At 38.9% G+C, this 72089-nt stretch overlaps 1 protein-coding gene across 2 annotated transcripts; it reads left to right on the top strand.

Annotated features, from left to right (window-relative positions):
• Positions 1 to 24083: 24083 nt before the first annotated feature.
• adrb3a (adrenoceptor beta 3a) lies at positions 24084 to 60732 on the top strand. 2 transcript variants are annotated; one of them, XM_057832316.1, is made up of 3 exons: positions 24084 to 24398; positions 24482 to 25775; positions 59848 to 60732. In XM_057832316.1, the coding sequence occupies exons 2-3, from the start codon at positions 24505 to 24507 to the stop codon at positions 59873 to 59875; spliced, it is 1299 nt and encodes a 432-aa protein (XP_057688299.1). In that variant the 5' UTR covers positions 24084 to 24398; positions 24482 to 24504; the 3' UTR covers positions 59876 to 60732. The 2 variants fall into 2 exon arrangements, with proteins under 2 accessions (XP_057688299.1, XP_057688300.1); XM_057832317.1 differs by having other exon boundaries at positions 24453 to 25775.
• Positions 60733 to 72089: the final 11357 nt, after the last annotated feature.

The raw sequence follows: 72089 nt of genomic DNA, 5'->3' as shown, positions 1-72089 counted from the left end.
AAAGAGCGCGCTGGCAAACAAGCTGGCAGCACAAGCCTTTAGCTCAGTTTCTCCGCGCTCAGCTCCCATGTTAGTGGCATGGGTTTGATTCCTATTTGGAGCAATAGCAAGGTCAGAATGAGAGTCAACTGAGGTCACTGCCAACACTCATGAAGTCATATTTATATGGGGCTTCGCAGGGCAAAAATTTACGGTTCACTCAAAATTCACCAAAAACTTGCCCAGTCATTTCTAATGGGAATGCCATTGACGGCTATGTACGGCATTCCACTAATTTCTAATGGCAAACATTTCCCCCTCTTTTTCAATGGCAGGAAAACATAAGTGGTCGTGATTTTTTTAAACAAAAACTTAGCATTACAGCTAAGGTTGTTCCGATCATGTTGTTTTGCTCCCGATCCGATCCCGATCGTTTGAGTATCTGCCGATCCCGATATTTCCCGATCCGATTGCTTTTTTTTTTTTTTTGCTCCCGATTCAATTCCAATCATTCCCGATGATTTTTCCCGATCATATACATTTTGGCAATGCATTAAGAAAAAAATGAATAAAACTCGGACGAATATATACATTCAACATATAGTACATAAGTACTGTATTTGTTTATTATGATAATAAATCCTCAAGATGGCATTTACATTATTAACATTCTTTCTGTGAGAGGGATCCATGGATAGAAAGACTTGTAATTCTTAAAGGATGAATGTGACTTTGTATATTGTGACTAAATATTGCCATCTAGTGTATTTGTTGAGCTTTCAGTAAATGATACTGTAGCCATTTAACCTCTGCCCAAATGCATGATGGGAAGTGCAACCATGACTGTGCGTAGTGGTACCAATTGATATATCTTCTCTGCGTTGAGAAATAACATAGTGGGTGTTAAGAAAAAGATCAACTACTACCTTACTTCCCCACATTGCTTCCCACGATATTTCTAATTGTTGAGAGAGGGATTGTAAGGCTTTAGCCAATTAAAAAAAGGCTTCAAAGGTTGCCAAAATTCTCTCTACTCATTTTTCGTTGCCTTTTAACTCTATGTATACGAAAAACGGTGCCATTATAGATTGAACGCGGCAATGCGTGAGTGGGTAGTGCAGCGCATCAGTTAGTTGCGTTAAATATTTAAATGTTATTACCGCCGTGAACGCAATAAATTTGATAGCCCTACTTTAAGCCAAAACTAAAGACTCTGGATGAGTGTAAGACATTTTGTCTGTAACGTTAAATACAATTAGAAGACGATTTAATTGAAAAAAAATATATATATATATATATATATTAAAAAAAGGCATGTCCGATATTTTTTTGCCGATTCCGATACTTTGAAAATGATGTGATCTGACCCGATCGATCACAGCCCATCGACATTCAACTCGGGCCCATGTAAGTCAGTGCCATTGACAGCCATGCATATCCATGACATTGATGGCCATATACGTCCAAATTTCCCATTCATTTTCAATGGTAGAAAGACATGTATGGTTTTGATTTTTGACCATACACTTACCATTACAGCCCATTGACATTCAACTAGCACACAAGTAGTTTGATGCAACTGACAGCCATGCACATCCATGCCATTGACAGTGAAGGAATCTGACCTTTTAGCCAGATTGCCTGAATCATGCCAGCCGAACCGCCGGACCTGCGCTGGCGCAAATCCAACGACATGGACCGAGGAAACTCTGGCAACCTGGCCAAAAGGCCAAACTCCGTGCGTTCACGTTAGTCTTAACCCATTGTAAGGCTTCAAAACACATTTTAAAAAAATGTATTCTAAGTCGACAGCAATCATACAGCACAGAGGGACGCAGGCGAGGATTCCGGGTCACCATATCACAAGTCAATAAAAGGTTCCCGAGAAATATGACCACAATTAGTTAAACATTCAGTCTTTTTGAAGGCTCTCGCGGGGCAGGCTGTGGGCAGAAGAAGGGTGTGCTTGGGTGTTGTTTAGGATTATAGTCTGTTTGTGGATTGGACAGGTGGATTCGGGAGTTACTGTTGTCAGGGCAACGAGGGTTGTGGATTTTGAAACCTCAGCGTCAAAGGGGCTCTTGGAGTCTTATCAGTCGTGTTATCAGTTGGATATTGGGTGTTCTCCTGTGTTCCTTGTGTTGGGACAGGACGTCCCGCCATTTGTTCTGGATTATCCGGGAGAACTGATTGTGAGAGTTGGTGGTGCAGACGTAGGCTTGTAGATGTCTTGCTTTGTCAGCGTCAATCTTGCTCAGTCAGTTGCATGATGCACACGTTGGGCTTCCGTGATAAGAAGGCCTCATGCATCTCTTATGCCCTATATTCTCATCGTTTTCCTTAAACTGTGGTATAAGTGCTATTTATTTTATATTGAGTGTGTCAGAGTAATACAAACAGTCAAACAGTAAATACGAGAAATGATACTATTCCCTGATTGATTATATTAAGTGTGTTAAGAGTCGATTGGTAAATACCAGAAAATATACCATTCCCTTCAACAGCAATGTACATCCAAATTTCCCATTCATTTTCAATGGCAGAAAAATGTGTGGTTTTCATTTTTGGCCATATATTTACCATTACAGCTCACTGACGTTCAACTGTCAGTCAATGCCAAAAGTCAATGCCATTGGCGGCCATTCACGTCAAAATATCAACAAAAAGTGACCTTATCTCAAAAATGTCCCAGAAATGTCCCCAGATCAACAGGAAGTGACCTAATAGATCTGTTTGTACCACAGCAAAGCCCCATTATAATTTTTCCAGAAATTGCAGTTTCTAGTTACTTAAACTGCTGCGTTAGTTTTTCTCAATTGCTTTGGTACATTTCTCAGATCAAACCTGCAATTCTCAAAACTACTTGTTTAAACCTCACAACATCGCATCATGAGTGCACATCAAGAAAGCAGTTTCTCAATCCTTTCAGCAGGTTGCAGATTTTTTTGTGCATCCATGCAAATGATTTTGTACAATTCTCTGCAGTTTCCTACAGTATCAGTTGCATCTGCCATGATGGTCACAATGGATTATCATGGGTCTCTATTGAATAGTGTCACTATCCACAACATTTCGTCATTACTTCACAGCATAATGGATGAACGTGTTCTCAGAATATGTCAGCATGTGTGTGATTATTTCTGAGCATTTTCATTACTTATTTTACGTAATCTATCTTAACCTGCCAAAATTTGTAATAGTTTGGGACAATGTGAGTTTCCACCACGCCAACATAATCAGGAGATGGTTTGCAACCCACAACAGAATGGTAATGAAGTTCCTACTACTATACTCACCTCAATCCCATAGAAGATTTTTTCTCCACATGGAGATGGCAAGTGTATGATCGTCAGCCTCACAATCAATGACTCTCCTGGATGCCATGAATGCAGCACGCAGTGACATCACAGCGGATGCCTGCAGAGTCTGGGTAAGGCATTCAAGAAGATTCTCTCCACGCTGTATAGCAAGAAAAGACATCCGTTGTGACGTGGCTGAAAATTTGTGGCCAAACAGAGAGGAATGTCAAGTTGTACAGAAAGAATGGGTGAATAATCCTGAAGGAATTTAAAGAGCATATGACACGAGAAAAAAAGTCTTAAATGGCATTATTATGTGAATTCGAATCATATTTTGAGATGATTCGACTATATACGACAATTTAGCAAAGCACAGATGACGAGAAATTAGTCTTTTAATCTGCCGGTTAGCCACGCCCACCATTATAGGGCTTTAGCGTCCCTAACAGGTTGATGACGTTAGCGGTAGACTGGGCTCATCGGTTTTACTATTCAGCCCATTGAGGGGGAATTATTCAGAACGAGGAAAACGCGACGAAGAGAGCCGCAAAATGTCATTGTTTCAGTCTCTCTATTCCATTATTTTTACAGGACATTCTTTTTATCCAAGTATTTCCCCCAATAGCTATATAAATGGCTTGAGAAGGACCAGTCAGCCCGTCGAGGGGGAACTATTCACAACGAGGAAAACGCGACGAAGAGAGCGGCAAAATGTCATTGTTTCTGTCTCTTTACTTCAATATTTTTACAGGATATTCTTTTTATCCAAGTATTTTCCCCAATTGCTAAATAAATGGCATGGTCATGACAAATAACAGTCTTGTGCTGAATGGAATATGAAATAATAAAAATGCATTTATTCAGGACGACATGGCAAAATTACTCCATAATGGTCAAAACTGTCGACTTCACCTTTACTGTCGCACCTCCCGAACGATATTTTATGACACCTAAATCGGACATATGTCATTTCCCTTCCCCGGCTTCGGAGAATGTAAACAAACCAGAAGGCGTGACAGCTAGCCGACATGCTAAGTGATGTTTCAAAGTCTTCGAAGCGGAAAATCACACATAATTAGCCTGGATTATTTGACATGACGACCCGGTTGTCGATTGTCTTCGGGGATCGGCAAACCGCCCGGCGGAGAGCAATTTACAGTTCGTTCCCCGGAGGAGGGTGGCTGGACTTGTTGTGCAGCTAACGTGCTGCTGCTAATGAGCATTAGGAGAGCTTTTTACATGCCTATCAATGATCAAACGTAAGTAGTCCTTTATTTAAAGGAAGTTTGTAGTGTTTACTTTGTAATCGCTGTATTCGTATTTGACATAATGCAAAACAAGATGTTTAATCACTTCCTCGTAAGTCCAATGGTCCCACAGTAAATATCCACGGTGAATGGGAACCTTTTGAAACTCCAAAAAGGCGCATACGCCTCTCCCTCATACAGAATGATTTTTCTGCAGCCGTTTGGCTGGCGTGATGCGAAAAATAAACGTATTAATCCGCAAAATCAGCTGAATCCTTCGTCCTCATACACAACAGTACACTGTAGCGTGAAGAGGACGTCTTCTACCGTACACGTCACAGCGCCCTCCTCCTCAATGCAAGACCGAAGCCGGAAGTCACTCATTTTCATGGCGCGGGATTCAAAAAACTAAATAAAAATAGCGATCGCTTCCACACACATCCAAGCGGCCCATATCATTCAGGGGCATAAAATATCGCGTGTATTATGAAATAAACATGCTTTTTCGTGTCACAGGCACTTTAAAGTTTAGTTGTGCGGATTGTGAAATGTTGACATTTCTAATTTAGTTTTTATATTTCTTTTTGATACTCAGTGCTGTCTTTTGCTTTCTGTATTGCAATGACATGGTCTGTAAAGGTTGTAAAAACAGTAAAAGTGTAAACTGAATCCCTTCCAGTCTCTTGCAATCAATCTCCCATACACAAAGGTGTAACTTGCAATTTTCATCAAAACTTACATGTACCATCTTCAGCATCAGAGCCTTCCACCAGAGTAAGTGTTCAATTGAGAGCAACTAAGCAACTTGACTGTCTTGTTTGTACACAATGAAACAATGACTTATCATTCATATGGCACTGACACTGAATTTTTTTTTTTTTTCATGTATTTTTTTTTTCAACCCAATGTAAAAGGTGGTTGCTTTTGACAAGAGCTGCAGATGCTTTTAATTATTAGTCATTTTACAAAATGTATCACAGATAAAACTAATTAAACATTTAAGTTTTTAATGTGTCTTCAGTGTCATGAGAATATCCATAAACCATTCCCAAATTTTGCAGCCCAAAGAAGGAACTGCAGGGTGACAAAAGAAGCTTTGCACAGACACAAGATGAAAATCTCAAGTCTCATGGATGGCATTTCCCAGAATGTTCTTCTCCACTTCACTAAACTGATAGCCATCTTCTAATTTTTATTTTACAGCTTAGAGTCAAGAGGAGTGCAATGATTTTTCATTATCTGCACTCGAGGATTTGGTCTCCTGATAGACCATATGGATGTGGGAACCAATTTTACTCCCTTTACAGGTTCAGAGAGAGTTTTGACAGACTAATTTACATAGTACTGCCTAAAGTATGTACAATGTATCAAAAAAGTGAGTACACCCCTCACATTTCTGCAGATATACTTAAATATCTTTTCATTGGACAACACTGACAAAATGACACTTTGACACAATGAAAAGTAGTCTGTGTGCAGCTTCAATAGAGTTAATTTATTTTCCACTCAAAATAACTCGAAATATAGCCATTAATATATAAAACCCTGGCAGCAAAAGTGAGTACACCTCTTAGAAACTACGTACATCCCTAAATGTACACAGTTTACTGAAGACATGTCAACAAAGCACATGGATTACTGGAACCATGTCCTATGGTCTGATGAGTCGGGCGAGCTTTCTTGTGTACCGTTTTCAGAAGAGGCTTCCTCCTGGCAAGGGCGTACGTTTGCATCGGGACGGAAGGGACATAACACTACCAACTTTTCGGGAGGCTAAAATCGTCCCCACCACACATTGAGCAACCATATATGCATTGTATAATGAGTTCAATTATACATGTGATTTAAATTGTCTTCCCATATGTTTTAAGTAGGGCTGTCAAAATTATCGCGTTAACGCGCGGTAATTCATTTTTTAAAAATTAATCACGTTAAAATATTTGACGCAATTAACGCACATGTCCCGCTCAGACAGTATTCTGCCTTTTGGTAAGTTTTACAGCAAGGCTTTTTGTGCTGTCTAACAGCGAACTCTTGTGGTCGCTTTGCGACATGGTTTATTGCTTTCTTGCCAGTTCAATATGGCTGCACGACATCTCGGGCTGACGCCTACGTTGTAATGTAGTGCTTATATGATCCTTGGACAAGATTTGTCCGTAAGTATGGTTGTTGTAAAGAATGTACATATTATGTTCGTAAGCGAAATGTTATATTTTTTGTATGAGACGCTTTTTGTTTATGTTTAGTGAACCTGTATAGCGTGCTAAGCTAACATTGTTGCTAAAGCAATGCTTGTGTACTTTTTTTTGTAGTTTCACTACGGTCTAAAGAGGACAATGGTTTGAGGCCATTTTATTAATAAATCAGATGAAAAAGGAAGAAGTCTGATTATTAAGGCGTCGTTCACTAGCTGTTTAGCTTTGGAAAAAGTAGATTTTTTAAATGACAGTAGAGTGAAATGCCCACTACAGTCCTTATGTACCGTATGTTAAATGTATATATCCATCTTGTGTCTTATCTTTCCATTCCAACAAGTTATTTTACAGAATATATATATAATTTACAGAAAAATATGGCATATGTTATAGATGGTTTGAATTGCGATTAATTGCGATTAATTACGATTAATTAATTTTTAAGCTGAAATTAACTCGATTAAAAATTTTAATCGTTTGACAGCCTTAGTTTTAAGTAAAGAATTGACCCAACCATTATTAAGTGAATTATTTTCATTATGTTCAAATTTACATTTACCCCTTTCCACTTGCTGAATGCGCCGGTCCCCCCCCCACCCCCAAACACACGTTTGATTGGCTGATGACTTGACCCACACCTGACACACACACGCATTATCACACTCGCACAGCCCTGATAGGAATACATGTCGACAACATGCCTGCCGCCTCCTCCACCCGCTTCAAAGACGAGGTGTATTAGAAAGTTTTTTTTTCAGCCAGCAGCAGCCACTGTTAATAATTTAAAAAGATGCCAGCATTGTGGAGGTTGGAAACACACCACTAATTTTGCTACTGGAAGTCTGACCTGCATCAGAGTTAGCATAACATTAAACTGTGAACTTGCTAACCTGCAAAACTTGAGTAGGAAGCTGTTAAGAGAAAAGTGTCCTTCTGTTTGTGTTTTTATACTATTAACGTTAATTAAATTGTGAGAAATGTAGTGAACTCCGCTGGAAACTATACAACCAGAAAAACGTGAGCAAGAAGTTGCATGGAGCGAGATGGGTGCTGCATTACCTCAAATGTTGCTCACCCAACACAACATAATTATAAGTAACTACTGTATGTACATAAAAAGAAAGACTTTTTTGGGGGGGGTGCCGCGAGCTACCCACACTAGCGTCGCGATCAACGTAATGAGCACCCCTGATTTAGCATTTCAATTAATTAGGTTCATATTCGTTAGAAATGTAGCCCTGACCCCCGTTCAGCTAATTTGTTTGGTCTTATTAATGTCCCATTCCGAGCAAAAAGTGTACATGCAGGATATGCTGTTGTGTCATCCCTAACATGTTGAGACCAAACCTCCTGGGGTGACAGCCATGCACACCGATTTTTTAATATAAACTGCGGCGTATGATTTGAACACTAACAGGCTGACCCGCCACCTCTTCAATCTCTGCAGCAATGCTGACTGCACTCCTGTAACGAGTCACGTGACATTTTGGAGGGAAAATGACAAGCAGTACTCAATTTGGACATTTACGGATGTACGTAGTTTCTAAGGGGTGTACTCACTTTTGTTGCCAGGGGTTTAAATATTAATGGCGGTATTTGGAGTTATTCTGAGGGGAAAATAAACTCTATTATATAAGCTGCACACAGACTACTTTTCATTGTGTCAAAGTGTCATTTTTTTTCCAGTGTTGTCCCATGAAAAGATATACTTAAATACCTGCAGAAATGCGAGGGGTGTACTCACTTTTGTGATACACTGTATAAATCCATCTATTTGCAAACACTAGTCTTGTCGTGTCAAACAATGTATTACCGTATTGGCCCGAATATAAGACGGCCCCGATTATAAGACGACCCCCTCTTTTTCAAGACTCAAATTTGAAAAAAGACAAACACCAAATTAATTTTTATACAGAAAATAATTAAAGTACATCCGAAACAAATGATTAAAACAATATATTCGAGAGAAAACGGATGTTATTTTGCCTCATTCAAATCTTAATATCTGAACATTTAAATATATAAACTAGGGCTATCAAAATTATCGCTTTAACGCACGGTAATTAATTTTTTAAATTAATCACGTTAAAATATTTGATGCCATTAACGCACATGTCCCGCTCAGACAATATTCTGCCTTTTGGTAAGTTTTACAGCAAGGTTTTTTGTGCTGTCTAACAGCGAACTCTTGTGGTCGCTTTGCGACATGGTTTATTGCTTTCTTGCCAGTTCAATATGGCTGCACGACGTCTCAGGCTGACGCCTACGTTGTAATGTTTTGCTTATATGATCCTTGGACAAGATTTGTCCGTAAGTATGGTTGTTGTAAAGAATGTACATATTATGTTAGTAAGCGAAATGTTATATTTTTTGTATGAGACGCTTTTTGTTTATGTTTAGTGAACCTGTATAGCGTGCTAAGCTAACGTTGTTGCTAATGCAATGCTTGTGTACTTTTTTTTTGTAGTTTCACTACGGTCTAAAGAGGATAATGGTTTGAGACCATTTTATTAATAAATCAGATGAAAAAGGAAGAAGTCTGATTATTAAGGCAGCGTTCACTAGCTGTCTAGCTTTGGAAAAAGTAGACGCTTCGGAGTGAGGACAGCATAGACAGATTTAAATGACAGTAGAATGAAATGCCCACTACAGTCCTTATGTACCGTATGTTGAATGTATATATCCATCTTGTCTTTCCATTCCAACAATTTATTTTACAGAATAAATATATAATTTACAGAAAAATATGGCATATTTTATAGATGGTTTGAATTGCGACTAACTGCGATTAATTACGATTAATTAATTTTTAAGCTGTAATTAACTCGATTAAAAATTTTAATCGTTTGACAGCCCTAATGTAAACTAAAGTGCAATCACATTCGTAAATGAATGGCTTCTAGTTTTTGAAATGTAAATAAACCAATTAGGACTGTTAAATGATGAAATTTTTTAATCGAGTTAATCACAGCTTAAAAATATAATTAATCGTGATTAATCGCATTTCAAACTATTTATAAAATATGCCATATTTTTCTGTAAATTATTGTTGGAATGTAAAGATAAGACACAAGACGAATGTTTACATTCAACATACTGTACATAAGTACTGTATTTGTTTGTTATAACAATAAATCAACAAGATGGCATTAACATTAACATTCTGTTAAAGTGATCCAAAGATTTGTAGTTTTTAAAAGATAAATGTTAGTACAAGTTATAGAAATTTTATTTTATTTTAATTTTATATTAAAACCCCTCTTAATGTTTTCGTTTTAACAAAATTTGTAAAATTTTCAATCAAAAAATAAACTACTAGCTCGCCATTGTTGATGTCAATAATTACACAATGCTCATGGTGCTGAAACCTGTAAAATCAGTCGCACCCAAGCGCCAGCAGAGAGTGACAAAACACCAAAAAACACAAGTAACAAGTGGACATGACACTGTGCTGTCATTTTAATCTGTTTGAGCCGGGCATGTGCGTTAATTGCGTCAAATATTTTAACGTGATTAATTTAAAAAACTTCATTACCGCCCGTTAACGCGATCATTTTGACAGCCCTAAAACCAATCTATTGTGATAAAATAACAAAATTGCAATAACTGCATTAACCATCAAAGTGAAGTCTGACTGTAACTGTAGTCTTGAAACAAATCTGAATAAGGAAAAACATTGCAATAAAAAAAAATGCACACGGTTAAACTTGAGAGTAGCTGAGATCTGTCGTGACAGAACATCGCTTCAATGATATCCGGCGTCATCTAGCGTCGTGAATGGGTAAAATGTCTGGACCGCGAATATAAGACGACCCCCTCTTTTTCAGTTTAATTTCAATGCAAAAACACTGTCTTATATTCGGGCCAATACAGTATATAATTTTTGGAAAGTATGTGTGTCTTTCTGCACGTGCAAATAATATGTACAAAAAGAAAGGGATATAATATGAAACATCTATGTGCAACATGGATGGATATTATATGTTCAATATAAGGACGTGGTTCTGGATTTTATCCAGCCTAGCTATTGATGTTCTGTGATGGTGTCAGATATTATGTAACGTACTCACAGATACATTTAAATTGACTGGTTAATGTGCTTATTTTACACTTAATGCTTGGACAGGCTGTCTACAGAACCAAACAGTTATATACAATAAATTTAGAAATGAACAATAATCCATTTTATTTACTATTTAAAGCAGCATAACTGTTGAGACAGCTTGCAAAGCTTGGCGCAGAATCGATTTTGTGTTGAATCGCCACGCCAGTTAATCTAAAAAAATAGTTGACAAAGACGTTCTACAACATTTCTAGGAAATCACAGCGTTGGATCACTGGTGAGCTATTTTTAGAACATGGGCATGAGTTACACGCGGCCATTGAGAGAAACCACTGTTAGTGACACCTGAGCTACAATGGTTTCTTCTCTCTAATATGGTGAAATTTAGACAATACATTCGTTGAACAGAATCCGCTTAAATGAACGCCAGGACCAAGTGACTGAATTTTTTTTTCTCAGAATAAAAAAAGGATGATTTGTATCACGTCATTTCTTTAAGTAGAATGTGCCTGTTGTTTCAGCTGTCAATGGTGTTTAATGCTTTAGCTTTCAAAACTCTAAACAGTGCCTGATTTTACCAAGTTGTTGATTAAGGTGTGCCTGACTCATCTCGTTTGATCTTTTGACAGTCAAGAGAATGAACGGAGGCCTGTCATGGAAAAGCCTGTCACACTGTTTACACTGTCAGGTGACGGATACACTTAATAGGTTAACAAGTGTAGAGCTCTGACTACATTAACTCACGACATTAGCAACTTTGTAAACACGCATCATCAGCGAGTTGTGCGTTTCATGCCATTCACTTCAGTTGTTAAAGAGGTCACCGATTTTTAAGAAATGTGATGATTAAAAATAATAATATCTAGGCCTGCAAGCAGGACTGAACGGGCCATCGCAGTTTGGCGCAACTCGGTCATGATGCAGGTCGGGGTGGTGGCAGATCGTCCCCCTCTAATCCTCTCATGAGAACCTAACATGCTCGAAACTCGCATCTTTTTTTTTTAAGATTAGAAATACATTAACACACCTAGGAGAAAAAACCCTATTGGAGAGAGTTCTACAAAAAAGGAGGTGCTCCTGAGCTATGCAGCCACGCCCTTACTCAAAACTTAGATGAATCTTCTAATTGGACCAATTCAACCAAGTGTGCCAAATTCCGTAGCTTTATAAGCTGCCTAAGTCCCTGAAAAAATATACTTCTTTTAATGACGAATTAAGCGTCGTCATGGCAACAGACGTGTGGACCTGAGCCTTAAAATATAGTATTACAAAAGGTTATGAAACTACAATGACCAACCTGAAAATAATTGGACATGTATAAGTAAAATGAGTGATTTCTGTTGCCACTAGTTGGCACTGTAGCGTTGATGTGAATAAGCCGTACAGGACCGTTCAGGGTACGACTCTTACCAAGCACGGGATGTTTGGCGCAGATATGTTGTATGTCTGCCAAGTTATGACTGTTCAAAAATTGTGGAGAGACAAAACGGGGACGGTCAGTTTCACTTTCCTGTTTGGACCCCTCTGCTTCAAACAATCCTCAGTATTTTTCATCAGGCACCTTACCACATGTCTTAATGCTCCCCTGAAACAGGTTTGAGGTCAATAGAATTTTTTCCCTTCCAGGAGGAGTCGGTCTCGTAAAAAAGGCCATTTACTGTTCCCAGCAGGGGGCGCCAGGCCTAATGGGTAATATTTCAATGAAGTCAAGTTCAGGCTGGGATACATCACGTACATGCTAAATATGAAAAAGATTTGAACATTGTATGCTGGAGTTACAGTATTAGTCATTTTCTGAATTTGGTGTTTTGCTAATAAAATGGCCGACTTTGGCACCCCGCCCAGGTCAGGCCCGTCAATGAAAACTCACCATTTTGATAAATTAAGATCTCATATGTCTTATGAACAGTCCCAACAATTTTGAGGAGGTTCCAACAAACTCCCGAGGCGCCAAGGTCTCAAATGTGCACCCTATAAATCGATCAAAATTTCACATTCGGCCCAAAATGCCCGATTTCGTGTTGGGTTTGGAATATGGGTGCAAGAGACTTTTTGGAGCAGTTTTGTACAAGGTATCGACTCCCCAAATTTCATTCCTCTATGTTGTAAAAAACCTAGTAGGAAAGGCCTTTTTGAAAAATCCTTTCTATTGCCACAAGTTGGCGCTGTAGGGTTGATGCAAATGACCCCTACAGGACCTTTCATGGTATGGCTCTCAACAAGTATGAATGAAATCGCACCATTTTGAAAACTTAAGATCTCCTATCTCTCCTGAACAGTCTCACCAATTTTAAAGACGATCTAACTAACTCCCTCGGAGAAAAGGTCTTAAATGTGCACCCTGTAAATCGATAAAAATTTCACATTTGATCAAAAATATCCGATTTCCTGTTGGGTTGGGAATATGGGTGCAAGAGACTTTTTGGAGCAGTTTTGCACAAGGTATCGACTCACCGAATTTCATTGCTTTACCTTGATAAAACCTAAATTGAGAGGCCTTTTTAAAAATTTCAGGGGGCGCCACTGAGCGATTTTGTGACATGTTTTCGTAACGTCGCAAGATTATCGAAATTTAAGCAAAGTATGTGCAAATTTTGGCGACGTTTCGTGCATGTTCAGGCCTCCAAATTGGCCATTTTCATTTGCCCTGAAAAAAAAATCCTTTGCATTGCAATAGGGCCTTCACAAGCTTAGTGCTCGGGCCCTAATAAATAAACATGACAACGTAATGTTATCAGAGTTGTTACTTTCGCCAGTAGCTGAAACCTGCGGAAGTTGAGGTTATGTTTTCAGTTACATATGTCAGTGTATCAGTTTGTGTTCAACTGAAGAATGAATAAAGGGAATTTTATCAAACTTGTAGGATATGTTTGTAATTTGTAAAATTTTGCGATGATGAGGTCAAAGGTCACAGAGGTCATAAAAGGAATTTTGTAATAACTTGTTAACAGATTAGCCTATTTAACTCAAATTTGCAGGGTAGCTGAGACGATGAAAAGAGAGAGAGTGATGACATTTTGGTGCATGAGTGCCTACTCTACTAAAATATGGTGAGGCTTTGATTTTGTCTCCTTAGGCAGATGTCTGCTCTTTCATCCTCAGTATCTTAAAGACCATACGACATGAGAAAAAAATTCTTAAATGGCATTATTATGTGAATTAGAATCATATACAACAATTTAGCAAAGCGCAGATGACGAGAAATTAGTCTTTTAATCTGCCGGTTAGCCACGCCTACCATTATAGGGCTTTAGCGTCCCCAACAGGTGGAGGACGTCAGCGGTAGACTGGGCTCATTGGTTTTACTATTCAGCCCATTGAGGGGGAATTATTCAGAACGAGGAAAACGCGACGAAGAGAGCCGCAAAATGTCATTGTTTCAGTCTCTCTACTCCAATATTTTTACAAGATATTCTTTTGATCCAAGTATTTGTCCCCAATAGCTATATAAATGGCTTGAGAAGGACCAGTCAGCCCGTCGAGGGGGAACTATTCACAACGAGGAAAACGCGACAAAGAGAGCTGCAAAATGTCATTGTTTCTGTCTCTTTACTTCAATATTTTTTACAGGATATTCTTTTTATCCAAGCATTTTCCCCAACTGCTAAATAAATGGCATGGTCATGACAAATAACAGTCTTGTGCTAAATGGAATATGAAATCATAAAAATGCATTTATTCAGTACAACATGGCAAAATTACACCATAATGGTCAAAACTGTCGACTTCACCTTTACTGTTGCACATCCCGAACGAGATTTTATGACACCTAAATCGGACATAAGTCATTTCCCTTCCCCGGCTTCGGAGAATGTAAACAAACCAAAAGGCGTGACAGCTAGTCGACATGCTAACCCGAACTGAGTGATGTTTCAAAGTCTTCCAAGCGGAAAATCACACATAACTAGCCTGTATTATTTGACATGATTACTGGGTTGTCGATTGTCTTCGCGGATCGGCAAACCGCTCGGCGGAGAGCAATTTACAGTTCGTTCCCCGGAGGAGGTGGCTGCAGTTGTTGTGCAGCTAACGTGCTGCTATAACGTGCATGAGGAGAGCTTTTTACATGCCTATCAATGATCAAACGTAAGTAGTCCTTTATTTAAAGAAAGTTTTTAGTGTTTACTTTGTAATCGCTGTATTCGTATTTGACATAATATAAAACAAGATGTTTACTCACTTCCTTGTAAGTCCAATGGTCCCACAGTAAATATCTACGGTGAATGGGAACCTTTTGAAACTCCAAAAAGGCGCATACGCCTCTCCCTCATACAGAATGATTTTTCTGCAGCCGTTTGGCTGGCGTGATGCGAAAAATAAACGTATTAATCCGCAAAATCAGCGGAATCCTCCGTCCTCATACACAACAGTACGCTGTATAGTGAAGAGGACGTCTTCTACCGTACACGTCACAGCGCCCTCCTCCTCAATGCAAGACCGAAGCCGGAAGTCACTCATTTTCATGGCGCGGGATTCAAAAAACTAAATAAATATAGCGATCGCTTCCACACACATCCAATCGGTCCATATCATTCAGGAGCATAAAATACCTCGTGTATTATGAAATAAATATGCTTTTTCGTGTCACATGCACTTAAATATACAGTGGTACCTCGACATACGATCGCTTCGACATATGATCTCTTTGACATCCGACGTAAAATTTGACCCGCCATTTGACATTCTCGAAATACCATGATTTATGACAGTGCCAGTTTTTTTTGTTTTTTTTTTAGTAATTATATAGCACATTTATCTACATGGTTACCATCCCCAAAGCGCTTTACATTAGCACACATATACCTGTTCACGCACACATTCACACACCATTGGTGCTGCTGCCATGCAAGGCGCTGCCAACCCATTGTGGGCAATTTAGGGTTCAGTGCCTTGGGCAGTCGTAGACGGGAATTGAACCGCTGACCCTTCGGTCCCAGGACAGCTTGAGCTACCAACTGCGCCACGACCTTTGTGGTTTTGCCGAAAATCGGACTCACAACGGATTTTTATGTGAGAGAAATCAACACGGTTCCAGAAAGGTTAGTGCAGGTGGTGAAAAAAAAGGAAAAAGGTGACACTTACCATTGAAATGAAGATAGAAATGATCAAAGAATATAAGTGTGGTGTGTGCATCCGTGACCTGGCTCAACAATACGGCCGTAGAATGTCTACAATCTCGACGGTCTTCCTCCGACCTTCTTTTGCCAGTCTTTACAAGTTAATAATTATTATTGTGGTAAAATCACCAAAGAAATTGCCAGCTTCGTCAGTTTTTAATTATTTTTATTTCAGAACCAACAACAAAACATTAAAAGAGTGTAAAAGAGAGTAAAATCTCTACTGCAGCTTTGTCACCCTGTCAGGTCAGCCATGCGGTACGTAGCACGCAAAACACGTCTGCTACTTTAGAACCCAATTCGTTACATTATTACTGTCATGGGCTGTCAAACGATTAAAATTTTTAATCGAGTTAATTACAGCTTAAAAATTAATGAATCGTAATTAATCGCAATTAATTGCAATTCAAACCATCTATAAAATATGCCAGATTTTTCTGTAAATTATATATATATTCTATAAAATAAATAGTTGGAATGGAAAGATAAGACACAAGATGGATATATACATTCAACATACGGTACATAAGGACTGTATTTGTTTATTATAACAATAAATCAACAAGATGGCATTAACATTATTAACATTCTGTTAAAGCAATCCATGGATAGAAAGACTTGTAGTTCTTAAAAGATAAATGTTAGTACAAATTATAGAAATTTTATATTAAAACCCCTCTTAATGTTTTCGTTTTAATAAAATTTGTAAAATTTTCAATTAAAAAATAAACTAGTAGCCCGCCATTGTTGATGTCAATAATTACTTACACAATGCTCATGGGTGCTGAAGCCTATAAAATCAGTTGCACCCAAGCGCCAGCAGAGGACGGCAAAACTCCATAAAACACAATTAACAAGTGGGCATTTCACTCTACTGTCATTTAAATCTGTCTGAGCGGGACATGTGCATTAATTGCGTCAAATATTTTAACGTGATTACTTAAAAGAATTACCACCCGTTAACGCGATAATTTTGACAGCCCTAATTATTACAGGAATTATTATTATTATTACATTATTATTCCGACCTGTATTTATAATTTATTTGTTTTGCTTTGTGTAATTGCCATTTGTAATAGTACCAGCAGTAATTATTAAGGATTTAGTGTGTGGTTTTCGGGCTGTGGAACAAATTAATGGAATTATAATGTATTCTTATGAAAAAATCCCGCTCGACATACGACCATATCAACTTACAAGATCCTGGAACAAATGAACTTCTTATGTAGAGGTACCACTGTATATTGTTTTAAGTACTTATCCTGTGAATCTGCATCCTTATACAGCTGCATTCCTAATGTTTGATTTTCCTCATTAAAAAATTATGTAAGTGCTAGTTAAAACATTACTAACATCTTATTTGTGTATTCAGTTACATTAAATAAATGCTTTACTACCCCAGTAGAAAGATTTTCCTGCATTGACACAGTGACTTCCCACAGTAACTTTATTAAAGTCAAAAGAACATATTTTATGAACCTCATAAAAAGATGCAGCAGAAGAAGCCGCAGGGAAAGCATGTGACATACATGTTAAGCACTTCAAAATGCTGCAGAAATGCACATTTGTATGCACGTGTGTGCTCTGCAGTGGTGCATCTATTTAAGTAAATTATACAAGTAGATTAGATGTCAATATACTGTACTGTAACAGATAAACATCAGCATTCTTTATGTAATAGAATTTACATTCTGTAATAGAATTTACATCCTGGAATAGAATTTCCACTCTGTTGGTCAACCTAACAGAGTGGAACCATCAGGGTGGATTTTATTCCCTCCATTTAATTTCACCAATCCTCTGTGAAATCGAACATTAAGCTTGCCATCTGTTCACAAAACTTTACATCTACCAAGCAGATTTGTGAGTGTTTTCAAATGTTGTTTACTGTTATAACAATATCGAGTAGCAAAGGGCTCTGGCTTTTTTACTCGGAGTACAATGACCCAAACAAAAAAATTAGCGGCACACAATTTAAATTGTAGCGGCTAAGTATTTATGCACAGCAACTCTTATTTTCACTATATTATCAATAAATAACATCTTATTTATGCATTATTGTCAACAACTGGATTTAAGTTTGGAGCAGTGTTGTTTTCGTCAACTTTGACGATAACAAAAATATTTTGTCAACGAACACTATTTTCATGATGTTGACGAGACAATAACGAGCTAAAATCTTGTTTTGGGAGACTAAAACATTAAGAGCCTAATGTCAGTTTTTATCTGATGAGACGAAAACAAGACGAAAATGCGCCATAGTTTCCGCCACAAGTTAACAATGTGTGACATTTGATTTGTGGTTGGCCTGCATCGTAACAGTGTCTGGTTGTGTCATTCATGTGATGTGCTGTGGCACCCCACCCACTCACAAGTGTAGTGTCCTCTTTACTCTCCAGGCACACATAGTAAGATTTGTTTCATATATTGGCCAGAGAGAAAATGCAATGTTGCTTTAGCCTTTAAAGGTCTGTGCTGAGTGATCACCACACACCAAATATAAGTAACTCGAAGCGTTAGCATAGAATTTGCGTTCATGTTAGCATTAGGCTAATGCTAACGGAAAGCGTCCTCTTAAACTCTCGGACAACCTTTTTTACATTAAGTGCGTAGCGTCCAGGTGGGTATAATTAATTGAAAATAATGTACTGTTTTCCTGATTAGTGTTTATTATCACCAAGTTGGCGTTGTCCTTGTAGATGCTACAGTATGTGCTCGTCCGTCAATGTTCATTCGAAATAGTTGGTAACCTTTATTTATTTATTTCTGGAGCAAACATTTTTAATTTGACAAACGAAAATTTTTTTAGTATACATCGACTAAAACTACACGAAATTAGTCTTGAGTCTTCATCAATAGAAACTAGACTAAGACAAACACATTTTGAGATGACTAAAATATGACAAAGACTAATAAGTACTGTATTATCGTCCAAAAGACGAAGATGAAGACGAAAATTAAAAGGGCTGTCAAAACCAACACTGGTTTGGAGCAAACATTCATTGGCAATGTGTCAAATTTTAGCAACTGGATTGCCCCATTTTCCATAGCAATTCTGTTATAGAAGAGTGAGACATACAAATTATCAAAAAGCTTGTCCTTTTTGGGAAAAAAATAGAATTTACAGTTTTGTCTGATTTTTCTTCCTAAATTCTCCCCCAAAATGTGTCATCACATTTTCTTTAGCTGGCAAAAGTATTACAAATGAACAATGTTGAAGGAAATATTGGGGGACACACAATTAAAATATACAGTCCCGTAACTTTCACACTATAAGGCGCATCTGACTATGAACCGCCACCCACCAAATTTGACACAAAAACGACATTTTTTTTCATAGATAAGCCACAGTGGACTATACCCCGCAGGTGTCCTCCTCACTTTAACCGGTAAAACTTTATTTGACAGTGGGATCATACGAATGTCATTAGACCAAATGAACCACCATGAAGCTTTGAACCATTTGGCTGCAAAGCTTCATTACTTCAAGAAGCTTTATTTGGCCATCACTGCTCCATTGGGGGAGACAGTCAACCTCTGCTGCCACTTGCTGTCAACACTGTTGTTGTCCAACATGCCTTCTAGCATGCATTGCAGCATTACAGATGTAGATAGCAATCAAAATTTACGTTCTGTGCTAATTATTTCGTCAGTTACTGTTCCAGTTGTTTCATCAATTGCTAGTTATTTTATTTGACAGTGGCACCATAAGACTATCATTAGACAATCATAATTATGACATGACACTGTCATGATAATTAATGAATTCAATTCAATTCAATTCAATTTTATTTGTATAGCTCTGGATCACAACAACGTTGTCTCAAAGGGCTTTGCAGAGGCAATATGATACACAATCAGAAACAGCAAATGAAGCAACAAAGATGAATAAATAAATTCAAGTCCTGGGTTTCCCCCATCCTTAGACGCTCCATTTCGGCAAGGAAAAACTCCAAAAACTCCAGAGTCTTCGGGAGGAAAATGAGAAACCTTGGGGAGTACCACAGTCTGGAGAGATCCACTCCCAGGACGGATAGACAGGAAGCCCCAGGACCGCTAATAGGAATTAGCAGGCAAAGTTACAGTCCGTAAAGATGCAGTGGAGTAAAGGAACAAGAAGTGGTCCATCTAGCCAGATGAGACGGGGGTAGCAACGAGGACGTCCATCCGGCGTGGGGTCCGGAAAGTCAGGAGGCTGCAGCTGAAAAATAGCCCCTCCTCAGTGGGGAGGGGGGAAATGGGACACCGGGTGACTAGTGATGAAGAGACTAGACAACTAGATATTAACATTGTAAAATAGAAATAAAGTAAGATAAGTGGTAGGTAGAGTGAGAAAAAGGAGATAGAATTCAGTGGCTGTACTTCCCCCAGCTTTATAGCTTCTAGTGCAGCTTAGACTAAACTTTGAGTCTACTCCGACTTCAACTAGCCTGACCATAAGCTTTGTTGAATAGAAACGTTTTCAATCTAATCTTAAATGTGCAGACTGTCTCGGCTTCTTTAATATTAGCTGGAAGCTGATTCCATAAAACAGGGGCTTGGTGGCTAAAGGCTCTAGCTCCGACAGTACTTTTAGAAACCCTGGGAACTACCAGTAGACCTGCATTCTGAGAGCGGAGTGTTCTGTTGGGGCGGTATGGAACCAGAGCATCGGTGAGATAAGATGGCCCCAACCCATTAATGGTCTTAAATGTAAGAAGGAGGATTTTAAATTTAATTCTAAACTCGACTGGAAGCCAGTGAAGGGCCTGGAGCACAGGGGTGATGTGCTCTCTTCTATTGGTTCCTGTTAAAAGTCTTGCTGCTGCGTTTTGGACAAGCTGAAGACCTTTTAGAGAACTTTTAGGACAAGCTGCAAGTAGGGAGTTACAGTAATCCAATCTCGATATAACGAACGCGTGAATTAATTTTTCTGCATCGCTTTTAGATAAAATATTTCTAATTTTGGCTATGTTGCGCAGGTGAAAGAAGGCCGTTCTGCAGGTTTGTTTAATGTGAGCTTTAAACGATAAGTCAGGGTCGAATAAAACTCCAAGGTTTTTAACTGTGGTGCTGGAGGCTACACTTACATTGTCCAGAGTGACTATCTGGGCAGCTGAATGCTTATAATAGATGTCATTTTGTGTAATGCGGCAAATTATCTCAGTTTTGAATGTATGTAATGGCTGATTCGAGCTGGACATAAATGGAGTTAATGACGTGAATTGTCAGATGACACTTAACAACATGTCATGAGCATTCAGTTATGGCCATAATGGTGTCATGACATAATTATGACAGTCTTATGACGCCGCTGTCAAATAAAATGTTACCTATTAACCCAAATAAATAAACAAATAAGCCACACTGGACTGTAAGAGACAGGATTCAAAATGAAGGAAAAAAGTGATGACTTATAGTCTGAAAATTAGACTATTTATGTTGCCTTCCACCCTGCAGATCTCTTGCACACCCCCATACTGGATGTAACCCCAGAGCATGATTTTGCCACCACCAAACGACACTGTTTTCTGAGTGAATCTCGGATCCATGCAGGCTCCAGTAGATTTCCTGCAAATCAATGGAAGATTCATCTAAAAAAAAAAAAAATCCACCTTTTGCCACTTTTCCAGCGTCCATCCTTTTGACAGGCTGTGGGCCTTGGCAAATGCCACATGGTTTTTTAATTGTTTGCACCCTGAGAGGTCTGCAGGGTAGAAGGCAACATAAATAGTCTGAAATATCAACAAATATTAGCTGCCTCTTACATTCCTAACCATAAAAAGGGACAAATTCTGCAGCAGGATGGTGCTCCATCGCATACTTCAATCTCTACCTCAAAGTTCCTCAAAGCAAAGATCAAAATCCTCCATGACTGGCGAGCACAGTCACCAGACATGATCGTCATTGAGCATGCCTGGAGTAGGATGAGAGAGGAAGCATGGAAGACGAAACCCAAGAATGTTGATTAACTCTGGGAGGCATGCGAGACTGCTTTCTTTGATGTTCCTGATGACTAATAAATTGTATGAATCCTTGCCGAACCCCATGGAAGTCATACAAATATTAAATTTGGATCTCACAGCACCACTACTTAATTCGCTTATGTTATGTAACATATTTTTGTATTTGAAGTACATTTTTGTTCAATTTTCACACTACTTTCTATAGGCGACAAACTTTTGTCTTGCCAAAATTGGACCTTTATGTCTTCATTAAAGGGATCCTCTCTTTTTAAGACAAGTAACTCTTAAAACATAAATGTTAGTCTGAGTTATAATAATTTGATATTAAAACCCCTCTTAATGTTTTTGTTTTAATAAAGTTTGTAAAATTATTTTAAGTGATAGGTCGCCATTCTTGTTACGTCGCAGTGCGTGACGTCACTGGCCCCGAATGCCGAAATTCCAGCTTGTCACTCGTTAGCTTTCCCAACATGTTGTCAGTTCTACCTTCCTATTTGAACCAGATCTGAAAAGTGAAGAGCAGGACAGCACTGTCGGTCGTTCACAAGACGAGTTTCAGGGAAAAATACGTGCAGCAAATACCTGATAAGACAAAAGTTGGGCAAAACCAGTGATGCGAGAGTCCTGTTGGTAACTCCGGTTGGGAGCGAGAGTGCATGCTGTTGGGATTCGGGAACTCCGGTTTTATTAGCAGATATTCAAGGTAAGCATATTGCATTTTCAAATGTTTTCCCAATATAATTATGTAGATTGTTAGCATCCAGAGCTGTCGTGTGCTTTACATACAGTACAGGCCAAAGAGCACACCTTGTGTAATCCACGTCTTGTACATTGTAACGCGTGGAAGCTAGGATACGTGTATAAAAGTACCAGAAAGGGGAGAAGCTTCCACTTATGCACATTTATTCACAAAAAATAATATTTCCACCTTGACCACTCTTCACTCGGGAGCTCAGCAGTACGCAAACACGCATTCCCTGACGAACTCCAACACTGTTGTAAGGTCCACGTCAGAGTCACTGTCGTCACTGTAGCGTGCCATAGTGCTTTAATTATTTCGTATGATTTGGGGAAAACTCCCACGAAGAATAGTCAACAAAAAAGATAGCAATACTAATCCAAATCCGCGTTTTTTACGCACTCGAAGATCCAGGAATTAGACCGATCCCATGGCAATATCGCAGCCGCGATTAGGCCGTCGATTCCACAAAATAGACTGATCCGAAAAGCCGCTGTGGGACCGACGAATAAAAATAAATGGACAGATCCAAAACCATTATTGCAGACGCGATGGGACCCTTACTTGACTGAGGATCCAGGAAAAATGTTCGGGCGCCAGAGGTAACGCGTGGTGGGTAGGATACATGCATACAGGGACCAAAAAGGGGGAGAAGCTTCCACTTATGCACATTTATTCACTAAAAATAATAATTCCACCTTGACCACTCACTTCACTCCCCTTTTTTCCATTTGACTGGAAATTGCACCCAAAAGCAGCACATCGTGGCATTTTACTTCGCGAGTTTAGGCAGCAAGAAGCAATTGTTGAACACGCTACACACTCGGAAAGATACCAATTACGTCATCACTGCGAGCCCGCAAACCATGGCGCCAACTAACGGTCAAAATATGGACTAAATATTATAAAATATTGCCATTGATTTAACATTTTATGTGTTTCTAACAACATATTTTTAGTACAAGAGAACAATTGTGGTTTATTAGAGCCTACATGTATTTAAATCAGAGGATCACTTTAAATGATACATCTTTCTTCAGTGAAACAAATATATTTTTGTACATTCAACAATATTTGGGAGGGTCTTAGCTTTGATATGAGCCATTTCTGGAACCAATTGAATAATTAAAAGTCAGGTTATTAGCAATTGTTTCTACAAAATGGATAAGCAACAAGACTTTTGTCAGGGACTGTATACTGTACTACTACTTTATTTTTAGAGAGAAGCACAAATGACGATTTGTTTATTTTCATAACAATATATTTGTATATTTGCAAGCAAAATTAAAGTCATGAAAAACCTTGAAATTAGTGTTGTTACTTTAAACAGCTTGAACAATATCTTCATGATTGAGTGAAGCTCCTAATGCTTGTTTGGTTTCTGCACACCGGACAGCGCTCACACCCTTCAACTCCTCCCCTTGGCCAACACAGCCATAGACAGCTGAGAGAAAAAGAGCGAGGGAGGGAGAGAAAGAGAGCAGACGAAAAAGGTGGGCTCTCACGCTGATGCATTCGTGCACTTTTTGCTACAGTTCAGATGTCTTGTATCTTGATCAAACTACAGCAGTTGTGCCGCAGTCTGTTGAGATTATTTTGAGCTCCTGCTAGGCAAGGCTGGCTTTTAAAAATATTTTTCTAATCAATGTTTGGCCTTTTGGCAACTCCGTGAACTTTTATTGTTCCAGCACGGAAGGAAATGTATATTTTAAGGAGAACATGTTGACTCTATTAAGACGTCTTCAGTTGTGGAAGCATGGGAAGCCCGGGCTGAAGTTTGAGCGTGGCTAAACAAATCTCCTGAGGCAAGAAATGTAAGAACCTCTGCTTTTTTTTTGCTGCAGTTTATATTATTTTTATGACTTTAGAAAAAAATGTTGATGTCCAAACCTTCTAGTGACTGAGGTGAGGTGTTGAACAATGGACGGCAACCTGAGCACATCAGCATCTGCTTTAAGGAACGACACGCTCCCCTACCACCCTGCAGCAGGATCCTGGATCCTCCTCATACTAGTGGCTATCATTGTCATCATCGTGGTGGGAAACTTGCTGGTGATCATCGCCATAGCTTCAACTTCCCAGCTTCAGACCACGACAAACATCTTCATCATGTCTCTAGCGTGCGCTGACCTCATCATGGGTGTCCTTGTAGTGCCCCTGGGGGCCACCATTGTCCTGACAGGCAACTGGCAGCTCGACGAAACATCTTGTGATTTCTGGACTTCAGTGGATGTTTTATGCGTGACGGCCAGCATAGAGACACTCTGCGTGATAGCGGTGGACCGTTACATAGCCATTACGAGGCCGCTCCGACACCAAGTTTTACTGTGTAAATGGCGTGCCAGGGCGATCGTTTGTTTGGTGTGGATCGTTTCAGCTTTAATCTCTTTTGTACCAATCATGAAAGGCTACTGGCGTGCAGACAATGAATACGAAGCCAGGATGTGCTACGATGACCCAGCTTGTTGTGACTTTGTCACTAACTGGGCCTATGCCATCGTATCTTCCATTGTGTCTTTCTACATTCCTCTCTTTATCATGATCTTTGTATACGCAAAGGTCTTCCTAATAGCAAGACGGCAAGTGCAGCTCATTGATAAAAGTAGAATGCGTTTCAAACACGAGTGCTCAACACTGGAAATGCAATATGGTTCCGATGTCAACAATGGGGCCCTCCAGTCTGTGTGCATTAGCCAAGGCAGTAGCGGTATTGGGAAGAAGGGCGTCAAGCGAAGACCGTCACGTTTATTACTTGTTAAAGAACAAAAGGCCCTAAAAACCTTGGGTATCATCATGGGGACTTTTACAGTCTGCTGGCTGCCGTTCTTTGTGGCCAACATCATCAACGCTTTTGACCGAAGCGTTCCATCGGAAAGGATCTTCAGACTCTTAAACTGGTTGGGTTACGTGAACTCTGGCCTTAATCCCATCATCTACTGCCGGAGTGCGGAGTTCCGCGTTGCCTTCAAGAACCTTCTCGGCTGTCCGTGGCTGTCCACCCTGTGGCTCAACACCATCTATAAAGAAGTGCGGACTCGCTGCTCCTGTTTTCAGTGGCCGGCTGAAGCAGGCCTGGCTGGCTCTTTCCAAAAAACTCCAGTCAGGAACAAAAGTGACGAGGATTCTCCAGTTCAATTTCAGTCCAACGGCAACACGGAATTCAGTGATTTACCACAACCAGAAGCCAGATTGTAAGTTCATTTAAAGATTTATCTTCACTTCAAGGAAGTAGGTTTGGTCTCAACATTGATAGGGACGCTATTACTGCATAACCTGCATGTACATTTTTTGCTGGGGACGGGACATTAAAAAGACCAAACAGATTGGGTACATTTCTCAAAAATAGCTGGTTAATACATAAAAATGAATACAGTTAAAATTAGTCATTTTTCAAAATGCTTGCTTCATATAAAGGAAATTTACAGTGGTTGTGTTTTTGTGTTTTTTTTTTTTTGGGGTGGGGGGCGGGGCGTTAAAATATGTATATACGCTGCAAATATAAATATATATATTTTAAATGATTTAGAAAATAAATACATTTTAATTTATAGAATAAATGCACAAAATGCACAGTTGAATAAAGTTGACAGAAGAAAACATGCAGGAAGACACCTTTCTAAGCAGATTTCTACTCGAGTTTTACAGGTTAAAAAGTTCACACAGTTTAATGTTATGCTAACTCTGATGCAGGTTGGACTTTCAGTAGCAAAAATAGTGGTGCGTTCCCCAACTCCACAACATTGACATATTTTTACAATACTTACAGTGGCTGCTGCTGCTGCTGGCCGAAAAAAAAAAAAAAAAGCTAATATCCCTCCTCTTCAATGAGGGCGGAGGAGGCGGCATATTGACATGCATTTCTGTCGGGATTGTGTGAATGTGGGGGTTCTAGTCATCAGCCAATCAAACGTGTGTTTGAGGGGGAAAAAAATGGACCGGCACTACTAAGGCTACGTTCATACTACAGGTCTTAATGCACGAATCCGATTTTTTGTCATATCCGTTTTTTTGGCGTGCCCGTTCAGACTGCTTTTATCCATTGAGACCGTTCAAGTATTACGCATGCGCACTAATTCGCAGTCCGACACGCGCTAAGCAAGAAGACCCGCATGCGCAGAAGCATCAAAACAAATGACACACGTCATCCGTCATTCCAGGGATATCATGTTTTGCTTTTCAAAAGGAGGACACAAATAACAGACATAAATAATCCCTGTTTAGGCTTATATTCAAAGTTTATATGGATCGATAGCATGCACGCACTGTCCGTGCATGTCACACACATATGGGCAGTTTGCCCCGACTCTCTCTCGGCCGTGTAAGCAATGTTGAAATATTGCTCACTTGTAACAGAGAAAACTGACCATTCTCAGGCTTATCCTCAACCCATTTTTATTTTTTATGACTGTTGTGAAGCCCAGCCCTTCACCGAAAGCCGTGTTCACTGCAAGCTAGGCGCTAATAACGCACAGGTGCATCGCTATGGTAACGACTCTCTCGCTATTTGATGACGTAATTGCTGCATGAAATCCGATTTGCGGGACTGGACAGTACAGACCGCCGCGACAGTCTGGAAAAATGTGGCCCAGATCGGATTTAGACCACATACGAAAGTGACCCAGATCGGATTTGAAATGGTCCCGTTCTATGCGACTTGTCACGTTCAGACCGTCAAGTTAATGCCTCACTCGAGTCGGAAAAACACGAAAAAATCGGATTCGTGCATTAAGACCTGTAGTATGAACGTAGCCTATGTGACAAGGGGTAAATCTAAGTCTGAACATTCTGAAAGTAATTCGCTTAATAATGGTTGGGTTAATTCTATCCTAAAAACACATGGGAAAACAATCTAAATTACCTTTACAGCTGAACTCATTGTATAATGCAAATAAGGTTGCTTAAAATTTTGTGGGGACAATTTGAGCATCATGAAAAGTTGGTAGTGTTATGTCCCTACCGTCCCTATGCAAACCTACGCCCTTGCTTCACTTTCATTCAAAGAGTTGTCATGACTCATAACACGTTGGCTGCAGCGACAGCAATAGTTGTCCAATCCATTTCAACTGTTAACAGTTAAAATGGATTAGACGTTTATTGTCGTCAATGGTTGTAAATGAGTTGACTGCAAATTGAAGTGTACATTTTTGGGAATGAACATCTGTAGCATTTACATGCAAGATAGGAATAATGATGTCCTCATCTAACCCTTGTCCTCCTCAATAGAGTTAAGTGTACCAGTAGTGTGCTGCCATGTGACAGTATCAGCAAGGAAGTACTAATGCCATGGCGAATAAAACTAATCAGATAAATTGTCAACATTCAGACATACCGTTGGGTATCAACAAAATTAGTGTGTCATGGGCAAAAAGGGATCTATTTGCAAAAATGTACTGTTTGATTTTTAATCAATAAAATTATGAAAAGGAAATGCATCAAAAATATTTTTTATTAATTACTATATCATCCGTCGTATATTTTATTTTCTCAAAAGTCTTTCTCGACAATTAAAGAAAAAGCACAGAAATATTAAATAAAGTAAAACAATGTGTAAAAAATAATAGATGAAAAATTCAAGATAAAGATTAATAAACATATATTTAGATTAAATTAATAACAACGTACAGTGGTATGAAAAAGTATCTGAACCTTGTGGAATTTCTCACTTTTCTGCATAAAATCACCATCAAATGTGATCTGATCTTTGTCAAAATCACACAGATGAAAAAAAGTGTGTTTTAACTAAAACCACCCAAACATTCATAGGTTTTTCTTATTTTAATGAGGATAGCATGCAAACAATGACAGAAGGGCGAAAATAAGTAAGTGAACCCTCTGCCTAAGGGGACTCAAAGAGCAATTGAAACCAATTTTTACCAAACTACTGAAGTCAGGTGTGTGCCCAATCTCTGATGAGTGGTTTAAAGCTGCCTTGCCCTCTATAAAATACACAACAGGTAAGAATGGTCTTGATGAGAAGCATTGTCTGATGTGCATCATAGCTCAGTCAAAAGAGCTGTCTGAAGACCTGTGATCAAGGATTGTTGATTTGTATAAAGCTGGGAAAGGATTAAAAACCATCTCTAAAAGTCTGGATGCTCATCAATCGACAGTCAGAGAAGTTGTCTACAAATGGAGAGAGTTTGGCTCTGTTGCTTCTCTCCCAAGGAGTGGCCGTTCATCAAAGATGGCACCAAGAGTTCACTGCAGAATACTCAGAGAGGTAAAACAAAAGAATCCTAGAGTGTCTGCTAAAGACTTACAGAAATCACTGGCACAGTCCAATATCTCTGTGTACATATCAACTATATGTAAAACTATGGCCAAGAATGGTGTTCATTGGAGGACTCCATGGAGGAAGCCACTGCTGTCTAAAAATAAACACTGTTGCTCATTTAATGTTCACAAAAAGACACTTGGACTCTCCACAGATGTTTTGGCAAAACATTTTGTGGACTGATGAAAACAAAGTTGAATTGTTTGGGAGTAACACACAACAACATGTGGGGAGGAAAAATGGAACAGCTCACCAACATCATAAGCATCATGATTTGGGTCTGTTTTGCTACTTCGGTGCCTGGACAACTTGCAATCATTTATGGAAGAATTAATTCAAAAGTTTATCAGGATGTTTTGCAGGAAAACCTGAGGCCGTCTGTCAGACAGTTGAAGCTAAAAAGAGGATGGATGCTGCAAAAAGACAATGATATCAAACACAGAAGTACATAAACTTCAGAATGGTTTCAGAAGAACACAATACCCATTCTGGAGTGGCCAAGTAAAAGTTTAGACTTGAACCCCATTGAGATGCTGTGGCATGACCTAAAGACAGCGATTCATGCCAGACATTCCAGGAATCTGACTGACCTCCAGCAGTTTTGTAGAGAAGAATGGGCCAAGATTAGTCCTGATCGATTTGTCAGACTGATCTGCAGCTACAGGAAGTGTCTGGTTGAAGTTATTGCTGCCAAAGGTGAGGCCACAAAATATGAAATGTGATGGTTCACTTACTTATTTTCCCCCCTTCCGTCATTGTTAACCCTTTAACACCTAAGCCTATTTTAGCCGAATTTGCATGCATTTGATGCTGCCTTTATATTTCAAAGAAAAAAAATGTTTACAATGGCCAAGTTGGGTCCCTTTTTTCAGGACACCTTGAACTTCATGTCCAAACTGTTGTTTTCTCCACTGACCAATTATAATCCACATTTTGGACCCAAAAAGACAAAAAAATCCCAAAATCTTTTTTCAAAATTTGTTATGTTGACGTCCAATTGACAACCAAACATGCTCGACCAACCGTTTTGAAGCTTGATAATATTTATTCAACTTGTTAGGATAAACATTCAATAGAAAAAAAAAAGATTGAATAGTTTTATGTTTGACAATTCAACACAAACCGCAGGTATGGTCATAGGCGTTTTTGGCCTTTACACATACTATGGTCAAAACAGGTTATATACAGTGCAAAATACTGAGAAAATAGATTATATATATCATCTAACACACAAAGGGTTTGGAGGATATCTCTTTGTGAAGTTAGGTGTTGTACCCATCACCTTATCAAAATTATATACATACATGCAATCAAGCTTCTTGAACACACATCTACACAAAATTGAAAAGATTATAGTGAAGAAAAAAATATATATAACATAGAAAAAAAGTATTTAAAAAAATATTGACAAGTAGTTCAGTTCAATTCAAATTTTTCAGGCATGCGACCCAATAATGTTTTTTTTTTTTTTTTTGTGCACTCAATAAAGTTTCTTCTTGAACAGGTCACAGAGTTGCGTCACACACAATGTCACACTGCCTACTCTTTTGCCGTTTGCGCGCTGCTGTCACCTCTACTCGCCGAGACGCCGACTCAGCCCAGGAAAACAACGACAAATACGGCTCATCTTCTTCCTTGAGTTAATGAAATAATGCATTAGCTTGCGCTAAATGTAGCTTTAATAGATTCATTCTGCACGTTTCAAAGTCGCTCGCTCAAACCAACCGGCCGTTGCTTGCGTTGCATGCCTCCCTTTGATTAGTTGGCGCCTCGCTCGGAAACTTATTAAAATGATCACATTCGGTTCGTCCTTCTTGACATCACAACGGCTCTTGGGATATGTAGTCTTTTGTGCTGCTTTCGGTTTTGAAAAAGGACAAGAAATGATGGAAATATGGAGATAGATACATGGTCCATGCAGCGTTTTAATGCACATTTATGAGTGCAATGAAAATATAAAATTCAAATGACATTATCTCCCGTTTTTCTTGGTCGATTGATTTCAAATAAAAACTGGTGTGGACATCAACTACCACACTTTCAAATGAGACCAACCAGCGGCACATGGGTGACGTAATTACAGCGTGACGAAGCTTCAAAGACGATATGCGTAAACGCGTCGCTGCCGACACGTTCGGTGTTAAAGGGTTAAAATATAAAAACCTATCGATGTTTGGGTGGTTTTAGTTAAAGCAGACACTGTTTTTTCATCTGTGCGATTTTTACAAAGATCACATCAGATCTGAAGGTGATTTTATGCAGAAATGTGAGAAATTTCAAAAGGTTCAGATACTTTTTCATACCACTGTAATTTAGTTTTGCATTAGGAAAAATTTAAGTATTCACTTATGTCGAAGATTTATCACATCAGTTAATTATGTTCATACGATACATTAAATACATTTTAAGCATTGCAATTACTTGAGACACACATAAATGATTATATGATGCTTACAATAACATGTGTTCTAGCCATAACTTATGATTAGTTGTCGTCTTCAGATTCACGTTTTTATAAATGGATAAAATTTCATTCAGTAGAGCATTCCATATTAGGCTTTCTTCAGCTATATTAACAGTGCAGTTCAGAAAAATAAACCAGCTGAGGCAATTGCTGTTTCAGTCGGAAACATGAATTTCCTACAGTACTTCACTGCCAATCGGTTATTGTATTTAGCATGTCTAATTCATTTCTTGTATTGATGCAAAAACATGATATTGGTAATGGAGTTGTTTTTGGAGTTTATTTTTGTCACCGTCTGTTGCTATCGGACAGTGACTAAAAGACAGTGAGATTTGTGGCATATATCAACAAATATTAGCGTGGCTCTTTGCCAGGTATGGGGGCCCTTCGTGTACCAAGCCCAACACTCAGCACAGCAGATAAATCTTTATCTTTTACGGACAGCAGTGCACACTCTTTCCAATTAATTGTATTGGCTGTTCTACACAGTTTACTCATAAAAAAAAAAAAAAAAAGTACATTTAACTCAATGTCACAGCACCAAGTCTTGCAGATGCAAAACAATATGGTAGTTACTTGGTATAATATTTCCAAATTAAATAAACTAAAGTAAATAGTATGTTTGACAAGTGTTTAAAAATAATTAATTATTAGATTAACGTCGTACAGGGGCGCTGCCAGGGATTTTGGGCCCCATGAAAAGGTACCACTTTTGGGCCCACCACCAATGCCAGGACACACACACACACACACATTGAGAGTATCAACTACGTAATTTCCTGCTTTCTGGTGAATCTTTACACACTAATTTGTGCATTTTATGCATTAATTTAAGATGAAAATATATTTATGTAAACATACTGTACAGCATATAGAGCAATAATGAATAGACTGATATCGTCTATGAGAAATGTACTGAAGGCCATCTTTTACAATTTAAATATATTTTTATTATATATATTCTCAAAGCAAATACCATAACGAATGACTTACAAAAAATGTTGTTTTTTTTTTAACTTAAGTATACTACAGTCAAGGGCGTAGGTTTGCATAGGGACGGTTGGGACAAAACACTACCAACTTTTCAGGATGCTTAAATTGTCCCCACCAACTTTTAAGCAACCTTATTTGCGTTATGTAATGACTTCAGTTATATAGTTTATTTATATTGTCTTCCCATATGTTTTAATTGTTGTAATTGACCCCACCATTATCATGTGAATTATTTTTATTATGTTTACATTTACATGTCCATCTTTTCACTTGCTGAATGTGCCGGTCCATTTTTTCCTCTTAAACGCACTTTTGCTTGCTGGTGATTTAAGCCTCACACACACCCATATTAGATATTAGAGATATGAGAAGTTTTTTTTTCAACCAGCAGCAGCCACTGTTAGAAATGTAGAAAGACATCATTGTTTTGGAAGCGGGGAACACACCATTAATAACCTGCATCAGTGTTAGCATAACATTAAACTGTGTGAACTTGCTAACCTGCAAAACTCAAGTAGGAAGCTGCTTCGAGAGAAGTGTCCTTCTCTTTGTGTTTTCTACTGTTAACATTAAATAAACTGTTAGAAATGGAGTAACCTCGGCTGGCAAATATGGAACTAGAAAAATGTTAGCAAGAAGCTGCTTAGAGAGAGAGGGGTGCTGCATAACCTTGTACGTAGCTCACACAACACAACATACACGCAACAATCACAATTATGTGTATTTAAAAAAAAAAGTATTTTGGGGGAGGGGGTTGCCGCGAGCTACCCACACTAGCTTTTTGATAAACTGGTCGATGGTGATCAACGTCATGAGCATAGTCGTATATCATATAGTATATATATGTATATATATATGTATATATCATATATACAGTATATAAACGTATAGTATAATAGTATGTCAATTAATTAGGTTCATATTCGTGAGAAATGTAGCCCTGACCCCCGTTCACCCAATCTGCTTGGTATTATTAATGTCCCATCCTGATCAAAAAGTGTACATGCAGGTTATGCTGTAATATCATCCCTACCAATGTTGAGACCAAACCTACGCCCTTGACGACAGTATACATTACAGTATACAGTATACAACCGTTTTAGTATGAAGAGATTGCAAAGGATTTGCCTGCTGTACTGATTAAATGTAAGCTAAAAGTGGAGCAAATACTAGCTAGCAAACAATTACAGTATTTCATTATGGAGTAGTACTCCAGGAGTAGGCTTAGCCTCATCTGGAGACTTGCGATCTCCACTATAGGCTACAGCTCCGAAGCGAGGTCCCTTGTTAACAAACTAAATTTAATTGATGACAAACTAAATTCAATACATTCTTGATAAACTGGATTCAAGCCGATTTTGAAAAGGAAAAATTCCACGCCAACAATGATTACCTAATGTTCTTATTTTCTTTGTGGACCCCCATCAGGGCGTCGACCCTTAGAATCAGTCTCACTTTTCGCCCCTGATACCGTGTAAAGCCACAATAAGCCGATGTAAAGGAAACAATCAAATATGTGATTACAGTGTGTCCCCAATTTGGTAGAATTAAATGGCTGTAATTCATGAATTATATTGCCTCTGCTAAATAATACAACTCTCCTTTGGCAGCTAATGTACACAATTGTAAAAACTTCAGACAAGTCCTTATTGTTCACATAGGCGGAGTTTGACTTTTGTGGCAGGTGGGGCAAAACGTGGATGACCCCGGAACGCAGTGTCAGCAATAAAATTAATTTACAAGATATATGCTTGGTTTGTAGCGTAGCCCATGCTCGTAAATGCAGGCATCCCAGCTGTGTGTGTGTTGGGGGTGCGTGCGTGAGCAGTCTTCTGTGTTCCGCGAAGATATCCAATTTACTGTATTTTTCGGACTATAAGTCGCAGTTTTTGTCATAGTTTGGCTGGGGTGCGACTTATACTCAGGAGCGACTTATGTGTGAAATTATTAACACCATATGATTAGGGTTGTTCGATCATGTTTTTTTGCTCCCGATCCGATCCCGATCGTTTTAGTTTGAGTATCTGCCGATCCCGATCCGATTGCTTTTTTTTGCTCCCGATTCAATTCCAATCATTCCCGATAATTTTTCCCGATCATATACATTTTGGCAATACATTCAGAAAAAAATTAATAAAACTCAGACGAATATATACATTCAACATACAGTACATAAGTACTGTATTTGTGTATTATGACAATAAATCCTCAAGATGGCATTTACGTGATTAACATTCTTTCTGTGAGAGGGATCCACGGATAGAAAGACTTGTAATTCTTAAAGGATAAATGTGACTTTGAATATTTTGACTAAATATTGCCATCTAGTGTATTTGTTGAGCTTTCAGTAAATGATACTGTAGCCATGCCCCAATGCATGATGGGAAGTGCAACCATGACTGTGCTTAGTGCTACCAATTGATATATCTTCTCTGCGTTGGGAAATAAAATAGGGTGTTAAGAAAAAGATCAATTACTACCTTGCTTCCCCACATTGCTTCCCATGATATTTCTAATTGTAGGGAGGGGGATTGTAAGACTTTAGCCATTTAAAACAAGGCTCCAAAGGCTGCCAAAATTCAGTCTACTCATTTTACGCTGCCTTTTAGCTCTCTATATAGGTAAAACAAAGCCATTACAGATTGAGCGCGACAATGCGTGAGTGGGTCGTGCAGTGCATTCATTAATTGCGTTAAATATTTTAACATGATACATTTTTTAAAAAATTAATTACCGCCATTATCGGGATAAATTTGATAACCCTACCTTAAGCCTAAACTAAAGACTCTGGATAAGTGTAACATATTATGTCTGTAACGTTAAATACAATTAGAAAACGATTTAATTAAAAAACAAAACAAAACAACAACAACAACAACAACAACAACAAAATATATATATGTAAAAGGCATGTCCGATATTTTTTTGCCGATTCCGATACTTTGAAAATGACGTGATCGGACCCGATCGATCGGGATGCCGATCGATCCTGACATCCCTACTTATGATATCATTTCACATGTCACTTTGGTGTTTTGGAGTGACACTGATGGTATGGCAAACTTCTTAGCATGTTCTTTATGCTATAGTTATCTGGATAACTCTTAATAGCTATGGCCAAGTTCGTGTTCTGCCTTTGGCAATGTGTGTTCAACTGTATAATTGACTTATTAATATTGAAATGCATGCTTTTAGTTTGTGGCGCTTTCACGCCCAAGTGAGGGCGCACTTGCACTTGTTTACGCGAAGAAGAGTGCTCACACCCCAGAAGAAGACTGACAGCTACGCGGCATCTCTGAGCGAGTGGGCGAGAGGGAGAGAGAGACACGGCTGCGATCTAAGTTCATTGTTTATGCTTGTAAAATATCTCTACAGAGGCCACGCCTGTGTGTATCATCTTTTCTGTTGTTGTTGTTGTGTTTTTTCCGCCCGCGATCGGAAACGTAGAGCCAGTTGTGTGGTTGTTTGAACGATGTGCTAATGCTAGCGAACGCATGCTAACCGTTTGTGTCATTGCTGTAATAGCACCTAATTATCATTTATTTATGTTGATGCGAACCTGTTTGGTATCGAGGATGAAATTGAGTCAGCAAATTATACGGACGTCCAGCATCGTCATTTGGGAGTTCAGCTCGCTGTATAGCCAGGACCGAGCCGTAGCGTCCTGGTGAGGACAGTATATTCGCATTTCGTTGTTCATGCATCATGTAACATACTGTACACTTATTCAGCATGTTGTTCTCTATTGTATTTTTATTAGGGCTGTCAAAATTATCGCGTTAACACGCGGTAATTAATTTTTTAAATTAATCACGTTAAAATGTTTGATGCAATTAACGCACATGTCCCGCTCAGACAGTATTCTGCCTTTTGGTAAGTTTTACAGCAAGGTTTTTTGTGCTGTCTAACAGCGAACTCTTGTGGTCACTTTGCGACATGGTTTATTGCTTTTTTGCCAGTTCAATATGGCTGCACGACGTCTCGGGCAGACGCCTACGTTGTAATGTTGTGCTTATATAATCCTTGGACAAGATTTGTCCGTAAGTATGGTTGTTGTAAAGAATGTACATATTATGTTAGTTAGCGAAATGTTATATTTTTTGTATGAGACGCTTTTTGTTTATGTTTAGTGAACCTGTATAGCGTGCTAAGCTAACGTTGTTGCTAATGCCATGCTTGTGTACTTTTTTTTGTAGTTTCACTACGGTCTAAAGAGGACAGTGGTTTGAGGCCATTTTATTAATAAATCAGATGAAAAAGGAAGAAGTCTGATTATTAAGGCGTCGTTCACTAGCTGTCTAGCTTTGGAAAAAGTAGACGCTTTGGAGTGAGGACAGCATAGACAGATTTAAATGACAGTAGAGTGAAATGCCCACTACAGTCCTTATGTACTGTATGTTGAATGTATATATCCATCTTGTGTCTTATCTTTCCATTCCAACAAATTATTTTACAGAATATACATATAATTTACAGAAAAATATGGCATATTTTATAGATGGTTTGAATTGCGATTAATTGCGATTAATTACGATTAATTAATTTTTAAGCTGTAATTAACTCGATTAAAAATTTTAATCGTTTGACAGCCCTAATTTTTATATTAAATTGCCTTTCAGGATGACATATCTGTTCTATGTGTTGGATTTTATCAAGTAAATTTCCCCCAAAAATGCCACTTATACTCCGGTGCGACTTATATATGTTTTTTTCCTCTTCGTTGGGCATTTTATGGCTGGTGTGACTTATACTCAGGTGCGATTTATAGTCCAAAAAATACGGTACTTTAAGTTTTTTCAGTCACTCACACCCTTGCGAAACGAATCCTCACTGTGATCAGTTTGCAAACGCCGGCAAGCAAAACAGGGGACGGCATCCTTTTTGACTGAATATTTCAGTCAGGAATATTTATAATAACACTTTGAAAATTAATGCTTTTTGTTTGTTTTGTTTCCCATCATTTTTTAGGGGAATTCTTAATCAGGTTGCTTAGGACAGCTATGCTTTTGTACAAGATCAGTGTCCATTGAATATGGTACTCATAGTGCTAGTTCTGTTGTACAGTTAGCGTCTTTAGTGGGGGAAACTGAAACTCCGTTCACCATTTTGGCGGTGCTCTCCGGTGTTTCATGGTCCACATCTTCAATGCTTGGTTCTCAGTGGGTAGTTGTTATCGCTTTTGTGAGCTTAGGTTTGAAAAAAAATTACATAATTATCCATCTTACCTTTCCTGTCCGCAGGTAGTTTTGGCTAAGTAAATAATCTGTAAATAATAATCAGTTTTAACAATTATTTTGACCCATTATACAAATATTTGTTTTCATTTTATTCATTGATGTTGTTTGTTTCATTGCTTTACAACTTTTATAGACAACATTTTACCAGCAAAGTCTTAATTTTAGATTCATGTACGTCAATTACATACAATGACATACAGTATTTAGGCCACCAGGGACGACTATCTATGCCCCCCCCCCCAGCCCCCCCTTAATCTCCGCGTATGATTGTGCAAACTTGTACCAGATAACAAACAATGACTACTTTCTTCTATTAAAGATTTTAAATTTAACTATTCGTCATAAGCTCTTTTGAATGGCTACCCTTACATTAAAAAAAAAAACAACAGTATGACAATAGTTCATTTAGTTGTCCTAAAACTCCATTCTTATTCACACTGTTAGTCATTCAAATACTAGGCAAAACATATTTGACTGCTCCGGCTGTACTTTCTTATGTAACGATGTTTTATGGAAGTACAGTACTTCATTTTTAAATATTTGCACTGTTTCATGACATGACTACGGGTATCATAAATACTCCTGGTGGAATTTTCCATTATCGATGTTTCAATGTAACAGGAGACAGCATCTAAAACAAACAAACAAACAAACAAACGACAACAACAAAAAACATTTTAAAGATATTAAGAGCGTTCTGATGTCAGTGAGTGCAAGATTTAAATTTGTAGTCTAGTTGATTGAATGAACGTCAATTACAGTACTTATTCCGTACAGTCATAATGCAATCCTATCTATCTGCTGTAAGAGCGACTATTTAACTCTGAGTTGCAACAAAAGAGTTGATGAAAAGCAAACCCCCTGAGTAGTGAAGGGCTGTATTTCACAGAGAGGTGGCTCAGTAATATGCCTACTTTGTTTTCAGATAAATGCTTACAGATTTATCATAGACGTATTGACGACAGACCACATTCTAAGTTACATATAAATCATCCCAATAGAAAATATAATTGTTCATGGATTATTGCCGTTTCAGCATTTATTGGTTTTTCATGATGATCAGTTAGAGTTGCTCAAAATTGAAATCTTTATATTTTAATCAGCATAAACTAGGGGTGTCAAACGATTAAATTTTTTAATCGAGTTAAATACTGCTCAAAAATTAATTAATCGTAATTAATCGCAATTCAAACCATCTATAAAATATGCCATATTTTTCTGTAAATTATTGTTAGAATGGAAATATAAGACACAAGATGGATATTATCATTCAACATACGGTACATAAGTACTGTATTTCTTCATTATAACAAATCAACAAGATGGCATTGACATTATTAACATTCTGTTCAAGCGATCCATGGATAGAAAGACTTGTACTAACATTTCTCTTTTAAGAACTACAAGTTATAGAAATTTTATATTAAAACCCCTCTTCATGTTTTCGTTTTAATAAAATTTATAAAATTTTCAATCAAAAAATAAACTAGTTGCCCGCCATTGTTGATGTCAATGATTACTTACACAATGCTCATGGGTGCTGAAGCCAATAAAATCAGTCGCACCCAAGCGCCAGCAGAGGGCGGCAAAACTCCGAAAAACACAACAAGTACACCTTTCACTGAGCTGTCATTTTAATCTGTTTGAGCTGAGCATTTGTGCGTTAATTGCGTCACATATTTTAATGGGATTAATTTTAAAAATTAATTACCGCTCGTTAACGCGGTAATTTTGACAGCCCTAGTATAAACACATCCAATGTTCTAAATTGTTCGGATAAAATGGTCAGAGATTTTGTGAATATTTGCCAGGATCCTTAAAAATCATGAAAACCATTGCCTTAAAGTGTGTACAACAGGAGACAAAAAAAAGTCTTAAATAACATAATTATGTGAATTACAATCATATTTTGAGACGATTCGACGATAGACAACAATTTAGCAAAGCGCAGATGACGAGAAATTAGTCTTTTAGTCTGCCGGTTAGCCACGCCTACCATTATAGGGCGTCTAGCGTCCCCAACAGGTGGATGACGTCAGCGGGAGAATGGGCTCATCGGTTTTACTATTCAGCCCATTGAGGGGGAATTATTCAGAACGAGGAAAACGCGACGAAGAGAGCCGCAAAATGCCGTTTTGATGCCGTCTCATCATTGACGTCACATTTGCCTTCTTCCTCAATCCGAGACAGTAGCCGAAAGTCTCAAATTTTCATAGCGCTGGATTTAAAAAATTGAATAAATACGTATATGGATCGCTTCTGCACACATCCAAGTGGTCCATTTCATTCACGAGCATAAAATAGTAATGTAGAGTAATACGAAATAAACAGGCTTTTTTGTGTCTCATGCCCTTCACCTAAAAATTGCCAAAAACTAAAGATTGTTATTTTCAATCACAAAGTAGGGAAAATGAATAGAAATTGCCTACAAAATTACTTTAACTTTTATGTGATTTTGGTATCTCCTTCATTGGGGCAAATAAGTATTTAGTCAACCACTAATTCTGTAAGTTCTCCCACTTGAAAATATTAGACAGGCCTGTAATAGTCAGCATGGGTAAACCTTCACCATGAGAGACAAAATGTGGAAAAAAACCCAGAAAATCACATTGTTTGATTTTTAAAGAATTTATTTGCAAATCATGGTGGAAAATAAGTATTTGGTCAATACCAAAAGTTCATCTCAATACTTTGTTATGTACCCTATGTTGGCAATAACGGAGGCCAAACGTTTTCTGTAACTCTTCACAAGCTTTTCACACACTGTTGCTGGTATTTTGGCCCATTCCTCCATGCAGATCTCCTCTAGAGCAGTGATGTTTTAGGGCTGTCGTTGGGCAACACGGACTTTCAACTCCCTCCACAGATTTTCTATGGGCACTTATAGCATTTATAAGCCCATTGTCAATGAAACATCATTATTTAGTAAGGCGACAGCACCCTCTGGTGTACAAAAAATGAAAAAAAAAATTACAAACTGGGTGACGGCAATTGGGTGTTTATTCACGGCCGACGTAGCTAAACTTGGCATTGAAGAGACAGGACAGAAGAGTGTACCCTCCTTTGTTTCTTTGAAATAAGTCAATGTTTTGGACACTCTGGTGCACTTTTTTTGGCTTTGTGTCGCTTTCCCCGCTTGCATACAGAGCATCCAACATTCTGAACTTTCCACACATATATTTTTTTAACCCTTCATTAACCGTCGACGGGATGTTGTGCTCGTCGACGGAATTACGTCATCGATGACGTCGACTATGTCGACTAGTCGGGACAGCTCTAGATTTAACGAAAGTGTTTTTTCCATTTATCCATATGTGACGACTTTCAATCTTCCTTGTGTTTTATTCCAAAGCATTATTGAGGACGGAAAGGTGGCTGATTGCTAAAAATCCGGCAGTTCTTGAACGCCACACGAGCAGCTCTCCAACACCGCCATGGTGCCAAGCAAGCTTAAATGTCATCTCCAAATGAAACACCCGTTGCTTTAAAATAAGTCGAAGGACTATTTTTTTCACCTTTGTGAAAACAGAGAGAAACAGGCAATTTTTTTTTTAGGAAAAACTACAAAGGTAAATGAGAAAGCCCTCAAAGCCAGTTAGCTTGTTGCTAAATCCAAAAAAATCCCACAGTTTGGCAGAGAAATTAATACTACCTTCCTCCAAAGCCATTGTCAGTGAGTTGCTCAGCCCTGATGTGGTGTCTGATCATTCTGAGCTTTTCAAGCTAAATAACTGCTATGAAAAAATAAAAACAGAGAGAGACAGAGATGTTGAAGAAGATTCCTGCCAGGATATCGTCTTTGTGTTCCTCTAAACAGGCTCAAGTTTCACACTGAGTAAGTATAAATACTAGAGCTGAAACGAATACTCGAGCAACTCGAGTTTAAAAACTGATCTGAGTAATTTTATTCACCTCGAGGAATCGTTTAATTTTGCCAGCTCTAAGCATCATGTTTTGCCCGGAGTACTTTTCAACGCGCTGATGTCACGTGCATAGAGGAAGAAGCAATAAAAAAAATACCTTACTGCAGCCGACAGCTGTTGCAAACTGCGCCGACGTTGCTAAAAACTACGCCCACATGTTGCTACGGTGGTAGCATTAGTGTATGTTGCGTGTCATAGATATCACATACGTAGAACTAGATGCGAAATGACCACCATCTTAAAGCAGTACATTTCTCAGCGCTCATAAATAACTTTAACGTTCCTGTCATTTGCTCACGTAACGCTATCCCTGCGGAGGGCTAGGTTTCTATTCATTATGACCACTGTCGATGCGTGGCTAACTCTTACATACAGGGTGACCCAAAAAAAAGTTTACACTGCCATTATACAACTTAAATGCCATGTTTATTCAGTTTAGAATTTGAATTTAATCACAAATTATACATTATTGTAAAGAACATGAAAAGTACACTCTATTTTTCAATGTGTCCTCCCTTAAGTGTCACAACTCTTGACAGGTCTTCTTTATGTAGGATGCTGTCATATTTTCCCAAGATCTAACAATGGACCTCTCCAAGGCTGCCACAGAAGTTTGTGGCTTCTTACAGGCACTGTCCTCCACAGTTGCCCATATGCTATAATCCAGGGGATTGAGATCTGGACTCTGGGGTGGCCACATATCACCTTGTCAATCAACTTTTTGGTCCGCACAGATCGGCACTTCCAGACCCAGGATTTCGTGAGGCTGTTCCAGTATCTTTCAGCTTTTTTTTAGCTTTGTAGACTGCACATCTGGATATTCTCAGATTTGCTGCAATCTCAGTAGGTGTCAGACCGGCACGCAGCAATTCAGGTACAGCTAAAACTTTCTTCATTTTCAGCAGAAGCACAGGAATTGTAGAGACGAGAGATTACCAGCTGCATTGAGTGACCTTAATGAATCACTTAAGCATGACAACCTATTTAGATATGTTTCAATGGCTTTTAAACAAGCAGTCAACTGATTGTAAACTTTTTTTTGGGTCACCCTGTACAGGCTTTATTTAATCTGTGAAAACAGCGATGTAGAGTGATTAGGGTGTAAAATAAAAACTTAATAATGCTAACTGTCAATTTTAGCTCAGTAGTCATTGCTGGAAAAAAAAAAACAAGTAGCACTGGTGCCTAATGTGCTCCAATACAGCACAGCATTTATTTTGAACACTGAAAAAACTCAAAATCCTATCAGGATTTACAGTTTAGACTAACTTAAAACTTAACTACAACTTATAGCTTGACACAAGTGGATATTCAATTGAAACGCGTGGGAAAAACACCTAACTTTTAAGGAATGTGTGTTATCAAGCATAATGACATTTTTAGGTAAGACATTTTTTATAAGATCTAAAAGTTTTTGAGTGAAAGCAGTGAATTATTTTTTTATTTTATTCTATCATTTTTGTCACATTTGAGATGCAATTGTTGGCTGTTTTCAGCAATGTACATCGAAAATAAAGACATCGATTGACTGAAAATGGTTCAATAATAGATGAAATGTCTTGTTTTCTCATCTATATTTATGATTGCTCTTTACCTAAAAAAAAAAAGTTTTATCCGATTACTGGATTAATCGATAGAATTTTCAGTCGATTACTCGATTACTAAAATATTCGATAGCTGCAGCCCTAATAAATACTGAGACATGATTGGATAATTAGATATACTGTAAGGAAAACAATATTGGAAATTTTGGTTTGTGGTGTGCCGCCGCCAGATTTTTTCCAATGTAAAAATGTGCCGTGACTCAGAAAAGGTTGAAAAACACTGCTATAGTCTGTTTTAAATGAACCGAACATGTTGGATTTTAATACAGAAACCTAAAACCTAAACCTAAAAAATCTGAATGGACTTAATTGCATGCAGAATTTTCCTACATTCAACCTAATGCTAACAGCAGTTAATAGAAAGGAAAGAATGACATATAAAGCAGTTTGTTCCAACAGGTCAAATCACACACCTGTGCTGTTATGAAGTTTTTTGGAGGACTTAGTTTGTTCAGTGTTCACATAGGAGATTCCACTTTTGCTACAAAATCAACAAAGAGTAATACGGTCTAATCTAAGTCATTTCATATTAGCAACTGTGACTCAGGTCTGTACTAAATGAAATGCTGTCTTGAGGATTTAACAAGAACAGGATGTGACATATTATTTAGTACAGTATATAACTGGTGTTAATATGCTACTTGTCAAAGCACATGATTTTTAATCTGATTTCTTCTGCTTTGCTAGTTTGGGTAGTATGATCACATTTCGGAATGAAAGAAACCATTTGTTTCTGGCCTTGGCTGCAGTTCCCTCTTAAATTGGAGAAAAATGATTGCTGTACTATATCTAGAAATAAAATCTATCAATGTAAATTATATCAATTACGTGCTGATAAAAATTAAATTTACACTTGACACACCACAGAAACATATATCATCAACAACCTGGTGAAATTTGAAAGATTGGGAAAATTGTTAAATTAGACATAGAAATGAGACTTCAAAATCTTATAAAATCAAGCATCCGTGACAGCATCTGACACATCAAAGCATTTTGAGTCTTTTGCACATTTAGTTTTTGTATAACATATTTGCAATCAAATCACGGAATTTACTTTAGGGTTCTTTGATGCGCGTGGTAGCCAGACTTTACCAGAAACATCAACAAAAGTGCTGTATAATGAGATCAATTGGACTCAAGGTAAAAGTTTGACTTGTGTCGAAATGACTTGAGGAGAAAAGCGTGGAGAATCTAACATGCATCCCATGACCCAAAGCATATAGCATTAAGTGTCAAGCACAGAAGAGGCGCTGTTCTTGCATGGGCATATACTGTGCAGTGCATTTCTACATGTGCACAGACAACGTAGTAGATACACGCTGTTGCTTTTTATGCAGACAGTGTATATATCAGCTACTGCTGCAGACGCTGATGGTTAAATATGGCTACAAATGTGTTGTTGGCCTTAATAAGTTTTGTTCTGCCCTATCAATCAAAGGATGGAAAAATGTAAGGGCACTTTCACAGTAGTTCGGACCAAACAAAGGAAATCTGGTCCGCTCAAAAATCGTTGGTCTCGGTCCGCTTTAAGCGCACTCTGCTTCGCATGTGAATGCAACTGGAGCAGGGTGCACTTTTGCTACTTTGTGTACAACGTTACAGCGTGGAACTGTGATGCGCCAAGCTGTGACGGTCAGTGTTGTTAATCTTACTTTAAAAAAGTAATGAATTACAGTTACAAATTACTTCTCCCAAAAAGTAATTGAGTTAGTAACTGTTACCTGAATGTAATTAGTTACTTGGCAAAGTAACTGGTATTACCGTTCATGTTTTTTTTTTTTACATAGTAACTTTTGCTATGTGTTTAGAAGTCATTAATGTTGTGAATCAATCTTTAAAGTTGTTAAAAATTTTCCCGTTATTGCATTAGTTCCCTACTTTCGACAAATGAAAGTTTTAAAACTGTTTCATCATTTAAAGATATTCATGTCAATATTTTGCCGATTTAGGAGTATTTTAGATAAAAAGTTACTTAGGTTCGCTAGGAATGTTGGCTACAACAGAGCCTTTCTGAGAAGTCTACTGCTTTAACATGGTGGCTGTTTACTAATGCCGGCGATTCTATCATTTCGCATCTAGTTCTCTATGCATGTGCTAACGCCGCCGTGTCTGTCATTTTGCATCTAGTTTTATATACATGTGATCTCTACCGTAGCATCATGTGGGCGTAGTTTGTAGCGTCACAACTCCCTTCACTCCTCCCCACTCCTGCTCCGCTCTCTCATCTCCGTGAGTCCATTTCTCTCAGACTTTTCTCTCGTCATTCAACCAACGTAGTAACGCATAGTAACACACGCCTTTACATCCTCAGTAACGTTTATGGTGTTGCCAAGATGAGAAAAGTAATTAATTAGATTACTCACTACTAAAAAAAATAACGCCACTAGTAACGCCGTTATACTCTAACGCTGTTATTAACAACACGGGTGACGGTAGACACAAGGCATCCTTGGAAGCGGAAGTACAGCGCGTACGCTATTCAAAATCAACAATGGAAGATGACAGACAAACCATGGCCAAATTTTGTTGTGCTGCGCTAAAAAGTTGAATTTGATACACAGAATCGGGTTCTAATGTGGCAGATATGTTTAGCCACTTGGGACGGCTGTTTTGTGAGTCTCGCTCTCTTGGAAGTGGTGATGATTTGACCGTCGGAAAAGTCACAAAAGAGAAAGCGACTGCACACCTGCGTGACCTGGGGTACCGCGCGTTCTCCTTTGTCATTTAATTTTCCCCATTTCGTTTTTTATATACTCCAGTTAACCCCAGTCGGGAGGGAGTGACTCCGTTGCTGGCCGAGCGGTGACTTGCTATGCTATGCTACCTTAGGTTATTTACAAACATACAAACAAATGACACATACAATTGCAAGGTTATATTATCATTGCAAAATAAAAGACAGTAAAAAAAAAAATATATATATATATATATATATATATATATATATATATATATATATATATATATATATATATATATATACAGTTTAACACCAGGGGTGAAAGTGGCTAGAATTTCTTGCCGGAACTCCCCGGCATGAAGGTCGACACAGAGAAAGAAATTTCATTTATTTTTTTCCTTTCTGTTTTTTGGGGGGTGGGGGTCAAACTTCTTAAACTACTGAAATGAAAAGAAAACTTTTAGCACAGTTATTTCTATAACACATACAAAAACTGATTTTTCTTCAAAATTTTATTTTTTTCAATGATTTGCAAAATAAAAACAGCAATAACCCCAACCTCCATCTCCTAATTTTTATTTTCCCTCATTTCCTCACATACTAATTGCCAAATCTCAACTTTAACCGCTTAAGAACATAGGATGTATATTAGAAGTTAATGTAAACATTTACTTTTTTTTTTAATGATAAAGATATAAAGAACATACATTCAGAAAAATAAGTACAAATTACTTATATTATGCAGAGTGAAATGGAATATATTTTGAAGATGGCGCAAACATTGACTTTTTAAATCATAAGGAAATGAATAAGTAGCCCAAGTCCAAAGTTCACATTCACAGCTAAGGTGTTCTAAAGCTCCCCATCAGAGAAAATAAAACTAATTATGATAAATAAGCCTTCTCAACTCTTTCGTTGCTCTCAAAGATTTGATCCATTTTATGTTTCATTGCCCTTTTTTTGTCGCATCAATTCAATAACCTTTATTTTATACTTGAGCAGTATTCCGGCACCGAATCTTATACCGGAACTGCGTTCTGGCCCTGAATCTTATACCGGAACTGCGTTCCTGACCGTTCTGGCCCACTTTCACCCTGTTTAACACGTAAATATAATGCTATATCTACAGTACTTTACGTTGCAACGCTCCCTGCCCTCCTTTTCTATTTGTCCAAATCAATGAGTGCACCTTTCGTCCACGTGATGCTACTCAGAAAGGTCGGTTGGCACAGTGTGAATGCAAAACTTTTTCAACAACTTATTTGCAAGTGTTGCTGCGAGGTAGCTCTTTAACTGGACCCTGGTCCTCTTGGTTTAGTGTGAAAGCACCCTAAATGACCATATGGGCCAGTTCTAAAGATTTTGTTTTCCCGTTAGACATATGTAATAAATATTTTTGTAACCTGTTTCATTCAGGTGCTTGGACACACTTATTGGCAGGCCTGCCTGAATACCTTTTAAAGTGGCACAAAATTGTTATTTAAAAAAATATTTTTTAAAATATATTTTTTTTTTTGTGCTGGGAAACGCCCTGGGGTTTTGATGGTGTTCCATCCGCTGGATCTGCTGGCAGAAGAGCACGCCGTGCCCACTCCCCCTAGATTAGCGGGGGGCGGCACCATGCTTACCTGGAAGCTTTTGCACAGCAGTTTCATTTTCTGCATGACTAACACACGGCACACTGGCTACACACGTTCAGGTAAACAAAATAGTTGGTGCCAGGATTACAGATCACATAGCTGAAAGTAGGACGTCAGTCATTGATTATCATAGGAGATTTGTCCTTCTACTGAGTTCCCTCATGACACATTACAAACACTGCTTGAACATCTGTACTCTTGTCTTTTGGTTGCTGGGTGTTTCCACACTCACGTGTCCGCTGAAAAGAAGAGTCACATTGCGATACTACTTATAGTAAATAGCATGTGTGTTTAATCATGTTTCGTGTTTCACTTACTTTTGTTCTTTCTTTCTGTTTGTCCCCCGAGCCCCTCTTTTTGTCCAGCTGCATTTTCGCAATAATAATAATAATTATAATAAACAGTGTTGTCACAGATAACTTGAAAAAGTAATTTAAAATGACTGATTACCGATTACGCCTCAAAAAAGTAATCCTGTTACTTTACTGATTACTTTATTATCAAAGTAACTAAGTTACTTTAAAAGTAATTTATTGGTTACATGTTACCAATTTTTCTCCATTTGCCGCCTCAACATAAGAATGACAACAGAAATACCGTATGTGATCACATGTAATTGACTTTCCGAAAATTGTATTTGAAGGAGAAGATCAGAATTGTTCACATTAGGCTTAATCTTCGGGTTTGTGGAGGTTTAAATTATCGATGGAGTATATTTCAACCATTATTGACTAGCTAGGCCACTCCGGAGCCCTGAAACTTTGCCTGGTACACCAGACTCCCCACTGTTCCAGCTATTGAGTCTGGCCATGATTCAGCGGATACAATTTCCAGGGCGGAGCAAGCCACAGCGAACAGACAACGGAGTGGACCAATCAGCGACGGGCAGACGTGACGTTAGTAAAATGACGAGGGCAGGACGAGGGACTTGCGCACGGAAGTAAACATACGAAGAGAGCGGAGTTTATTCAACATGGCTAGCGCGAGACAGACTGTTGTCAATGACTCGTGTCGATGTGTTTTTGATTATTTAAAACTGATTTTACCGTGGATTGGAACATATTCTCGGCTCTCCTGTTCACCATCTGTGTTGTTGTGGAGACGACTTTCGACGCGCAAAAGTGACGTTGCTCGTTAAGAACACGTCACGCAAATAAACGAATCTGATTTGTCGATTGATTTTGTACCTGCTCGAGAGGCCGTTAATGGGCTGGTTCCCAGACTTTTCTCTCAGTGTTTGAAAAATACAGGGAGAACAGTCTGGCCGTGCCAGGCAACCTGAAACTAACAAATAACTGACAAAGTGTATGGCATTTGTTGAAATCAACTCCACCTATTAATTAAATCCCACTAACTCGAAGAATAAGCCTAATGTAAAAAATTCTGAATTTTGGGTTAGGGTTAACAGCATATCAGTGCCACTGTGAAACAATGCAAATTGACTGCACAATAATCAACAACACACAAATGAATTGCAAAGTGCAATAAACGCAAAGGTGGGGAGATGGTCAATTCGGTCTTAAAACATGGCAGCAAATAAGCACTATACACTCAATCGGACTTAAAACACATCCTAAAGATGCTAAACGAACGCGCCACCTCACAGCATAAATGTGCAAATATGATGTAAACAATGCTTGCCGATGACTACCCACTGTTGCAACGGCAAAGGTACGAAATGGTCGCGTATGTGGCAGCTCCAACCTATCGCTGGAACCCTGCAGAATGAAGGAAAAATGCTCAAATTCATTCATGGACATACACAAATCAACATTCTCTCGCACATCTCAACAGGTTGCTGCACTTGGCTCGAATGTGCACCTGTGCTGGCACACGCCACATGCTCAGTCCCAAAACACTTAGCGCGTGTAACTCGAGACCAAAAGAGGAAGTAACTAGAGGTGTGCAAAATTTCCGATTCTTAGATTATTCGCGATTCGGCCGTGGAAGATTCGAGAACGATTCACATACATCCAAATTCCGATTATTGAAATTTGCCAAGTAAAGCGGAAGTACAACACACTCAGCGCACCGCACGGTCTTCAGGACGCAATGAGGAATGGAATGAAAGTAGCTAAACATCATGCTTCTCATTACCCGGCCCCTCGGGTAATGCCAATGCTCAACTCACGGCTCTAGCTCAACTCATGCCACGAGATAAAAAAACACAACAACATACCTGACTGCTGCCAAAATGCTGCTACAAAGTACATCCACATAATGTTACGGTAGATATCATTTATATAGGACTAGATGCAATATAGATTTGGTAGCGTTAGCAGCACATCTACAAAAAGCTAGATGCGGGTGTTAGTAAACGGCTGCCATCTTAAAGCAGTACACTTCCCTGCAAGGCTGTTGTAGCGAACCTTCCAAGCGAACCTAATTAGCTTTTTATCTAAAATACTCCTAAATCGGTAAAAATATTGACTTGAATCTATCTTTAGAATAGTTTTAAAACTTTCACATGTCGAAAGTAGACAAAAGGGAAATGATGGAATAACGGGAGCAATTTTAACAGCTTTAACGGTTGATTCACAATATTAAGTTAATTGAATGTAGTTTAAAGCTGCTGATACAGAATGGGGACTGGAGTTTTTTATTTACTGTTATTTTTGTATATTTGTTTACTGTTGTATGTTAACTTGATACTGAAATAGTAGTTTGGTTTAGCCTGAGAGTATTTTTGAACAATTTTGGAACTAATGTACAAAACATTTAGAAGAAAAAAAAAAGGGGGGGGGGGGATGCATCAATAATCGTTTTATAATCGAATTGGAGCCTCTGAATCGTAATCGTAATCGAATCGTTCGGTGCCCAAAGATTCCCAGCTCTAGAAGTACCTGTGAGCGGTTACCATGGAAACGAACACGTAATGCAAACCTTTCCTACATTTTCTATTCAAAATGCTCTTCATACATGACTGCAACATTCTTCATTCTACATACATAATGAGGCAATAACAAAATAAATAATAAAGTAAGACATAGATACTAAGGAAAACCAACTTTAATCAGATTACTGGTTTGGAAAAATAAACGCGATAGATTACTCGTTACTGAAAGAAACCAATCAAATTACAGTAATGCATTACTTAGTAACGTGTTAGTGACAACACTGATAATAAATAAATACAAATACTAGTATATGAATTGCCACGATTACAGTCATAATGATGAATTGTGGACGATATTCCTAATGACTTATTTTTCATTCCATCAGAATAGGGGGAAAAAATTCTGTATATAGGACAGCACAAACGTACTGTAACTTGGCCCTGTCCGACATGCCCTGCTCCAGCACCCCATGAGATCATAAATGTACAAGAGAGAATTTGAAATATTTGTATTTACTTTGTTGGTTCAACAGGAATTTCCCTTTGAAAACAAGTGGTGTGCAAAGCATTTGGAAGGAGTTACTTTAATCTGCATTTCACTTATCAGTGTGGATGAGCGTGAGTCTTCCTGTACAGACATGCACAGTGTATGTGATAGGATCAGTGTCCATTTTGTGTTGGGAAAAAGTGGTGAACTTCTCAAAAATAATGCAGAACTTGGGTTGCTTGCTGTAATTAGCGAAAAGAAAAGTACAAGGAAAATGGTAGCATACTGATACTAACATTGTTTTCTCCCTAATAAGGATAAAATGCTTTGATTGTTGAAATGATTGGTATACAATATTATCTGATTGCAACTGACATTCCATACAAGGCATGGCCAGCACAAGCAAACAAGTTGCACAGTTACAATGAATGCAGGATATTTTTACACGCACAACAAAAGAGTTTGACTACAGACCAGGAAACTTACACTATTCTCTCATATCGGACGTGCCTTTTTAGTCCTTGCTTTTGCTACAAACAGCAATGTAATACAGTAATACATTCAGACAACAAGTAGTCCAAATTATGCATGATAAAACTCAACAATTAAATAAAATTGAAATCCCTGCCCCTCCTCCCCGATCATGTCATTTTGGTTTGGTGTCTTTTTACCTGGCAGAATTTTTTTTTAAAATTATTAATGTAGGGCTGCAGCTATCGAATATTTTAGTTATCGAGTACTCTACTGAAAATTCCATAGAATAACTGGATAAAACATGCCACTCTGCGGCATTTCATGGTCCACATCTTCAATCCTTGGTTCTCGCTTAGTAGTTGTTATAGCTTTTGAAAGCTGTGGTTTGACAAAATTACGAATATCCATCTTGCATCTTCTGTCCTCCAGTGGAAAATGACTGTCTCTAAGGTGCTACTCACATGATCTGTTCAAAAATAATTTTGACCTATTATTAAAATATTGTTCATTTCATTCATTTTTGTTGTTTGTTTTATTGCTTTACAACTTTTATAGATAAGATTTTACCAGGAAAGTCTTAAATTCATACAGTGGGGAGAACAAGTATTTGATAAACTGCCGATTTAGCTGGTTTTCCCACTTGCAAGCCATGTAGAGGTCTATAATTTGTATCATAAGTTCTCTTCAACTGTGAGGGACGGAATCCAATGCAAAAATCCAGAAAATCACATTGTATAATTTTTGAATAATAAATTTGTATTTAACTGAATGAAATAAGTATTTGATACATTACCAACTAGTAAATATTTCGGCTCTTAGTTCTTTTTCAAGAACCCCTCCTGTTCTCCACTTATTACCGGAAGTAACTGCACCTGTTTGAACTTGTTACCTGTATAAAAGACACCTGTTCACATGCTCAAACAAACAAACTCCAACCTCTCCACAATGGCCAAGACCAAAGAGCTGTGTAAAGACATCAGGGATAAAATAATAGACCTGCACAAGGCTGGGATGGGCTACAGGAAAATAAGCAAGCAGCTTGGTGAGAAGGTAACAACTGTTGGAGTGATTATTAGAAAATGGAAGAAGTTCAAGTTGACGGTCAATCTGCCTCGTTCTGGGGCTCCATGCTAGATCTCACCTCGTGGGGTATCACTGATCATGAGGAAGGTGAGGGATCAGCCCAGAACTACACGGCAGGACCTGGTCAATGACCTGAAGAGAGCTGGAACCACTGTCTCGAAGAAAACCATCGGAAACACATTACGCCGTCATGGACTAAAATCCTACAGCGCACGCAAGGTCCCGCTGCTGAAGCCAGTGCATGTCCAGACACATCTGAAGTTTGCCACTGACCATCTGGATGATCCAGAGGAGCAATGGGAGAAGGTCATGTGGTCAGATGAGACCAAAATTTAACTTTTTGGTCTAAACCCGGCTCGTCGTGTTTGGAGGAAAAGGAAGGGTGAATACAACCCCAAGAACACCATCCCAACCGTGAAACATGGAGGAGGAAACATCATTTTTTGGGGCTGCTTCTCTGCAATGGGTACAGGATGACTGCACCGTATTGAGGGGAGGATGGATGGGGCTATGTCTTGCCAGATCTTGGCTGACAACCTCCTTCCTTCAGTGAGAGCCCTGAAGATGGGTCATGGCTGGGTCTTCCAGCATGACAACGACCCAAAGCACACAGCCAAGGCAACTAAAGAGTGGCTCCGTAAGAAGCATCTTAAGGTCCTGGAGTGGCCTAGCCAGTCACCAGATCTAAACCCGATAGAAAATCTATGGAGGGAGCTGAAAGTCCGTGTTGCCCGGCAGCAGCCCCGAAACCTGAAGGCTCTGGAGAAGATCTGCATGGAGGAGTGGGCCAAAATCCCCGCTGCAGTGTGTGCAAACCTTGTCAAGGACTACAGGAAACGTTTGGTATCTGTAATAGCAAACAAAGGTTTCTGTACCAAATATTAAATTCGATTTTTGTGATCTATCAAATACTTATTTCATGCAATTAAATGCAAATTTATTATTTAAAAATCATACAACGTGATTTTCTGTTTTTTTGTATTAGATTCTGTCCCTCACAGTTGAAGTGAACTTATGATACAAATTACAGACCTCTACATGCTTTGCAAGTGGGAAAACCAGCAAAATCGGCAGTGTATCAAATACTTGTTCTCCCCACTGTATATAGGAAAGTCAATTACATGCAATTCAATTTTTGGCCACTGGGGTGGGGTGGGGCGGGCTATGCTATGTTTACACTCAAGGCCAACATGATGATGATTTTTTTTTTCCTGCTGGAATCACAGGTGTGCCAAAATTAAAGACAAACAAAAAAAGGAAATACAATTAGATAAATAAAGATCTATTTTCTCATTGACTTTTACTATTTGTCATCGAAAAGCACAAACGGGGGGGAAAAAAATTGCATTTAAAAAAAAGCCTTTTCCTTTTTATATTTAGTTCTTTGACTTCGCTTTTACCTTTCCCTTTCTCTTTCACAATTGCCTTTTGCCTTTGCTTTTACCGAAAGCAATGGTTGGTCAATCAAATGGTGTTGGGAGGGGCTTTCCAAACAGGATTAGTAATCAATAAGAGTGTAACGGCACATGTATTTGTTATGAACCGTTCCGGTACGGGGTGCTCGGTTCGGAACGGAGGCGTACCGAACGAGTTTCTGACGTAATGTAACCCTTACTTTTCGAGGCTGTGAGTCGATTGTGTTACAGTTTCTTTGTGTAGACTATATTTACTCCGTCTTCTCTACTATAATGAGGACCAACACAGTAGGAAAGTATATAACCAAGAAACGTCAACGGCGAGACAACGTGGCCGCCGCGAGAATGCAGCGAAACGCGGGCGTTAAAGTCAATCAGCCAATGCACACCAGTCGCAGTGCGGCCCAGAAGCGGCTCACCGCGACGCATGCGAAAAGAACGGCAGTTTATTATTTGACCCGAGACGTGGCCCTCCTGCGTCAATATTACTAGCTTGGATCGGGCAGACCGGAAGTCACTCGTGTAAAAATACGGTGGATCCGGTCGATTTTCAAATTAATATGCAATCGTAACCCATTTTTTTAGTCCATCAGATCTCTTGAGTGGGAGATCGGGGCACAGTTGACTTGTCTTTGTTGATTTACTGCTGTCTTCTCTTCTATAATAATAACCAAGACTGCCCCGTGTTCAATACAAAACCCTCCTACTACAACAAAACAAGTAGGAACTAATATTCACATAGGAACTAAAGTTATACATCATAAAATATACAATATAAATGAATACTACATCCCATTTGTAAAATATAAACACATAATAAAATAAATAATAGCCCATTTAAATACAAAAAATTGAAATGAGCTAAAACACCTGTAATTAAATCATAAGAATAATACACAGATGCTGCTTACACAATTAAATTTATTAATTTCTCTGTGGCGCTTTAACTAGAGAAAATCCACCAATAAAGCTTTTGAAAACCGTTCATAAGAAAAAAAAATGATTCATTGAGGCATTTCATTTGTAAAATACATGTTAAAATCTTTGTCATTGGGATTGCTTTTCTCTTTAGCACAGGACTTCTTTTTTATTCTTTCTTTCAGAAAGAAAGCTGACCAATACGTGGGTTCTGAAAGGCAAATTGTTGTTGGATTATTATTATCTTTAAATACCCACTACTTTTTGAGCAGAATTCTAGCTTTGTATAGGCTAATATTCCTATTGTTAAAAGGTGTGTAATAAACAACTAGCACATTTATATTTTGGCATTTTCTTACTGTACCGAGTATGAACTGAACCGTGACCTCAAAACCGAGGTACATACCGAACCGAGATTTTTGTGTACCGTTACACCCCTGGTAATCAATAACTGATTACTCCTAGTTTACGTGACAGTTACATCAATTTAGCAACATTCAATATCACGTGCGATTTTGATAGATCATTTATTTTGAACGTTTAGGAAAAATCAATTTCTCAACTGCTTATAGATGCAGCTGACAGGCTGGATGGGTCGCCTCGGCCAACTACAGCGTCACCAAGACAGTTTGGAGTAATCAGTTATTGATTACCTGCTCATTCTGAACTCTGTTTGCTTTCCTATTATGCAGTAAGCGTATAATTTCAGATCATTTTTCCTGATCATATACATTTTGGCAATGCATTAAGAAAAAAATGAATAAAACTCCGACGAATATATACATTCAACATACAGTACATAAGTACTGTATTTGTTTATTATGACAATAAATCCTCAAGATGGCATTTACATTATTAACATTCTTTCTGTGAGAAGGATCCCCGGATAGAAAGACTTGTAATTCTTAAAGGATAAATGTGACTTGGAATATTGTGACTAAATACTGCCATCTAGTGCAGGGGTTCTTAACCTTTCTGACCCTGAGGCCCATTTTTTTCAGTACAGAGTGGCCCAGGGCCCATTAAATATAATTTTAATATATATTATTCACTTATTTAGTAATTATATTATATTATGTATTATTTAATATTTAATTTAATTTAATTTAATTAATTAATTTAATATCTAATTATTGAATATACAGTGCCTTGCAAAAGTATTCGGCCCCCTTGGACCTTGCAACCTTTCGCCACATTTCAGGCTTCAAACATAAAGATATAAAATTTTAATTTTTTGTCAAGAATCAACAACAAGTGGGACACAATCGTGAAGTGGAACAAAATTTATTGGATAATTTAAACTTTTTTAACAAATAAAAAACTGAAAAGTGGGGCGTGCAATATTATTCGGCCCCCTTGCGTTAATACTTTGTAGCGCCACCTTTTGCTCCAATTACAGCTGCAAGTCGCTTGGGGTATGTTTCTATCAGTTTTGCACATCGAGAGACTGACATTCTTGCCCATTCTTCCTTGCAAAACAGCTCGAGCTCAGTGAGGTTGGATGGAGAGTGTTTGTGAACAGCAGTCTTCAACTCTTTCCACAGATTCTCAGTTGGATTCAGGTCTGGACTTTGACTTGGCCATTCTAACACCTGGATACGTTTATTTTTTAACCATTCCATTGTAGATTTGGCTTCATGTTTTGGATCATTGTCCTGTTGGAAGATAAATCTCCGTCCCAGTCTCAGGTCTTGTGCAGATACCAACAGGTTTTCTTCCAGAATGTTCCTGTATTTGGCTGCATCCATCTTCCCGTCAATTTTAACCATTTTCCCTGTCCCTGCTGAAGAAAAGCAGGCCCAAACCATGATGCTGCCACCACCATGTTTGACAGTGGGGATGGTGTGTTCAGGGTGATGAGCTGTGTTGCTTTTACGCCAAACATATCGTTTTGCATTGTGGCCAAAAAGTTCAATTTTTGTTTCATCTGACCAGAGCTCCTTCTTCCACATGTTTGGTGTGTCTCCCAGGTGGCTTTTGGCAAACTTTAAACGAGACTTTTAATGGATATCTTTGAGAAATGGCTTTCTTCTTGCCACTCTTCCATAAAGGCCAGATTTGTGCAGTGTACGACTGATTGTTGTCCTATGGACAGACTCTCCCACCTCAGCTGTAGATCTCTGCAGTTCATCCAGAGTGATCATGGGCCTCTTGGCTGCATCTCTGATCAGTTTTCTCCTTGTTTGAGAAGAAAGTTTGGAAGGACGGCCGGGTCTTGGTAGATTTGCAGTGGTCTGATGCTCCTTCCATTTCAATATGATGGCTTGCACAGTGCTCCTTGAGATGTTTAAAGCTTGGGAAATCTTTTTGTATCCAAATCCGGCTTTAAACTTCTCCACAACAGTATCTCGGACCTGCCTGGTGTGTTCCTTGGTTTTCATAATGCTCTCTGCACTTTAAACAGAACCCTGAGACTATCACAGAGCAGGTGCATTTATACGGAGACTAGATTACACACAGGTGGATTCTATTTATCATCATCGGTCATTTAGGACAACATTGGATCATTCAGAGATCCTCACTGAACTTCTGGAGTGAGTTTGCTGCACTGAAAGTAAAGGGGCCGAATAATATTGCACGCCCCACTTTTCAGTTTTTTATTTGTTAACAAAGTTTAAATTATCCAATAAATGTTGTTCCACTTCACAATTGTGTCCCACTTGTTGTTGATTCTTGACAAAAAAATTAAATTTCATATCTTTATGTTTGAAGCCTGAAATGTGGCGAAAGGTTGCAAGATTCAAGGGGGCCGAATACTTTTGCAAGGCACTGTATATACACTGTATAGGTTTATAATGATCTCACTCTTGGTTTGATTTGTATTCAATTCAATTCTTGAGAGCCACCTCACTTCACTGTGATAGAGCAGCTGGATGTGATCTGCTTCCATGTCCTCACAAAGCTTAGTAAAACATCTGGAGTTCACAGCATTGTTTTTAATAAAGTTGATGGTTTTCACACTTACATCCATCACCCCGTGGAACTCTGGTGACATATTTTTTGCTGCAAGGCTTTCACGGTGGAGAAAACAGTGTGTCCATTTAGCTTCTGGTGCACGATCGAGTATCTGTCTGATGACACCGTGATGCTTGCCAGTCATTGACGCTGCACCGTCACTGCACACCCCGGCACAGTTCTGCCAGTCCAGGCCATTCTCACTGAAGTAGTTATCAATGCAGCGGAAACATTCCTGAGCCGTAGTTCGTGTTGGTAGCTCTCCACAAAACAGTATGTCTTCGTGTAAACTACTGTCCCAGCGATAGCGAACAAAAACCAACAGCAGCGCAGCATTCGTGACATCAGTGGACTCGTCAAGTTGCAAAGAGAAAAATGGGCTACTTTTTACTCTTTCAATAAGTTGTTGCTGTATGTCTGAGGCCATGTCCGCGATACGGTGACTCACAGTGTCGTTTGAGGGTGGGATGGTCAGCAGCTTCTTTGCAGCAGCCTCTCCGATCATCTCACGGCACATATCAACAGCAGCAGGCAAAACCAACTCCTCCGCTATGGTGAATGGTTTCTTACTTTGTGCCACACACTGGCTACGAGGTAGCTAGCTTTCAGTGCACTTTTAGAGTTGCCAGTCAGTGACACGATTGATCTTTTCTGCATCTGCAGCCCATCTTCTTTTCTCTTGAAAAATTCCACCGGCTTTCCCACAAGCGCCGGATGCTTGGTCTCTAGGTGCCGCTGTAGTTTTGACGGCTTAAGTGCTTCGTTAGACAGCGTTAACCCACACTCCACACACTGGGCTCTCGGCACTGCCTCGCTACCTCCGTTTTCGAAGCCGTACTTAATGAAGTCGGGATTGTACTTGCGCAATAATTTACTTTTTGGAGGGGGGTCGACTTCATTTTTTCGTTTTAAATATTTTTCCATCTTGTTTGTTTACAGCTAGCTGAGTGACTTCTTCTCCTTATTTATGGAGCTGGTTAAAGTAACAACTGACTGATGCATTAGCGCCACTACATGGTCGGGAGTTGTTACTGCGTCCCGCGGCCCTCGCGGCCCACAAGTACAAAACAGATTTTTTTTGCGGCCCACTAGGTGACGCTCGGGGCCCATGTTTGGGCCGCGGCCCTGTGGTTGAGAATCACTGATCTAGTGTATTTGTTGAGCTTTCAGTAAATGATACTGTAGCCATGCCTAAATGCATGATGGGAAGTGCAACCATGACTGTGCGTAGTGCTACCAATTGATATATCTTCTCTGCGTTGGGAAATAACATAAGGTGTTAAGAAAAAGATCATTTACTACCTTTCTTCCCCGCATTGTTTCCTACGATATTTCTAATCATAGGGAGAGGGATTGTAATGCTTTAGCTAATTAAAAAAAGGTTCCAAAGGCTGCCAAAATTCACTCTACTCATTTAATGCTGCATTTTAGCTCTCTATATAGGTAAAATGGGGCCATTACAGATTGAACGCGACAATGCGTGAGTGGGTCGTGCAGCGCATGCATTAATTGCGTTAAATTTTATAACATGATACATTTTTTTAAAAATTAATTACGGCCGTTATCGGGATAAATTTGATAACCCTACCTTAAGCCTAAACTAAAGACTCTGGATGAGTGTAATATATTACGTCTGTAACATTAAATACAATTAGAAAACGATTTAATTAATATATATATATACGTATATATATTTTAAAAAGGCATGTCCGATATTTTTTTGCCGATTCCGATACTTTGAAAATTACGTGATCGGACCCGATCGATTGGGGTCTCTAGTTACTGGGTCAAAAATTCCATGTGAAAATTGATAAACCAGGCAGCATGGTGGTGCAAGATTGGTTAGCAATTCAACCTCACAGTTCAGAGGTCGTGGGTTTGTATATCGGCTTCCATTGTGAGACTCAAATGTCATCTCTGAGCGTGTGTGTTTTTCCGGGCACATACGTACTTGTTTATGTATGTGTGCCCGCCAATTGGCTGGCTTTCAGTTCAGGCTATACCCCTCTTCTGGCCTAAGTAAACTCCTTTCTTTTAACTCGTCCAAATAAATATTAACAAATATTCCCAAGGGATCCACAGTTTTTAAACAAAAAACATCACCACTGACCCCACTGAGATTGACTTACTTGGTCTCCTGGGGTGACATGTCCTTAGCAAGCTCCCAGACAAGTCCAACAGTGGCTTAATCAAATGTTTGTAGAAGTATTTGTCAGGAACAGTAAGCAAACCAAACTACTGCAGTTGGTTGGTTGTAATCTGTTTTTGTTTTTCCAGTTTTACTTTGCAGGAAAAAGAAGGATGAGGACTGCAAAGTGTCACACTACTGAAGTTATTACTGTGAAATCCGGCAGCCAATGAGGAGCCGCTACATTGGACAGTGAGGTCGAGCATGGAAATGGTGGGAACGATTTGAGGCTGAAGTTGAGCTTTTTCTAACACAACACCTGCCTGGACTTGCTGATCACACGTGTGCAGCGTCATCAATGTGAAAACACTGACTGAATTCATGCACTTCCAAATAGGAATTCACATGCAAAGTGATGGGCACCTTTTTGTGGTTTCAAACTGTAAAAAAATTTGCACAGTGTGACATAATAAGTTATCTATTTATAATTCACATAGTGTCTATCCAACTATCCCTCAGTTACGGAATTCCTATTGCACTGTCCTGTGAATTCAATTCCGGTGTTTGCTTTCAGCCTTCATCCTTTGAGTGAGATTATGAACTGCAGTAGTTATTTATTTAGTTATTGTATCCGAATCTCAAATGCACATAAAGGCAAATCTATAAATCACGCTTCTTGAATTTGATGTCCACTTAAACTGTCTAGCTGCCAGGACACAAAGTTTTTTCTGTCAATTTGCAATTTGACAAACTGCTTGTAAAATGTCACCAGAAACCCTATGGGTAGAAATCAATCCCAATTTAGAAGTAACACCAAGTGAGCCAGTCTGCACGCTGAAAATTCATCGAACTCATAAATTACACACAGTCTTCCTCTGACATTTTGCTGTGTGTTATGTTTGAAGTTGTACGAAGAAATAAAAAAAGATACACAACAAAATGTTATATGTGTACATTTCAGTCATCATATGGTTGTTTCTTGAAGACCATGTGGATTTAATTTAATGCTATATCAATATTTGTTGTGAAGAAGAAAAAAGTTTTTTCTTTTTACAGGTTTGTTTATTGTCTCAAAGCTGTAGTGTGAACTAATTTCTTCACATGCCAAATAGGGTCACAAGTAAAGTAATTAAACATTGTCCACCAAATAAAGCATGAAAAAATAATTTATATGTTGTATATTTGACAAAATAATCGTGTTTCCGAAGTTCGAGCCTGAAAGGGGACGAACCCGGAAGTGATACGTCACCCCGGGAACAGCGTTGGCAGCTCCATACATACGGCCGCCAAACAAAGCCCTTCAAACAATGATTCAAACAGCGATATAAGCGATAGACCAAGCGCAAGGGAGGAGATCCAAGTTTTTGAAGAGTTGGAGGAATTTTATGTTGGATCTAACATGTATTAGCCAGACGCTAATCAGAATGCAAACAATGTACCTAGACTACCTGACATGGAATGGATACAAGACCCATCGAGATTACAACATTGGTAAGATATAGGCTGTTATTATTTTTATGATTTGAAGATGCAGGCATTTGCACATAATGTTATGTTTTTGTCTATCTGATGACATTGTTAAAAAAAATAATAATCAGACTTCATGTTCATTTTGGCAGATCCGGCAGCTCTCATGCATAGAAAATAATAACATAAAAACGTTGGGGGGAAAGAAGGAGATGAGTCTTCGATGGCTTTCTCCACTTTATTGTGGCAACAATAAGAAAACAAAATAATAGCGGACTGCCGCCACATTCGACCGCGAAGTTTTGCTTCTCGCCGATCTCCTCCTCGCCTCCCACTCCAGCGTCTCTTAAACGGATTGTGCATAGTGTCTTGTTATGAGCTTTTTGTTTACAAATGTATCGAACACACGACGCGCTGACAACCTTGTCTCTTTATTAACACATGGAGCAGTTCTTATGGAAAAGTTAGAGCACAGCTCGGCACAGCTCTCGGCAGGAATTGGCGTCTAATGGCGTGAGGAAATGTAGTTTTTTCACACAAGCGAACAGATTACAAAGCACCACTTCAGTGTTGTCCCGAGACTACATTTCCCATGATTCACTGCATGACCTGCGCGCTCGCTGATTCGCTGCGAGATTGACTCAATGGCTACGCTAAACCAACACGCTATTTTTCAGCTGTCACCTGTCAGCGGCTCTCATAGCTTATACTGTTCAATTCCACAACAGTAGGCAGCTATGCTTTGACAAAGTCATCAGTCATCTATCCAAAAATCACACTTACTTTTTGGCAAATCCTTGATCATAAGCAGACCGGTTAAGGAAGCAGGCATCTTCGAAGTGTTTGCAGCAGAGAACACTACTCGATGATGGCGTGAAATTCATTTGCTTCGTGCGAACGAAAGATGTCCATTTATGTGCCCTGCTATCCTTTGGCCACTCATACAACTTTTCGTTTGAGCGAGAACAAAACATCGCCACACACCGCTGTGGCATCTTACCGAGAAGCAATGCAACAAACAATACTGTTCTATGGTGGACTTCCCTCGCACGTCTAGGTGTGATGTAATTTCCGAAGATTTCCGAAGAAAAGCATTTTCGTTGTCAAGGGCGTTGCTATGGGTTAAACAAAGAATCTGGAAGGGTTGCGTTAAAAAAAAATAATGAAAATATGCTTATAATTGTTTAGCCATTGATATTATTCAAAAACATGGTTGGCCAACCTTACTTCAAAGTTCCCCTTTAATGAAGAGATGACAACACACAATTGAGGAACAAAAAGAATGCAATCATCATCTTAGATAAATACTTTTATTAAGGAAAGAATAATTAAAAACTGGCCAGTCAGGACAAACATCCCCGAGTGCACCAGTTGCCATCGAGAAGATCTGCGCCGAACTCTCGACGCATACATTTTTTGTAATTTCCAACGCGAATAGGCAGGCCCCCATGTTAACCCATAAAGTGGCTCACAAGAAAGTGGAATTTTAGTAGGCGGCTGTGTTATCTGTTTATGATCTTGCTTCAGAGAAGCAGACAGCTGCTCAAATCTTGTCCAGTCAAAAAGACCAAACGATATAAAAATGAATGTACCAAGTACAATTAACAAACAGGAACAAATATCTACAGTTTGCGGCTGTAATCTACAGTAATAATTAGGCAAGTCCCGATCGCAGCCTAATCCAAGTCACCTGATTTTGAGAACCTGCCGATACCAAGTCCCGATCCGATTCCCAGAGGCGTAGCAAGGGTCCCCGGGGGCCCCAGGCAACAAGCAACATGGGGCCTTTCGAGAGTGTGCAAGTAAGGGGGACAGTTGGACTTGGAGCAATAGAAGAGTAGCAACACAAAAATACCACCATCGGATGCGGAGGTATATACCTTAGTGTTAAATCAGTAGTCAGATTGGCCCTACGACCCACTAAATTTAAATTATTCCGTAAAAACCACTGATTGGTGGACCACCAACCGAAATGAGTATTAAATTTGCTAATAAAATTGTTTAGGATTATTTTAGATGCATATATGTTATATTTTTCTTATAGAGTATTCAATGAGGAATACGAAAAAACCATTGATAGACTTTTTGGGAAAAATCCCCATTTCTTTAAGTAGTCACATGAACAATGAGGTGGCCTGTGAAAATCAACATAGAAAACCTCGGGAAGGACTTTCCAGAGAGTACTTGGTGAGTCTTTAAACAATCATGTGGCATTAATCACTGATTGGGCTTTCTTAAACATGTATAATCTACGTGACATGGTTAGTGCTGATTGGGATTGATAACAGAATTGTTAGATAATCTGCCAAATGATTCCATGGTATTGAAACACTCCATACACTTGTCGCTGCGACAGTGCAGTAAAGCTGCTTGTGCTAAATCTGTTGGCCCTATGGGGCCCCCTGCTGGCTGGGGGCTCTAGGCAATTGCCTGGTTTGCCTAATGGGACGCAACGCCTCTGCCGATACCAAAAAGAATAATTTATTTATTATTTCTTTTCCAGTTCAAGTTGCAAACATATTACAGTACTGCACTGTTTACAGTACAGTGGTACCTCAACATACGATCGCTTCGTCACACAATCTTTACGACATCCAACGTAAAATAATAAACAATAAAACATTGGTCTTTTCTTGTTTTTAGATGAAGTAATTTTTTTTTAAATTTGTGAAACTGTAACAAAGAAACATACAGTGGGGCAAATAAGTATTTTGTCAAACACTAATTGTGCAAGTTCTCCTACTTGAAAAGATTAGAGAGGCCTGTAATTGTCAACATGGGTAAACCTCAACCATGAGAGAGAGAATGTGGAAAGAAAAAACAGAAAATCACATTGTTTGATTTTAAAGAATTTATTTCTGAATTAGAGTGGAAAATAAGAATTTGGTCACCTACAAACAAGCAAGATTTCTGGCTGTCAAACAGGTCTAACTTCTTCTAACAAGGTCTAACGAGGCTCCACTCGTTCCCTGTATTAATGGCACCTGTTTTAACTCATTATCGGTATTAAAGACACCTGTCCACAGTCACACTCCAAACTCCACTATGGCCAAGACCAAAGAGCTGTCGAAGGACACCAGAGACAAAATTGCAGACCTGCACCAGGTTGGGAAGACTGAATCTGCAATAGGTAATACGCTTGGTGTAAAGAAATCAACTGTGGGAACAACTATTAGAAAATGGAAGACATACAAGACCACTGATAATCTCCCTTGATTTGGGGTTCCATGCAAGATATCACCCCGTGGCGTCAAATTGATAACAAGAACGGTGAGCAAAAATCCCAGAACCCCACGGGGGGACCTAGTGAATGACCTACAGAGAGCTGGGACCAAAGTAACAAAGGCTACTATCAGTAACACAATGCGCCGCTAGGGACTCAAATCCTGCACTGCCAGACGTGTCCCCTGCTGGAGAAAGTACACGTCCAGGCCCGTCTGCGGTTCGCTAGAGAGCATTTGGATGATCCAGAAGAGGACTGGGAGAATGTGTTATGGTCAGATGAAACCAAAATAGAACTTTTTGGTAGAAACACAGGTTCTTGTGTTTGGAGGAGAACGAATACTGAATTGCATCCGAAGAACACCATACCCACTGTGAAACATGGGGGTGGGAACATCATGCTTTGGGGCTGTTTTTCTGCAAAGGGACCAGGACGACTGATCTGTGTAAAGGAAAGAATTGAGTGAAAATCTCCTTCCATCAGCAAGGGCATTGAAGATGAGACGTGGCTGGGTCTTTCAGCATGACAATGATCCCAAACACACAGCCAGGGCAACAAAGGCGTGGCTTCGAAAGAAGCATTTCAAGGTCCAGGAGTGGCCTAGCCAGTCTCCAGATCTCAACCCCATAAAAAATCTGTGGAGTGAGTTGAAAGTCTGTGTTGTCCAATGACAGCCCCAAAACGTCACTGATCTAGAGGAGATCTTCATGGAGGAATGAGCCAAAATACCAGCAACAGTGTGTGAAAAGCTTGCGAAGAGTTACAGAAAATGTTTGGCCTCCTTTATTGCCAACAAAGCGTACATAACAAAGTATTGATATGAACTTTTGGTATTGACCAAATACGTATTTTCCACCATGATTTGCAAATAAATTCTTTAAGAATCAAACAATGTGATTTTCTGTTTTTTTTCCCCACATTCTGTCTCTCATGGTTGAGGTTTACCCATGTTGACAATTACAGGCCTGTCTAATATTTTTAAGTGGGAGAACTTGCACAATTAGTGGTTGACTAAATATCTATTTGCCCCAATGTAGTTCTATGATATATGATATCTACCGTAGCATCATGTGGGCGTAGTTTGTAGGCTATCATCTACAGTCAGGTATTATTGGAGCCACCTAGCATTGCGTTTCCAACGTCGTCACAACTCCCTTGTCTCCTACCCACTCCTGCTCTGCTCTCGCGTCTCCATGAGTCTGTCTCTTTTAGACTTTTCTCGCGTCATTCAACCAACATAGTAACGCATAGTAATGCAGCCTTTCCTGCCTCAGTAACTGTAACGGCGTTGCCAAAAGGAGAAAAGTAATGAATTAGATTACGCACTACTGAATAAAATAACGCCGTTAGTAACGCTGTTATATTCTAACGCCGTTATTAAGAACACAGCATATACTGTCTCATCCTCCTCTTCCAGGGGAAATATAGGTTGCCTATAAATTTGTTTCCCCACTATTGTTTCCTCTTCCATCATTATCTTGCATGTGCGCTTTCGTCGAGGTGCCTGCACTGAATTACCTTTCACGTACCGATAGAGAATACAATTTTGCCATAATTTACAGCATATAATATTAATACAAGACTAATTTGGGGGTCCTTGTGACAAAACTACATGCAGCCCATGTTGCCGGGGTGATCGCTTCTGTTGCTTGGCAACTGTTTCAAAAACAGGACTGTAAGATAGCGCCTGAATTTTTGCTGGTCTTATCCAATAGGAGGAGAGGGTGAAAGGGTTCAGCTGGTCGCCCTTTGATTGCCAATATCCCTCACAACCCTGATACAATTTTAACGTATATACAAGAGGGACACAATTACTGAAGTTGACCTGACCGAGAGTGGTGAGGTCATTGAACAGCACCATTAAAGACATGCAAATACTACTGTACACTGAGGTCTTTACTCTATCTCATCACCTGCGTAAATAGTGAGTCAATGTGTTTGAAAGAGGTGTTCACTTACATAGCTCGAGAGCATTGTTTACCTTAAACGGCACTTTGCAAAGAGTCACCGTTGATTTTCTTTTTCCACAGTAGTCCTTTTATGATAAATACTTGCTTTGTTACAGATTTGCATTTGTTCATTATTTTGTTGTCATATTTCACCATGTTTTAACCCATTTCATCCCACCAGTCACAATAATGACCAAAAAAACCCAAAACAATAGTGACTAGGCCTGCAAGCAGGACTGAACGGGCCTTCACAGTTTGGCGCAACTCGGACGTCACGCAAACTCGGACGGCACGCAGGTCGGGGTTGTGGCAGATTGTCCCCGTCTAGTAATCTCATGAGAACCTAACTTGCTCGAAACTCGCCTCAATTCAAGGGGGCTCTTCTGAGCCATTTTGTTACGGTTTTTCGTAATTAAGCAAGATTATCGAAATTTACGCAAAGCCGCATGTACGTGCAAAATTTGGTCAGTTTTCGTGCATGTTCAGGCCTCCAAATATAAACTCCACTATAAATCGATAAAAAATTCACATTCCATTCAAAATACCCGATTTCATGTTAGATTTAGAATATGGTTGCAAGAGACTTTTTGGAGCAGTTTTGCATTAGGTCTCGACTCCCCAAATTTCATTGCTCTATGTTCAAAAAACCTAATAGGAGAGGCCTTTTTAAAAACTCATTTCTATCACCACTAGTTGGCGCTGTAGGGTTGATGCAAATGACCCCTACAGCAGGGGTCCCCAACCTTTTTTGCACCACGGACCGGTGTTATTTGGGTCTTTTTTTTCACGGACCGGTGTTCTGACAAATTTTGCAACCCATCAAAAATTGCAACGATGCGTTTCTGCGCATGCGCGTAACGTTAAACATAGCCGCAAAAGGCGCAAATGCAGCGATTCGAAAGTAAACACTACAAACTTTCTTGAAAGAAAGTAATATTACCTTACGTTTGATCATGAAAGGACTTGTAGAAAAGTTCTCCTCAGATACATTCTGCCATGTAAGCTGCACACAACAACTTCACACCGCTCTCACCATTAACGACTTCGCCTTGTCGTTAAACAGTTCGCAGTTCGTGGGTCTTCGAGGTTGTAGGCTCGCCAGGTGCCCTTTTCGCCGTAAAAATATCTCAAAAGACGTCTGTTTTCCAGTCATCTTCGCTCGTATGGGGGCTAATTATTTCCGGGAACAAATGTGCTGCGCCCGCGTCCTAGCAATACGTTATTATCCAGGACAAGCGCACATAGATGTATTATATACACAAACAAGATGTACTGCTAGCAGTTCAATCAATGGATTTCTATGACGATATTGTAATCTATCCCGTAGTATTATATCTAGAGTAGACAGATATATTGGTGTGTTAAGCAGGGGCACAGGGTTAATTCAGCCAGAATGCGGTCGTTATTAAATTATTATTTCTGTCATCGCTCTACGCTGACAAACCCTAATGTTATAGGCCAAATTTAAAATTTCAAGGGGGCGTCACGGAGCCATATTGTTGCATTTTTTTTTGCAACGTTGCAAAATTATCAAAATCTAAATTTTGCCGCACGAATAAACAAATCTTGGTGAGTTTTTGAGCATGTTCTGCCTTCCAAATTGGCAGTTTTCATTTGCCATTAAAAAATAAATAATTTAAAAAAAATAATTTAAAAAAAAATGCTGATAATCCTTTACAAAACAATAGGGCCTTCGCACGCTTAGTGCTCGGGCCCTAATTACTAGTTATTAATACTGATTACTTCAGGGGGCTAGCAATATCTCCTGGTTTTGGATGTTTAAATGTCTAGGGGCAATTTGGGATAAAATGGTTTAATATTTTGTAAACATATTCATTGAAAAAAATTAAGAAAATCTATGTGCACTGCACCTCTCTAGAATTCTACAACTCAAGTTGTTTGAGCAACACTCTGTACTGCATGTAGCTAGATGAAGCCAAGCAGCACTGCCATCACCTGGACAATCCAGGCATATCATTCTGCATGTTTTAAAAATCGAATTTATCGTACAGTGTGGACTGAGGCTTGAGTTGGGAGTTCATGTGTTCCTTCTTACGTTGCATGTGTGCGTGTCACAGATGTGAAGGTGGTGGAGCATGAGAGGAGTGCAGGATGACTTGAAAAAAAATTTTTTTCAAACAAAAGGAAGAATCAAAGTACTAAATTAAAGAAGCTCACCGCCCACCTAAAATAATCAAGAAATAATTAAAAAAAAAGGTTTACATGGACAAAAATTCCTTATTCCAATCAGTATTAGGATTAAAATTATGATTGGATACACTGTTTTCTGGGAGACTAAAAATATTAGGATTTGCTTGTTCATGCATAAGAACTTAGTTGGAACAAATTACTTAACGTGTGCAGATTGATGCTGCCTAGTGTCATAATAATTGCAAATATGGTTAACAGCGAAGTTTTTAAGAAGATTTATCGTCAATTTTCACATATTTTTTAATTTTGTGTTTAATAAAACAGTATCCAGTATATTACTGGCGGAATAGAATGAATATGAACTAGGGGTGTCAAACGATTAAAATTTTTGATTACAGCTTAAAAATTAATTAGTCGTAATTAATCACAATTAATCGCAATTCAAGCCATCTACAAAATATGCCATATTTTTCTGTAAATTATTGTTGGAATGGAAAGATAAGACACAAGACGGATATATACATTCAACATACGGTACATAAGTACTGTATTTGTTTATTATAACAATAAATCAACAAGATAGCATGACCATTATTAACATTCTGTTAAAGCGATCCATGGATAGAAAGACTTGTAGTTCTTAAAAGATAAATGTTTGTACAAGTTATAGAAATTTTATATTAAAACCCCTCTTAATGTTTTCGTTTGAGTAAAATTTGTAAAATTTTCAATCAAAAAATAAACTAGTAGCCTGCCATTGTTGATGCCAATAATGACTTACAAAATGCTCATGGGTGCTGAAGCCTATAAAATCAGTCGCACCCAAGCGCCAGCAGAGGGCGACAAAACTCCGAAAAACACAACAAGTACACATATCACTGTGCTGTCATTTTAATGTTTGAGCGGGGCATGTGCGTTACTTGCGTCAAATATTTTAATGTGATTAATTTAAAAAAATTAATTACCACCCGTTAACACGATAATTTTGACAGCCCTAATATGAACTTTTACTAAACAGGTATCATCTGCATGAATTCATACACACATACATTCAAAAATTCCACTCCCTCCTTCGCGATGCACATAAGGCAACTCTGCAAGATATCCTCCTTACACCTCAGGAATATCACCACACCCTATTCCAGCCTATCTCTTGGGGATACTCATCCACTCCTTTATACCCTCCAGGTTGGACTATTGCAATGCACTCCTGCAGCCAGGCTCTTTACGGGTGCAAATGTATGACCACATCACTCGAATTCTCAAATCCCTCCACTAGTTTCGATTCCTCTGAGGATCAAGAGCAAGGTCAACCTCTTCACTCACCCTCCTGAACCCCACAGGAACAGCTTCTGAACCTTTTGTTCTGATGCTTTCAATCTGTGGAATGCCCTTCCAGACGACCTGAGGAATGCGCAGACTGGTTTTAAAAGAGACCTTAAAATGTACCTTTTTACTTTATTATAGAGATGTCCTGATCGAGTCCGATCACGTCATTTTCAAAGCATCGGAATCGGCAAAAATATATCGGCCATGCCTATTTTTAATATATATATTTTAATTCAACCATTTTCTTATTGTATTTAACGTTACAGACATAATATGTTACACTCATCCAAAATCTGTAGTTTAGGCTTAACGTAGGGTTATCAAAACTATCTCAATAACGACGGCAATTAATTTATTAATAAATGTGTCACGTCAAAATATTTAATGCTATTAAAATATACGTTGCACGCTCCTCTCACTTCAGTGTCGCACTCAATCTTTAATGACACCGTTTTACCTTTATAGAGAGATAAAAAGCAGCGCAACATGAGTAGGGAGAACTTTGGCAGCCTTTAATGCCTTTCTTTAATTGACTTATACCTTGCAATTCCTCTCCCTATGAATTGATAGATAATGGGTCACAATGTGGGGAAGCAAGGTGGCAGTAGATCTTTGTCTTTACACTTTAAGTTATTTCCCAAAGCAGAGAAGATATATACATTGATAGCGCGACGCACAGTCATGGTTTTACTTCCCATCATGGTTCCACTCCCATCATGCATTGGGGCATGCCTGCAGTATCATTTACTGAAAGCTCAACAAATACACTAGATGGCAATATTTACTCACAATACACAAAGTCACAAGTCTTTCTATCCGTGGATCCCTCTCACAGAAAGAATGTTAATAATGTAAATGCCATCTTGAGGATTTATTGTCATAATAAACAAATACAGTACTTATATACTGTATGTTGAATGTATATATTCGTCCGAGTTTTATTCATTTTTTTCTTAATGCATTGCCAAAATGTATATGATCGGAAAAAATTATCGGGAATGACTGGAATTGAACCGGGAGCAAAAAAAAGCAATCGGATCGGGAAATATCAGCATCGGCAGATACTCAAACTAAAACGATCGGGATTGGATCGGGAGCAAAAAAACATGATCGGAACAACCCTACTTTATTACATAGTATATACCCTTGCTGTCCCGGCTAACCCCTCCAAGCCTAATGTCATCCGCCTTCTACCTTGGCGCTCACGTCATCAACCTTTGTGTTCATCAATAAAATATCATTCCTCACAACCGGCTGACTGCATTGGGATCCCCTCCTTGCTCACGAACCCCTAACAGTGCTTTACAAATAAAATGTATTATTTATTGATTTTATCGATATAAAAGTCCATATAGCAATAAATTGTATTTGTGTTTTGTCCAGTCATTTAAGTAACAATAATAAACGTAGTTACAATGGCATGAAAAAGTATCTGAACCTGTTGGAATTTCTCACATTTCTGCATAAAATCACCATCAAATATGATCTGATCTTTGTCAAAATCACACAGATGAAAAAACTGTCTGCTTCAACTAAAACCACCCAAACATTTATAGGTTTTCATATTTTAATGATGATAGTATGCAAACAAATGACAGAAGGAGGAAAAATAAGTAAGTGAACCATCACATTTAAATATTTTGTGGCCCCCACTTTGGCAGCAATAAGTTTAACCAGACGCTTCCTGTAGCTGCAGATCAGTCTGGCATATCGATCAGGATGTGGTGGTCCTTGCCCACACTCCCCTCTGCTGGCTTTTATTGGTATAACACTTCCTGTTTTTGATGGAATCACTCCAATCTTGGCTCACCTGGGAGCGCACCTGCAGCTCATCATCAATCAACACTGCTCATAAGGAGCGGCCTGGACAGCAAGCAGGTGCCAGATGATTCTGCCAGTCACCATCATCATTGGTACATCAGCCAACTAAGCTTGTAGTTTGTGACTCTTGTCTTTGAACTTTTAACTTATTCTGCTTTTTGCCATCAGGACACCCACCCATCAAAGCCCTCGCAGCCACAGCCATTGATCATTCGACCCACCAGCCGCTCAGCACTTTGTCCTTGTACAATAAATACCACTTCACACTTGATCTGTTTCCGGCTCGCATTTTGGTCCAAATCAACTTTGCCTACCTTGCCTTAACACAGGACTCATCTTGGCCCATTCTTCTCGACAAAACTGCTGTAGTTCAGTCAAATTCCCAGGATGTCTGGCATAAATCGCTGTCTTTAGTACATGCCATATCATCTCAATGGGGTTCAAGTCTGGA

This window comes from Corythoichthys intestinalis, chromosome 3 (assembly GCF_030265065.1).
Source record: "Corythoichthys intestinalis isolate RoL2023-P3 chromosome 3, ASM3026506v1, whole genome shotgun sequence".
In the NCBI taxonomy this organism is placed as follows: Eukaryota; Metazoa; Chordata; class Actinopteri; order Syngnathiformes; family Syngnathidae; genus Corythoichthys; species Corythoichthys intestinalis.
Note: the sequence above shows the minus strand (reverse complement) of the source record. Positions and strands in the feature narration are given on the sequence as shown.

Excerpts from the sequence above, each read along its gene's own strand:
- adrb3a (XM_057832316.1), top strand. The coding sequence starts at position 24,505 with ATGGACGGCAACCTGAGCACATCAGCATCTGCTTTAAGGAACGACACG. Across the intron at positions 25,776-59,847 it reads CCACAACCAGAAGCCAGATT|TTTTACTTTGCAGGAAAAAG; the intron begins GTAAGTTCATTT and ends TTGTTTTTCCAG.